This window comes from Ipomoea nil, unplaced genomic scaffold (assembly GCF_001879475.1).
Source record: "Ipomoea nil cultivar Tokyo-kokei standard unplaced genomic scaffold, Asagao_1.1 scaffold1576, whole genome shotgun sequence".
In the NCBI taxonomy this organism is placed as follows: domain Eukaryota; kingdom Viridiplantae; phylum Streptophyta; class Magnoliopsida; order Solanales; family Convolvulaceae; genus Ipomoea; species Ipomoea nil.
In genome coordinates, this window is record NW_017618004.1 from 3928337 (window position 1) to 3990000 (window position 61664).

Here is a 61664-nt window from a genome sequence, read left to right on the forward strand (position 1 = left end):
CGACCCCGACCTCAATGAGGAGCACCCGCCGCCGACCTCCACCTCATCGACGACAGAAGGGAGGACGCCATGGTTCGCGCGGAAAATTACCAGCGCCAGACGAAGGCATACCATGACAACAGGGTTCGACCTCGCTACTTTCAAGTCGGCGATTACGTCCTCCGGAGGAGGGAAGCAAGCCAACCCCAGGACGGAGGCAAGTTTGCCAAGAAATGGGAAGGACCATATGTGGTCGAAACCATAGTACGCCCGGGCACCTACAAGTTGAGGACTCCATCGGGCAAGACGGTGGACTGGGTGTGGAACTCGGAACACTTGCTGAAATTTAACCAGAAGAAGCACATTTGTACGGCCTACCCCCTCTCCAATAACAAGCCGACTCCCCACAATAATGTTTTGTTTTCGTTCGTAATGGAATAATGAATTTCGTTGAGCAATTATCCTACCCCGAATGGTGGAAGAGCACAGGCACATGCGAGATCAGGAACTCGGGCACCGCGAGGCCGACCTCCCAGGGTCGGCCAACGCGAGGTCGGTCGGCGCGGGGTCGGCTGACGCGAGGTCGGCCGACATGAGGTACGTCGACCTGAGGACGGACGTGGCGGCTGCGTACGCGGGGACCGCAACGGCCAACTTAGACGGAGCACATGCCCTAGGGGCGGTACGAGGTCCGACCTCGCCTATCGCCGAACGGAAGGGTTCGGGGCGCGAGTCAAAGGACTCCACCCCAGAACCGCTAACACGTCCTAGGGGCGTTACGAGGTCCGGCCTCGCCTACCGCCGAACGGGCGTAACGCAATCTTAACACCCTAAGGGCGGTACGAGGTCCGACCTCGCCTATCGCCGAACGGAAGGGTTCGGGGCGCGAGTCAAAGGACTCCAACCCCAGAATCGCTAAAACTTCCTAGGGGCGGTACGAGGTCCGGCCTCGCCCATCGCCGAACGGCGTAACGCAATCTTAACACCCTAGGGGCAGTACGAGGTCCGGCCTCGCCTATCGCCGAACGGAAGGGTTCGGGGCGCGAGTAAAATGACTCTAACCCCAGAATCGCTAACACGTCCTAGGGGCGGTACGAGGTCCGGCCTCGCCTACCGCTGAACGGGCGTAACACAATCTAAATACCCTAGGGGTGGTACGAGGTCCGGCCTCGCCTATCGCCGAACGGAAGGATTCGGGATGCGAGTCAAAAGGCTCCAACCCAAGAATCGCTAAGACATTCTAGGGGCGGTACGAGGTCCGACCTCGCCTATCGCCGAACGGGCGTAACGCAATCTGGATACCTAGCGACGGTACGAGGTCAGACCTCACGGAAGAGCTTAATGGCCCAAGTATGGTGGCTTGGGGTCGAAGGGCTACCCTAAGGGGAACCCGAAGTCCGACCTCATTCGCCACTCGGTAGGGTCTCGGCTGACTTCCCAAGGAGGTCTTGGCGGACTTTTTCCATGAGGTTTCGGTCGACCTCTCAAGGAGGTCTCCACCGACCTCTCGGGGAAGTTCCCGGCGAAATTTTGGGGAAGTCTCCGCTGACCTCTCGAGGAAGTCTTCGCCAACCTCTCGAGGAGGTCCCCACCGACCTCTCGACGAGATCTCGGCGACCTCTCGGGGAGGTCCTGGCCGACCTCTCGAGGAGGTCTCCGCCGACCTCTCGAGGAGGTCTCCGCCGACCTCTGGGAGGTCCCAGCCGACCTCTCGGGGAGGTCTCCGCCGACCTCTCAGGGAGGTCTCCGCCGACCTTTTGGGGAGGTCTACGTCGACCTCTCGTGGAGGTCCTCGCCGACCTCTCGACGAGGTCTCGACCGACCTCTCGGGGAGGTCCCGGTCGACCTCTCGGGGTGGTCTCCACCGACCTCTCGAGGAGGTCTCCGCCGACCTCTCGAGGAGGTCCCCGCCAACCTCCCGACGAGGTCTCGACCGACCTCTTGGGGAGGTCTCCGCCGACCTCTCGAGGAAGTCCGCACCGACCTCTCGAAGAGGTCTCCGCCGACCTCTCGACGAGGTCTCGGTCGACCTTTTGAAGAGTTCTTGGCCGGCCTCGCGGTGCACACTAGGGGCGGTCAGATGAACATCTCCATTGGCCACCTCCATCGGGTCGGCTGGTGACTCCAGGTTCCCGAGGTTAGCCGGGAGACCCCACACCACGGGGTCGAGGGTCTCGTCTCTCTTGCAAAGGTCGAACTAAACCCTACGCTGCATCACATACTCTCTCACATTGTACATCTGCAACCCCTGCACAGCCACGAGCCCTTTCCCAATGGGGTCGCGTAGAAGGTCCCCAAAGGGCTCCACCGCATGCTCGGCGAGGTGGGCCTTCACATCTTTGATGAACACCTCGGAGTCCTTGTAGCTTGACAGGGCTGCCTTCAAGGCCCACATCGGAGTCCTTGTAGCTTGACAGGGGTGCCTTCAAAGCCCACCTCGGAGTCCTTGTAGTTTGACAGGGCTGCCTTCAAAGCCCATCTCGGAGTCCCTATAGCTCGACACAGCTGCCTTCAAAGCCTCCTTATGCGCCCGGCGCTTTCGCACATGGTTGGCAATCAACTTGGCATACTTTCCCTCCAACACCGCAGGTTTGCTCCCCATGGCTTTGTGCGCCGCCTCCAACTCTTTGCGACCCCTCATCTCGGCCCCCAGATGCGCCCGAAGGGTCCCCAACACGCTCTCCATGGACGCCGCTCGAGCGACAGCTTGCACAACAGCAAGCATAGACGAAGGATAGAGCGTTAAAACACGAGGGGGGCTCGTAATTATCAAGCGGCTTTGGTACTCTCTTGGGCTGACGACTTCTCGCAACCCCGAGAGTGGGGGACTGATGATGGAATAATTACGGAGCGGACCTGGAGCGAATAACTATGGAGTGGATCACACAGGGCACCGAGCGGACTACGCACGCGGCCGGACAGACCATGGAGGGGTCTACCACCCCGGGGTCCTCGACTACTACCACGGGGTCCTTGGCTACTACCTCCCCGGGGTCCTCGGTTACTATCACGGGGTCCCCGGCTACTATGCACACGGAGTGACGAACCACCCCGGGGTCGGCTAACCACCCGGGGGTCGGCCAACATGGGCTCGGCACCCCGGGTTTGGCCTACGTAGGTCGGCCACCACGGGGTCGGCCGACGCGCCCGGGGTCGGCCAGAACACCCAGGGTCGGCCAGCACACCCAGGGTCGGCCTACGCGGGGTCGGCCTGGCGTGAGGTCGGCTCGCCGTCGAGCCGACCTCCACGGGCTCGGCCGAGCCCATGGCCGGCACCTTGGCCGAGCTCCGTGCTCGGCCAAGGACCGGGTCCTCGCGTGGAGCGAGTCCCGCGGCGTGGGCCGCGGCTCCTCCCGCGTGACCCGGGCCCGGTCCGGCCGGGGGTATAAAAACACCCCTCGGTGTCCTATTCAAGCATCTTCTACCTTTCATACAATACTTGTAACGTTATTACACGTCCCGAACCTCTGTAATAGCATTATACGCTCAATTAATACAATATTTATCGTTTATTATTTATTTATTATATTCAAACTTATATTCGGGTTGTATAATCCGGACCCCCGGGTTCATATAATCCATCACTTGCGATCACTATCGGAGTGGATGCACGGGTTAAGTGTCACTGCACACAGATAGCTCAATTAGTTCTTTAGTAGCAGATTATGGTCTAGACAAGAACGGTGTAGAGTTACACCCAATGTGATGTGCTTTGTATGGACACCAGTCCTCCAACCTAATGGACCACTGAGTCTACATGGTTTAATTACCACCTTCACAATTTCCTTTGGGTCATAGATTTTGCCTTGTAGGCAAAAATGCCAATATGTCACTCTAATTAGGAGTTATAGGTGCTGTTTGGTAAAATAGTTAGTTTATCAGTCAATTTTGACTTATTTGACTACTATTAATTGTTTAACTTGGTTAAACAATCAATATATGTGTTTGATTAATTAGCTTTTTGTAACGATTTACTACTCTAAAATGATAAAATTAAAAAAAATTGCTCAAAATAGTTTTTCCGATAAACTTTTTGATTAAGTCATTTTGTATGTAATCAACTAACAACTAATTTATCAAACAATTTTCTACAATCAGCTAATGCTATCGACTATCCCAATCAACAAACAGTCATTTACCAAACAACCCCATAATCTTGTTATTACCAAATATAAACAGCTAAACCAACTTCGTTGGTTGTACTAAATCTTTTTAAATTCTAACTATTGTCATGTTTGTAGGTACAAGGACGATGTGTTTGACCGCATGTGGGTGCCGTTTAACATCGATACTGCTACACCAGTAAACACTACATCAACCGTGAACGTCACAGACAAAAACTTGTTCAAGGTGCCGCCGGGGGTGATGAACACCGCACTTGTGCCGTCGGATCCAACGAAGCCGTTGACGTTCTGGTGGCCTACAAACAGTTCCTCGGATAAGCTCTACATCTACATGTCCTTTGCCGAAATCCAAGAACGTAAACCCAACCAAACCCGAGAATTCAACATCTACCTTAACGGCGACTTATACTTTGGTCCCATTGCGCCGCCGTATATGAGGTCTATAACGTTGTACGGGAAAACCCCAGACAGCAATCGTACTGAGTACAATTTCTCCCTCAATAAGACCCAAAACTCCACCCTCCCTCCCATCATCAACGCTCTTGAGGTTTATTACTTGAAAGAATTCAATGTACCACAGACCGACGACGACGACGGTATATATGAACTGTGATTTATTTAATTTTACTCTAAACCGGTAAAGTTTTAATTTGTTTTATGTTTTTACATAATAATTTCATCAGCTGCGGCCATGATTAACATCAAGTCAGTTTATGGAGTGGGCAAGAATTGGCAAGGCGACCCTTGTTCTCCGGCGTCTTATGCGTGGATTGGTCTCAAATGTAACTATCCTGGCTTCAGTTCCCCCAGAATCACATCCATGTATGTATACAAATTTTCCCCCCCTTATTATTATTTATATTATTTATTAGAGAAAATTACATTTTTTATTCTCCATTTATACCTGTGTTACAGATTTAGCTCTCTATTAGTTATACACGTGACAATCTTTAACTCTTAAATTATGCACAAAGTGACGATTTTAGTTCGTGAAGGGCTAAATCAACCATTTTTTTAAGTAACATATTGATTGTAGAAATAATCTTCGAGAGACTAAAATTGTCATTTCGTGCATAACTTATGGCGTAATTATTATTATTATTATTATTATTATTATTATTATTATTATTATTATTATTATTTTGAGTTTCATATTCAAAAACTGAGCTGTATAATTTGAATTTAGGAATTTGTCCTCGACTGGGTTGACTGGGTCAATATCTCCTTACATATCAAACCTTAAAATGATACAAGTCCTGTAAGTACGGTATATTATGCATGTGCAATAATTATATCCCTTCATTTTTTACTGATTGATTGAGGAACAAGCAAGCCGAGATTAATTATATGTAATTTAATTTATATTTTCAGAGATCTATCCAACAATAATTTGACTGGACCTATACCTGATTTTCTATCTCAATTGCCTTCGCTCAGTGTTCTGTAAGTAAATTATAAATTATTATTATTGTTGTTGTTGATATCCAATGAGAAAATTAAGATCGAAATAGTGATGAAATTTTGAATTATTTTGTGGAATTAAATTGCAGAAATTTAAGTGGAAACAACTTCTCAGGCCCTGTCCCGGCAAAACTGCTTCAGAAATCGAAACAAGGAAACTTAACATTGAGGTTTAATTCATTTGCTTTATATTTGTTAGGAATAAGGTTCAAATTGGCCACTGAACGTAACCTGAAAATGTAATTAGGTCACTGAACGAAAAAATAGTGCAATTAGGTCCCTGAACACTCTAAAAACATGCAATTAGGTCATTGAACACTTCAAATATATGCAATTCCACCGGATAACAGGTTACCATCAATTTTAGCAGGTTACCTGCTTAGCGACTGAGTTGACATTTTAAATAAATTTTAATAATAAAATTTTATAAAATTGAAAAAAATTAAAAAATAATAAAATAAAAAGCCGGCCCGTCGTTTTTTTAATATTTTGTTAAAAAATTTATTAAAAATTATTGAAAAGTTATTAAAAATGCCAACTCAGTTGCCACGTAAGCAGATAACCTGTTAAAATTGATGGTAACCTATTATCCGGTGAAATTGCATATATTTAGAGTGTTCAATGACCTAATTGCATGTTTTTAGAGTGTTCAAGGACCTAATTGCACTATTTTTTCGTTCAGTGACCTAATTACATTTGCAGATTGCGTTCAGTGACCAATTTGAACCTTATTCCTATTTTTTAATTAGCGTTAAGGTAATATATACAACAGGAGTAACACCTACATGCATTCTTTTGTTTATCTGTCAGCATTGATAGTGTGGGCTCCAGCACGAATAGCTGCCAGAATGGTTCCTGCGACGACAAGAAGAAGAAAAACGTCGTCGTTCCGGTTGTAGCATCGGTGGCCGCTGTACTGCTACTAGTGTTGGCAATAGTTGGCATCCTTTTGCTCATTAAATGGAGAAAACAAAGAGGTATATTCATATTATTACTAACAAATTTCCATATGTAATTTTTTACTTCAAAGTTATATATATATATATATATATATATATATATATATATATATATATATATATATATATATATATATATATATATTTCTAACAAATTAAAGTTATACTGAAATGGCATATATATATATCATGATCAGAAGCAAAAGTTGATGGTTTACACACCAAGAATCGACGATATAGTTTCGTAGAAATCAGAGAGATTACAAACAATTTTGAGAAAGTACTTGGTAAAGGTGGGTTTGGAACGGTTTACTATGGGAATATAGATGGCACCCAAGTTGCAGTCAAGATGCTGTCATCAACCTCAGCTCAAGGCTTCAAGGAGTTTCAAGCTGAAGTATATATATATTGATGAACATATATGATTTTATTTAATATGGTACATACCATATATCCTAACTAAATTAAATTGAGAGATTTGGTTTTAATTTACAGGCCAACGTTCTAATGAATGTTCATCATAAAAACTTAACGTCGCTTGTTGGGTACTGCATTGAGGGCACAAACATTGGGATCATCTATGAGTTCATGGCCAATGGAAATTTACACCAGCATCTCTCAGGTATCAATATGATGATCATCATCATCATCATCTTTTTCAAATGGAAACATTAGACCTTAATTAATTTAACGTTATTAGTCTAAGAATCTAAGTTGATCATTTTTCCTGGTCACAGCTGGAAACCATAATGTTCTAAGCTTCCGGGACAGGCTCCAAATTGCTGTAGATTCTGCTCAAGGTTAGTATTATGGTTCGAGTTCAAAAACATAGACATCTATATCACGTGATTTTAATTTTGAGTTTTGACTATTATAGTTTGTCATGATTGATTAATTACATCTCTGACCTAAACTTAAATCACGTGACAGGTTTGGAGTATCTTCACCATGGTTGCAAGCCGCCCATAGTGCACAGAGATGTCAAGTGTACGAATATCCTGCTCAATGAAAAGTTCCAAGCAAAAATAGCAGATTTTGGGCTATCGCGAGCTTTTCCAACTGAAAATGGCACTCACATCTCAACGGCTATCGCAGGCACTCTAGGATACCTGGACCCTGATTATAACATAACTGAAAAGAGCGATGTGTTCAGTTTCGGTGTTGTTATTTTGGAAATAATTACAAGTCTACCTGCAATAATAGGGAAAGCTCCTGACCAAGAACATATTACTCATTGGGTCACAACCACGCTGGAGAATGGGGACATCAAGGACGTAGTTGATCCGAGGTTAGTGGGCGAGTTTGACGTTAATTCGGCTTGGAAAGCTGTGGAGTTGGCAATGGTTTGTGTGTCTCAAGATGCCGACCAAAGACCCACCATGAATGTGGTTGTGAATGAGTTGAAGGAATGTTTGGCAACAGAGATGGCTAGACAGGGCACAACTTTGACCAATAATTCGTCTGTAGCCACTTTTGACTTAGAATCTGGACCCGTGGCAAGGTAGTGGCTCATCGTCTCATCATCATATTCAACTCCGAATTTCATACTTCATCAATTCATTTTTTTTTTACTTGAATTAATACCCTTTTAATTAGTGTGTGTTATATTTAATTTCAAGTTTTTCACAATAAGCTGGAGTTTGTGAAATGCAGAGTTTCTTGTTTTGAGTTTTGAAATCGGAATTGATGGTTGTGTTGAATATATGTACATGCCTTTGATGAATATAAAATGTAATAATTGCTTGTAAAAATGTCATCAAAGAACTTGTTTTTGTCCTGTTATCGGTGGTATGTTGTATTATACCTAGAAATGTTTACAACATTAGTTTTCTCTTAAGTTGTATTAAGTTTGAATGCTCTTTAATTTTTATTTTTCCTCAAGTGAAAATCTAATAAAAGATTTGGTTAATAAAAGCTAACTAACTGTGTTAAATGATTAAGTTGATATATGTTTGACAATTAAGGATTAGCGGTAGTGACTAAAAGCTAGCTAACTGCTAATTGTGTTAAATGATTTGAGAAGACAAATTATATTTGGACTAGGGTTCATTTTGTATTGTGAATCCTTGTCCAAAACGATATCGTTTTGTTTTAAATTGTTTTTTTTTTTTGTCCTGTTTGGTCAACACCTACTCAACTTTGTAGTTGGTACATAAATAATTCGTTAACTGCAAGTACATAATTCGTTAACTATAGGTGCATAATCGGTTAACTACAAATGTATCATGTCAAGTAATTTTAACGGTGTTTTAAGTACGGTAAATAAATAAATTTAAAACTAAATGTTTATAAATTGAGTGTTTGACATGTAATTATGAATATAATATATTTTTAAGATATACTTGATTCAAAATTAACAAGTTTTTATTTTAGACTTCAAGTCTTGATTTGATAAATATATAGTTAAAACATTATGTACCTGCACGGCTGCACTCATAAGATTATGTACATGTCGTATAAATGTTGTTTTTGATTGCACAATTCAAAAAAATGGTGTTAAAAAAAACACCGTTTATGTAAGTAATTATAACATTGTAGGTAAATGAACTTAAAGGTAAAGATTCATAAATTGAGAATTCGACATGTAATCATGATTATGGATTTATGATATAGTCTTAAATGGATTTAAGGTATTGATTTTATAAACTTATACTAAACAGATTGTATATTTATATACCTATAGTATCAATGTCGTTTTTGATTGCGTGAAAAAAAAATTGGGGTTCTGTTTATGTAGGTTATGAAATGATGTCATTTAATACTAGTATCTATCTTGCAAGGTGGAGCAAATTACATTGTGGACCATGGTCTAAATGCAATACGAAATGTGAATAAATATTTATTTTTAATATACTGAATGCACATTATTTGTGTACTGATTACCAAATAATCATCTTTTTGTACACAAATAATGTACTTTCATAAAATGAACATTCAATGTATTAAAATGTACCATTTGTGTTTTCATAAAAAAAAAAAAAAAAATGTACCATTTGTCAATGATACACCTTACAAGTTTTTTTTTTTTTGTTTTTTTTTTTTGTTTTTTTGTTTTTGTGAGAAAGAGGGACCTAGAAGCATTAGTGAATACGTCTTGTAGAGGGGGGGGGGGGGGGGGGGGGGGAGAGGGAGGATTGTAGTCACCCAATCACCAAGCTGTCCCAGGTTTGCCAGGAAGTCCGCGCAGCGGTTCCCTTCTCGAAGAGTGTGTTTGAGTTCACAGCTTTGGAATTGGTTCATAATGGTACTACAGTCTGAGATGAGGGTGAGCGAAAAAAATACCTTAAATAACTGACTAGGAAAGAGGGAAGAAAATGAAGAGAGAAAAAATTTCGATCAAGTTTTAATTACCCATTATTCCTTCTTCTCTTTTTTTTTCTTATCTCTTTCCTATTTGGCACCTCAAAAATCATTAAAAAAAACTATTGTGAATGCTCTAATAGTCGAGGGACCGAATCGTGTATTAACACTTTAATAAGGTATTAACTCTTTAATATGGAGTATTCAATAAATCAAGATTTATTATATGTATGCATAAAATACATTATTCTATGAATGTGTTTTCATGCATGATTCACATTGCGCTGTATAAATCATGGTCATAGTAAAATTTGTTGGATTTGAGGGTCTGAATTTGTTAATTATTTCATTAAAATTTGAGTAAAAACTGTTTTTTTTTTTTTTTTTTTTTCCTTGTATTATTATGAAGAAACCGTCAAAGGTGAGCTTACTTTGATTTATATTTTAAAGAAAAAACACGTAAGAGATTCTGTCTGTCTGAGTGTGGCTGGCATTTGGCTATCAAAAAAAAAAAAAAAAGACTCAGCTCAACTTGTTCTTTCTATGAATATGTATTAAATTCTCTGTTTCATACCTGCTCTGATCTCCGTCTTTCTCTCTCTCTTTATCTTCAATAATAATAATATATACACATTATATATTGGGGTTATATATTGGTTATTTTTAAAATATAAATATCAAATTTATAAAAATACTTATTTCAAAAATATTAGATTATTATTATTTACAATAATTTAAATATCTAAAATCTAAATAAATTTAAAATTTTAATATTAGATACCTGTTTTTTACACATCGCGCATAACAAAACTATTAATTAATTTAAATAAGACCTCACCAAGTCAACGATTCAACGATCAAGAGGTGATGAGTTTAGTTATCACCTACAAAAAGAACATGTGGATTGAATTTGACTTATTATGTATATAATTATATATTAATTTATTTCATCCTAATTATTTGTGATTTAATGATATGATATGAATTGCGGATTATTTGGTTGCGCTATGGGTGACACTTGTGTGAAACATTTTCACGAATTCTTAGTCATATAATGAGTCGGGTTAATATTAAAATGAAATACTTTTATTGAAAAACGTAATACGTATTAATTAGGAAGAAAGAGTTTGTTACTTATAAGTTAAGAGAAAATGTAATACTTTTGGTAAAAAATATAATACTTTTACATTTTGATGTAAAAGTATTACATTTGTAATCAAAAGTAGTACATTTTCCCTTATAAGTAATAAACATTTTATTTCTTATTAGTATTATATTTTCAATTAAAAATATTACATTTGATATTTACTCGCCCCGTCTCACGAAAATTGTTGCCTTTGGCTATTTGTTAGTATCATATAACTAAATATGTTTTTTTTTTTTTTTACAGGTATTTAATATGTTTATTACTTTGGCGACGACTTAGAGATTCTAGTTCAGCATTCTACAATCGAAACATGGTGCTGACGGCTACGCAAGTATATATAACGAAATAAATTTGTGCATTTGCTACTAATTATAATTTGAGCAAATTACACTTTTGGTCCTATAACTATAGGGGACATGTTAATTTTGGTACGTGACTTTTAAAACTAACAATTTAGTCCTTTAACTATGCTTTTTTTAGCAGATTTAGTCCTCCCGGCCAAATCACCGGTGAAAATTGGCCGGAAATACATTTTCCAATTTAAATTATTTAATAATGGGGACAAATTGGTCATTTTAAGTTCCTTTCTTCTCTTCCTTCACCTGCTGCCCGGAGTTTTTTTTTGGGGGTTATGCTGGCTGGAATTTGTCTCAGCGGCATCACCAAACTGTTGAAGGCATCGAAATCCCAAATGCTCAGCAAAAAACCTCTCCATATCTCCATTCCCTCTTTCCTTGCACACTTGGCTCTCGATTGTCTTGAGAACATCATCCCAGTCCCTCAAAATTAAGCCTTAAAATCAGGCATGTATAAAATAAATCTGAACCAAAAGTGAAAAGCACACAATTCCAATGGTTCATAGTAAATATTAAAATCAATCAGCAAGAAATGATCTCACAGAAACGTCAACAAGGAAAATCGATAGATCATCGGCGGCGGCTTAAGTCACAGTGACCTTCGGCTTCTTTTGCTTCTCCTTCTTCTTCTCATCTGCAGCTCCATTCTGCATGGCTCCACCACCATCACCGCCTTAGCTTCCAAATCGCTATCATCGTCATTGGAACGATTCCTCACGGCTGATCTCACAGGAGCATCGTCGTTAGCATTCATCGCGGCATACTAAGCTTCAATTTTCCGGCGGCGATCCTCGGCATGCTTCTCCAACGACTTGAACACATTGTCGGTATTGGATGCGCCATATCCATTGGTGGCCGTGATCCTCGAGGAATTTAAGCAATTTTCAGCTTATTTTTAACACTCAAAATGACCAATTTACCCCCCTAATATTTAATTGAAAATGACAAAACGTATTTCCGGCCAATTTCCACAGGTGATTTGGCTGGAAGGACCAAATCTGTTAAAAAAAATATAGTTAAAGGACTAAATTGTTAGTTTTAAAAGTCACGGACTAAAATTAACACGCTCCCTATAATCATAGGACCAAAAGTGTAATTTGCTCTTATAATTTTTAATATAGTGGTAAGCCCTTGTAAGAGCTGATGATTGTTGGGTTGTGGCTTGAAGAGCCAAGTTGAGCTGTGTCCAGTATTTTGCCATCGAAACATTACTCTTATTGAGTCCAACTATCCTGTTATTGAAACGTGACGCACTGCTTTCAAATATAAGCTAAGCTAGGAAGATAAAGTTTCGCTTTCGCTCCTAAATATAACTTTTGACGTAGTAATAAATGTTTGATCTTGATACATCCTATATTCCTAAAATATTTAAAAATTTATAAAAATAATTATTTCTAAAATATTGGATAATTATTATTTACAATAATTTAAATATCTAAAATCTAAATAAATTTAAAATTTTAATATAAAATTTTAATATTAGACACCTATTTTTTTACACAGCGCGCATAAAAAATACTAGTTAATTTAAATAAGACCTCACCAAGTCAACGATTCCATGATCAAGAGGTGATGAGTTTAGTTATCACCTACAAAAAGAACATATTGATTGAATTTGACTTATTATGTATCAAGAACATATGGAGTGAAACTCATTTTTAAAAAAGAGAGAGTATTGATGATTTGATGGATACGCAGCATAGTCAAATGTATATATTTAAATAAAAAATTAATACCTTTTTTTTATGCTTCTGGCTCTATTACAATGTAGTATCTGTTCATATACTTTCTCAATCTTCCAAATAGAAGTCCAATCGGGTATCATTAGACCACATAGTCTTGATTTTAATACCTATTATAAATCATTATAATTGATTGTACTATCAATAAGACCTCACCAAGTCAACGATTCCATGATCAAGAGGTAATGAGGGTTTTTTTTTTTTTTTTTTTGAAAGGAAGAGGTAATGAGTACTAAAAGAACAAGTGGATTGAATAATTTGACTCTATTATGTACTCCGTATATATTAATTTATTTCGTCCCAATTATTTGTGATTTAATGAGATGATATGAATTGCCGATTATATTGTTATGGGCTACACTTGTCTGAGACCGTCTCACAGATCTTTATCTGTAGGACGTGTCAAGTAATATGAAAATGTAATACTTATACTGAAAAGTGTAATACTAATTAGGAATAACGAGTTTATTAGTTATAAAATAAAATGTAATACTTTTGAGGATAAATGTAATAATTTTATATTTTGAGGTAAAAGTATTAATTTTTTAATAAAAATTATTACATTTTCACTTATAAGTAATTTTGACAAATGTTTGTTACTTATATGTTGGAGTTTTAAGCATAAAATGACATTCAAGTGGCTATTTTGTAGTACAAAAATATGTGAGGTCTACTTCTGATTTGGGTTGGTCAAAGTAGATTCGGATTCTTCACAGCGAAATGGAGAGATTGATATCAATTTCTCGAATTCCAAAATGATTTTCATGCAAGAGGGGGTTCAAACTCCTGCAGACATCTTTTAAAGAATAAGAGTGCACAATCATTCACGCCAACAAAATTGGTTATTGTTAATGTCATTATTAAATGTTGTTAATGCCATTGTTAAATGTTATTTGTTCCATGTTTACCTACAAATAGCCTTGTGTCAGTATATATAATATATACGTTTTTAAAAAACTATTTAATACCTATTATTTTAAAGCATCATAGTTGATTGTACTATCAATAAGACCTAACCAAGTCAACGATTCCATGATCTAGAGGTGATGAGTTAGTTCTCACCTTCCAAGAGAACAAGTGGCCACACTTGTGTGTATAATTTAACTTTATTATGTATATATTAATTTGGCTTTATTATGTACGGAGTACATATTAATTTATTTCATCCCAATTATTTGTCGTTTAATGCTATGATATGAATTACAGATTATTTGGCTTTGGGTCACACTTGTGTGAGACGTCACACAGATCTTTATTCGTGAGACGGGTCGGGGTCAATATGAAAATGTAATACTTATATTAGAAAATGTAATGCTAATTAGGAATAAAGAGTTTGTTATAACATTTTGATGTAAAGTATATTATATTTTTATTCAAAAGTATTATACTTTCCCATATAATTAGTAATAAACATTTTATTTTTTATTAGTATTATATTTTCCATTATAAGTATTACATTTGATATTCACCCGACCCGTCTCAAGAACAAAAATCCGTGAGACGGTCTCACACAAATTTTTGCCTTTGACTATTTGTTATTACCATACAATGAAATATGTTTATTTTTTTTTAGAGGTATTTAAAATGTTTATTACTTAATGTGGGCGGCGGCTTAGAGAGTCTAGTCCAGCATTCTGGAATCGAAACGTGGTGCTAATTGCTACACAAATATATATAATGGGTTAAATTTATGCATTCGCTACTAATTATAACTTTTGGTGTAGTGGTCAGCTCTTGTCAAGAGGGAGATTACTGGGATGTGGCTCGGAGAGCCGATCGAGCCGAATTGTGTCCAGCATTCTGCCATCGAAAACATTACTCTTATTGAGTCTAACATCCTGTCATTGAAACGTAATCCATTGATACGCAAATATAAGGAAAATAAAGTTGTGCTTTCGCTACTAATAACTTTTGACGTAGTAATAACTATTAAGTATTTGATCCTGATACTTCCTAATTCCTAAAATATTTTTTAAAAAGCAAAATATTAATTTTAAGTAAATAAATATTTTTGTAATTAAATAATAATTTATTTTTAATTTTCATAAATAATATTAACAGTAAAATATTTAAATAATAAAAATAAATAAATAATGCCCCACCTTCAAATAACTTTTGGTAAGGTGAAGCTGAATGCTTGAAAGCTAGTTTGCAAATAGTTTTTAAATGTTTGAAATTTAAGTGGCATTAAAAAAAAAAAAAAAAAAAAAAAAAAAAAGAAGAAGAAGAAGAAGAAGATTGCCATTTGTGTTTTATCAATTTGTTCTCATTTTAATTAAAAGGCCCACTATCATTTAATTAGTTGATGACATCTGGTCAACATTTCAAATATATTAGTCCTAGTTTCACATGTTGGTGAGTATTTCAAAAAATAATAATAATAATAAAAGTAAAAATAAAAAATTAAAAGGCCAACTCTTTGTGAAAAGGGCAAATTATATCATGCACCGTGGTGCATAATCGATTATGCACCGATATCAAAACGATGTCATTTTGTTTAATGAAAAGAAACGGTATCCGTCTCCTGCCGTTTCGCATCCTTCCACAAAAAGTAACTTTATTATTTAGTTTCATTTTGTATACACTGCAGTTTCAATTCAACACAACTACAGTTTCATTTTGATATAACTACAGTTTCATTTGATATTTATAGACTCAAATATATGAAAATGTTATTTAATTTTATTTTATATACACTATAGTTTTATTAAAACACAACTACACATGATCATTTTGATATAATTACAGCTTCATTTTACATATACACTCAAATATGTGAAATGTTATTCAGTTTCATTTTATATACACTACAGTTTCATTTCACAACAACTATAGTATCATTTTGATATAACTGCAATTTCATTTGATAATATAAAAATAATATGTGAGACAATATTGGTTTAGATATATTGTAGTGTCACTTTAGATATATTGCAGTATCAGTTGGTAATTAACATACAAAAAAATACGCGCTCAATTAACAGTAACGGCGTGCCATTTCTTTATTTAAAGAAACGGTGATGCACCACGGTCCACGATATAATTAACGTTGTGGAAAGTCTTGCATGTTGTATTATATATAGGGAGGAGCAGTTTCTTGATTTCCATTACCTTCAGCGCAGCCATCTCAAAGCCGATAATATTAACAGTCAAATATTTAAATAATATTAACAGTAAAATATTTAAATAATAAAAATAAATAAAACATGCCCCGCCTTCCCAACTTTTGGTAAGGTGGGGCTAAATGCTTGAAAACTTGCAAATAGTTTTTAAATGTTAGAAATTTAAGTGGCATTAAAAAAACAAACAAGATTGCAAGTTGTGTTTTAATTTATCAATTTGTTGTCATTTCAATTAAAAGACCAACTACCAATTAAATTAAATGTGTGTGAGTATTTCAAAAAAACAAAAAACATTAAAAGTACAAGTTAATACGGGGTCTTTGTCGGAAGTATTGCATGCATGTTGTATTATATATAGAGAGGAGCAGTTTCTTGATTTCCATTACCTTGAACGTAACGCAGCCATCTCAAAGCCGATCGATAATGGAAGTGATGAGGAGCTTACTCATTGCATTATTTCTTCTTTCCTTCACTTCATCCAACGTTGTACTTCAAGTTCTTTCCCAAGATCCTCAAGCAGGTATATATATAATCCATACAAATGTATATATGCATCGATAGATTTTGAATTCATATATCTAAATTAAGTTTGCGACGCCGGCCGGCCTCTCGATCAGGTTTTATAACTTTGAATTGCGGAGGCGAAAACTTTACGGACGAGACGACAGACTTACGTTATACATCAGATTGGAGCTTCATCGGCGACAACAACAACGCCGTACGCAACACTGTGTCGTCTCAATATTTCAAGGATCGTGGTGTGGAATCTGTGGATACACAATGGACAAGTGTCACAAGTTTTCCTAAAGGGATTAGGAATTGTTACACCCTGCGGCCTGCTCAAGGGAAGCTGAATAAGTACCTGATAAGGGCTAGATTCGTGTATGGAAACTACGATGGCAATGCGGACAAACAACTCCCACAATTCGACCTCCACCTTGGGGTCCAGTCCTGGGACACCGTCGTATTCGATCCCAAAGACGATCCTAGTATTGTGGACAAGGAGATCATACATACTCCTTCCTCGGACCTCATACATGTGTGCCTTGTCAACACCGGCCTCGGTACGCCCTTCATCTCCGTCCTCGAGCTACGCCCTCTCAAAATTTCTATGTATCCTGATGTCTCCGCTGGATGGTCCATGATGATGAAAAAACAGCGCTTTGATATCGGCTCCACCTCCCCACTTCTCAGGTAGGTAGCTAATTAACTAGGTAGCCTGGATGCATATATAAGTTTGAACCTCATTTAAGTCCTCCGAATATACTGGTTTTGCCACTTTTAGTTAAACTATCAAATTGATCTGTCCATCACTAATGATCCTTCAACTTTCAAAATTTAACCAATCATGGTCCTTTCAACAGGACACTAAGTGGTTAAATTTTGAAAGTTGAAGTAACATGAATGGTTAACTTGAACCAAGAATGGTTAAATTTGAAAGTCGAAAAAATAAGCAGGATGAATTTGAAAGTTTAGGATTAAACGTGGCAAAATCAGTATACTCGGAGGGTCCAGGTGAGATTAACTCTTATTATATTGATGAACCTAAACTAGCTACGTACGTTGTATGACATTGCGCGCATATTTGTTTTTAGGTACAAGGACGATGTTTTTGACCGCATCTGGTATCCACTTACCGTGGATAATCGAAGTACACTCATAAACACTCCATCAACCGACAACTTAGACACAAACGACGGCTTCTTCAACGTGCCGCCGGGGGTGATGAGAACTGCCATCGTGCCGTCAGATCCAACCCAGCCGTGGTCGCTCAGTTGGTCTACGGACAATTCCTCGGATATGTTCTACATGTGCATGACCTTTGCTGAAATCCAACAACTTAAACCCAACCAAACCCGAGAGTTCAATGTCTACCTTAATGGCGACTTATTCCTTAGCACTCCTATTGTCCCACATTATATGTCCACTATTACGTTGTACACAAAGGTCTCACTAACCAATAGGACTGACTACATTTTTTCCCTCAACAAGACCAAAAAGTCAACGCTTCCTCCCATCATCAACGCCCTTGAGATTTATCATTTAAAACAATTCAATGAACCACAAACCGACGACAATGACGGTACGTACGTAGTACTCCATAATATTTTTTTTATATGTATTTAATTTTATGTAATATGATCTGATCTGGTGTGATTTATTGCGCGCTTTTAATTTGGTCACGTACATTTTAATTTGTGTTTTTGCATAATTAACTTCTTCTTCAATGTGATCATATCAGTTGCGGCAATGTTTGACATCAAGTCAGACTATGGCGTGACCAATAAGAATTGGCAAGGAGACCCTTGCTCACCTGTGTCTGATTCATGGAATGGTCTCAAATGTCACTACACACCCTCCAATCCCCCCAGAATCATATCCATGTATGTATTCTAAGTTTAATTTTAAACGTGCAACATTATTATTATTATTATTATTATTATTATTATTATTATTATTATTATTATTATTATTATTATTATTATTATTATTATTATTATTATAATTATTATTATTATTATTTTGAGTTTTCATTTCCAAAAAAGTGTTATATTTAATCTGTATTTAGGAATTTGTCATCGAGTGGGTTGACCGGGCCAATATCTTCTTACATATTCAACCTTACAATGATACAAGTCCTGTAAGTACTGTACATGCATGTGCAATAATTACTTAAGTTTTTAGTGATTGATTGAAGGAGAAGCATGAAATTAATTATACTCAATTTTATAATATTTTCAGAGATCTATCCAATAACAATTTGAGTGGACCGATACCCGATTTTCTATCTCAACTGCCTTCACTAAGTATTCTGTAAGTACATTATATTACAAACCTTTAAAATTATTATTATTGTTATTATCTTGTTGATATAATATACATACGCTAACAGCATATATGCAAATTGAGGAATACTGGTGGAATTTTGAGTTGTTATTTTCTGGAACTAAATTGCAGAAAATTAAGTGGAAACAACTTCTCAGGGCCTGTGCCGGAAAAACTGCTTGAGAAATCGAAAGAAGGAAACTTAGCATTGAGGTTTAATTAATTTGCTTTAACTTATATACTCCGTATAATTTTGAGGTCAGAGTTAAGTTTGACAAGAGCAGTGATCTAATATATATGACAAAAAGTTGTGTGTGTCTGTCTCACGATGGATCTTATTCCGTTATGTTTTAGACAAATTGAGTCAAGCTAAGATGAAAATACAATACTAATAAAAAAAAATATTAGTAATAAAGTGTTTATTATTTTAAAGAAAAATGTAATACTTTTACATACCTCTTGATTTAAAAGTATTACTTTTTTAAAAAAAAAATATTACACATACATTTCCCCTGACTTTATGAATAACAAATACTTTATTCTTAATTATTATAAGGATTACATTTTCATCTTAATTAACACAACTCGTCTCTTGGATCCTCATAGGAGAGTCATTCAATATATGTATGCATTTAGCATATATCCGAAGTAATATATTATATTATTCTTGTCTGTCAGCATTGAGGGTGTGAATAGCTGCCAGAATAATGGTTCCTGCGACCACAATAAGAAGAAGAAAAACATTGTTGTTTCAGCTTTAGCATCTGTGGCATCTGTACTCCTACTAGGGCTGGCAATAGTCGGCATCCTATTGGTGGTTAAAAGGAGAAAACAAAGAGGTATATATATATATATATATATATATATATATATATATATAATCTTTTACGTAGTTTATATATGTTTCAAAGTTGGTTTACCATAGAATGATAGAATAGAATTTTAATTAATTATTATTTCTATTTAACAAAGTTGGTGCATATATATGGTATGTATCAGAACCAAGATTGGGTGTGGCATCGGAAGCAAGAGTAGTTGATGTTGAATCAAAGATAAATGATGGTTTACAGAGCAAGAATCGGCGATATAATTTCGCAGAAATCATAGAGATTACAAAAAACTTTAAAAGAGTACTTGGTAAAGGAGGGTTTGGAACGGTTTATCATGGCAGGATAGATGGCACCCAAGTTGCAGTTAAGATGCTGTCATCAACCTCAGGCCAAGGTTTCAAGGAGTTTCAATCTGAAGTACGTATATAATATATATTCTGAATTGAAATTAAATATTTATTCATGATTTTATTTATTGAATTTTAAGATTTTGTTTTATATATAAACTTTATTTTACAGGCTAACGTTCTGATGAATGTTCATCATAAAAACTTGACGTCGCTTGTGGGGTACTGTATTGACGGAACAAACATTGGGATCATCTACGAATTCATGGCTAATGGAAACTTACACCAACATCTCTCAGGTTCATCTCATCTCTTAGTTTTTAAATGGAGGTCCGTAATTAAGGGAGACCCCACTTTAACTTGCCAAACTATGAACTTCTAAAGAATTGCACTCCAATTACTACATGATTTCACACTAATATTCTTCAAATAAAAACATTATATTTGGACTTTAAATTAACGTTATTAATTAGTGTATTAAGACTCTAAGTTGATCAATTTTAATTCCTGGTCGCAGCAGGAAACCATAATGTTCTAAGCTTCAGGGATAGGCTCCAAATTGCTGCAGATTCTGCCCAAGGTTAGTATACACTATTACAATCAATTAAACTTCTCTGGCCGGACTTATTCTAATTTGGGTTGTGGGCTTGTTGAAATATATATTGTATAGGATTAGAGTATCTTCACCATGGTTGCAAGCCGCCCGTAGTTCACAGAGATGTCAAATGTACGAATATTCTGCTCAATGAAAAGTTCCAAGCCAAAATAGCTGATTTTGGATTATCGCGAGCTTATCCTGATGAAAATCAGACGCATATCTCAACAGTTATAGCAGGCACTTGGGGATACGTGGATCCTGAGTATTACACATTAAATAAGTTGACCGAGAAGAGCGATGTGTATAGTTTTGGCGTTGTTATTTTGGAAATAATGACAGGGCAACCTGCAATAATAGGGAAAGCCCCTGACCAAGCTCACATTAGTCGTTGGGTGACCTCCATGCTGAAGAATGGGAACATTAAGGACGCAGTTGATCCGAGGTTAATGGGCGAGTTTGACGCTAATTCAGCTTGGAAAACTGTGGAACTGGCACTGGCTTGTGTGTCTCAAGATTCCGACAAAAGACCCACTATGAATGAGGTTGTGAGTGAGTTGAAGGATTGCTTGGCAACGGAGATGGCTAGACATGGCGGCACAACTTCACAGAGGTCCATCGATAATTTGCCCGCTGCAACTATTGACTCAGAATTTGGACCCATGGCAAGGTAGTTGTAGCTCTTCGTCTCATCGTACGTGACTTCCCCCTTCAAACATTGCATTCAAATTATATGTTTCAAATTATTGTAAAATGTCATTAATGAGCTTTTCTTGTCTTGCCCGTGTTTAAAAGATATTTTTTTTTTTTTAAAGTCTGCAAAGTTTGAACAATCTTTAATTTCATGAAAGTTCATATTTAATACATTAAATGTTTATTTTTTGAAGATTTATTTTTTGTGTATACCAAATAATGAATCTTTAGTACATACATATTGCAATATGAATCATACTGCATAGATAATTTGCCATTTATCAATTATCACCTTCCCTCTAAGTTTGACCTCCTTTTGATGGGCTTGACCACCAAGATTAGGTCTAACATTTATTCACTTGCTCAAGGAATTTTTAATCCACAAGGGGCTATATAAAGAAAGAAAAAGTAAAGCTACAACCGAGAATCACCTCGACTAAAGGACGTGAGTCAGTAAAGAAAGAACCAAGAGTCCAAGCTCTTAGAAGTTTACTAGAAAAAGAAAAAAGAAAAAGAATCACAGCCAGGAGTCGCCTCGACTAAGGGACTCGGCCAGAGAAATATAAAAGAAACAGGGCCCGGGACCCTTAGACGTTTCTTAGAAAAAGCCTACAGGGGTCGCCTCGACTGAGGGACTCAGCAAGAAGAGAAGGAAACAAGGGCCCAGACCCTTAGACGTTTCTTAGAAAAAGCCTACAGGGGTCACCTCGACTGAGGGACTCGGCAAGAAAAGAGAGAAACGACGGGGCACTGACCCTAAATAGTTTTTGAGATAGAAAAAGCCTAAAGGGTCGCCTCGACTGAGGGACTCGGCAAGAAGAAAAGGAAACAAGGGCCCAGACCCTTAGACGTTTCCGAGAAAAAACCTACAGGAGTCGCCTCGACTGAGGGACTCGGCAAGAAAAGAGAGAGAAACTAGGGTTCTGACCCCAAGACGTTTCTGAGATAGAAAAAGCCTAAAGGGTCGCCTCGACTGAGGGACTCAGCAAGAAGAGAAGGAAACAAGGGCCCAGACCCTTAGACGTTTCCGAGAAAAGGCCTACAGGAGTCGCCTCGACTGAGGGACTCGGCAAGAAAAGAGAGAGAAACTAGGGTTCCGGCCCCAAGACGTTTCTGAGATAGAAAAAACCTAAAGGGTCGCCTCGACTGAGGGACTCGGCAAGAAGAAAATGAAACAAGGGCCCAAACCCTTAGACGTTTCCGAGAAAAAGCCTACAAGAGTCGCCTCGACTGAGGGACTCGGCAAGAAAAGAGAGAGAAACTAGGGTTCCGACCCCAAGACGTTTCTGAGATAGAAAAAGCCTAAAGGGTCGCCTCGACTGAGGGACTCGGCAAGAAGAGAAGGAAACAAGGGCCCAGACCCTTAGACGTTTTCGAGAAAAAGCCTACAGGAGTCGCCTCGATTGAGGGACTCGGCGAGAAAAGAGGAAAGAAACAAGTGCCAGAACCCTTAGACGTTTCTTAAAGAGAAAAAGCCAAAAGAGTCACCTCGAGCAGGGACTCGGCAAGGGAAATGAAAAAGGAAACAAGGGCATCGACCCTTAGACGTTTCTTAGAAAGAAGAAGCTACCACCGGGAGTCGCCTCGACTGAGGAACTCGGCGAATCAAGGGTCCAAACCCTTAGAAGTTTATTAAGGAAAGAAAAGTTACAGCCGAGATTCACTTCGACGGCTAAAGAAAAAAGGGGCTCGAAGCCCGAGGGTCACATCCACTAAAGCAGTTGGTCATATGGCAAACGAAGAGAAGTCATGAGGATGGAGTCGTTTGGAATCTTGAATAAAGAGTCGGCAAAAATCGAGGCGGCTAATAAAGGGAATTTTGAGGCGAGACAATATACTTTCTCATGCCCTGCTGAGTGCGAGGCATAGAAAAGTGAGGGACTAGTTGATGGTAGGGCTGAGCATCGATCAGATTCGGACGGATTGGATGTCCAATCCGTCCATCCGATCGGATTTCGGATTTCTTTTGTATCCCCCTACCCGTTTATTTTTTTTGGACAGATCCTATCGGATTGCATAGGTTCGGATTTCGGATTGAAATCGGATATAATAAATTAAAATAAAACAAATTCTAAATTCTAAAAATTCTAAAATAGATAAAAGTAATACTGAGTTTCATTACCATAGCGTAGCAACTAGCAAAACATACTACTATACAACTATAACAGTTTCAAACTAAGTTAATAATTACATATTTTCGAATTTCAATGATTATACAAAAAATCATAGACTTGAGCTGTCAGCACCGGTACTCTTCAGTTCTTCTTTCAACAATTCAGCAAAATCAACACTAATCTAGTCATCTAGATAATCTACTCTTCTTCCTGCTAGTATTCAAACTTAAAATGATATTAGTGTTTAGATTTTAGAAAACAGACAATCAGACATTTAGAGTAACAATACTAAGCAATTATTCACTACGCTAAGTGGCTCAGAGTGCATTTTTCCATATCAAGTAAGAATGTGGGCAAATTGCTCTGAATGTGTTATATTAACACATTGGCAACATACCAACTCCATTCCATTTATTCAGACAATAGTGGAAGCTTCATCATAGCCACCAAATAAAACAAATACATTCAAACTGAAAACAAAGCAAGGAAGAGTTATACCATAATTCCAGAGTGCAGAGAAATGGGCAAAATTGGGCTCAACTCATCTAATGTCAGCAACAAATCAATAACAGAAAGTTGCCAAGCCACTTAGAGGCTAAACACCACTTGCAACAACATGAGTACATAACATAATATCAAACTCAGTAAAGAAATAAACACATTGTAAACTGATATTAAAAACATTACAGTGATTGTAGGCAACATTGATGGTATAGTAGATGAAGCTCCAGTGGGCAATTCTGTAAAAGTGAAAAACATAATAAGTAAGAAAGAAAGTGAAAAGGAAATAAACTTAGTAGAATAAAAAAAAAAAAAAAAAAGTAACTAAGAAAGTGATAAGTGTTACCTTTCTCTAATCTTTCAACCTCCTCCAGGTTCTCCTCAACTTGAATTGGCTGATTAGGTGCCCTCAACCAATCTTGAGTACATATTAGTGCTTCCACTATTTTAGGAGTCAATGAACTCCTAAATGGATCAAGTACCCTTCCAGATGTACTAAAACAACTCTCAGAAGCAACTGTGGAGATAGGAACTGCAAGGACATCTCTAGCCATTTTGGAGAGAATAGGAAATCTCTCACTATGGCTCTTCCACCACTTTAACACATCAAATGGGACAGATTCATCATCCTCCACAAGACTTTCACTTAAGTATACTTGCAGCTCAGTTTGCTTACTGCTTCCACTACTTTCTAATCTCTTTTTTTTAAGTTGGCTCTTCAAAGATGACTGAGGCCTACCAACTGTACAAGTAGTAGCCTGGTTAGCCTCAGACTGGACTGCTTGAGTAGAGGATGCTGTCTGGGTAGAACTGAGAGAGTATGTAGCTGCATAGTCATCATATAAAGCAGCCATTGCAGATTGGACCTTGGTAAAACAAGCTTTGTCTTTCTCTTCTCCATACAACTGGACAAATTGATGAGGCATGTACTCCAACTTATCTCTGGGATCCAGAATATTGGCAAAAAAAATGATAGAGTACATTTTTTCTGGATCCCCCAAATATTTGTCAAACTTGTTCCTCATTTGTGTCCCCATTGCCTAAAACAGAAAAAAAAACAATTTATTAGTTAACAGAATTACAGGAAATACAAAAAACAATAAGCAAACAAATTGAAAGATAAATGAGATTACCTTTTCAGTCCCCTGCTCAGAGTTCACCATAGCTTCAAGCATGCAACTAAGATCATAGATCTCAGAGAAGAATGTGTTAGATGTGACATAAAGTGAACCAGAGATCCTCACTGTCATATCATAAAATGCTTTCAATAGCTTCACTAAGCTTTCCACAGAACACCAATCCAAGAAGGTAGGAGCACTCCCCAAGTCAGCAGAATAAGAGGGGTCATTTCTCTCATATGCATCAAACACTACTTGATATTGAATTGCAGTGTTGAGCATAATGTAGGTGCTGTTCCACCTTGTAGGGACATCAAGATGCAAAGCTGATTTAGCTTCCACACCAAACTCTCTGAACTTTGTCAGCCTAGCTGGTGAGTTCCTAACCCATCTCACTGCATCCCTCACCCTCTTAACTGACTCATCTGCAAACTTCAACCCATCTTGGACCACTAAATTGAGGATATGGGCTATGCACCTCATGTGCATGTACTGAACCTTAACAGAAGAAGAACCCCAAGATAACAGTTTACTCTTAAAAAACCCCATAGCTGTGTCATTAGAGGAGGCATTATCCACTGTTACAGTAAACACATTCTTAATTCCTCACTCTAATAAACAACTCTCTAGGGCTTTTGCAATGTACTCCCCCTTATGAGAAGAAACTGGGACAAAGGATATAATTTTTTTTTGAAGCTTCCACTGGTCATCTAAAAAATGTGCAGTAATGCACATATAGTTGATTCTCTGGACAGAAGTCCATGTATCTGTTGTTAGACTAACCCTTTGAGTTCCCACTCTAAAAAACTTCTTAAGGTTTAGCCTCTCATCAAGAAATATTTGGTAGATGTCCCTAGAAATGGTCCACCTAGAAGGGATAAGAAACCTAGGACAAGCAACCAGAATAAACCTCTTGAACCCCTGACCCTCTACAAACCTAAAAGGGAGCTCATCTATGATTATCATCTCACAAAGGGCCCTCCTAATTGCATCTTGATTAAATACCCATGTCCCCAAAACACCCACAGGAGCCTCTGTTCCACCCTCAAAAGTGGACAGAGTGTTGAATGTGAGTAGAGACTACCTTATATCCTTTGAATGGGGATTTTTAAGACAATTGCCCATATGATTTCTTAATGATGATGTGCCATGTTTTTTAGTTTCACAAAAATACTCTTTTGCACAGTAAAGGCATTTGCCTTTAAGCACTTTATGAGTTTCAGGATCTTTGATCTGTTCAAAGTGCTCCCACACTATGGATCTAGACTCTATTTCCTTCCTCTTCTTAACAGCGGAACTTTAGGAGTGGCCATAGGCTGTTGAGCACTTGTCTCAATGCCTAGGGTTTATACTCCTTGTTCATCCACTGTTGAAGATGGAAGAGGTCCAGTTCCACTTCCACTTATATTTTGATTACTCTCCATCTATAAAGATTTATGGATGAGCAAATAGGATTCAAATTTCACACAAGCACACATAAGGCCATACACTGTCACAGTGATATGTATTCCATAATCAGGATTCATGATTCGTGATTCATGAACTCCTCATTTTATGGAGTCCTGATTTTAGGACTTAATTACATATAAGTATATAACACATTAACAAATTCATTCCATAATCAGGAGTCATGATTCATGAATCATGAACTCATCATTTTATGGAAATGGCCACAAATTAGGGCTTAACACTTCCACAGTCAACCATCAACCCATCAACAATTCAAGTATTCAACAACATTCAACAGTATTACAATTTACAAATTCAGTATGCTTCCAACATGGACATCATAAATTCATAAGCACAAATTCATAATATCAATTACAAATTCAGTAGGCTTCCATAGTTCCACACTTCCACCACCACCATACATTTTGAAATAACAAATTTAAGGGTCCTTTAACCATAAACTTACAAACACATATCATAATAAGCACAAATTCATTACATATCAGAATAAGCACAAATTCATCACGTATGTGGAAACCCCTTAAAATTAGGGTTCAATTACAAATTAGGGTGCATGCAACATCATAGAACTAGAACAGAACAGACAAACTCACAAACATACAACAGGAAAATAAGAAAAAAATGACAGAGTTACATTTTACATGTTTTCTCAGAGGTTCCCTCTGAGATCTAGGGCTTCAAGGCGTCAAACTTCCACTTCAACTGCCGTCCGGCTTCTTCCTTCTTGCCGTTTTTCCAGTTTGCACAGAGCCACAGACACTTCCACAAGATTCCCGTCGAACTGTCGAAGACTCGAAGCCTCGAAGGAGTCGAAGGGGAGTTCAGAACCACAGATACTCTCAGACTCTCAGTTGAGACTCAGAGTTCAGACTTCAGAGAATCAGAGATTCACCGGAGAAGGAGATTAAGGAAGAATATTAGATGAGAAGGACTGAAGATCGGATGGGGATGGCTAGAGGAGAGTAGGAGACTAAGGAGATTTCGAGAAGAAGCTCTGGGGAGTGGCCGAGTGGAGAATGAGAGAATGGCAAACCCTAGGTCTACGCAACGTTTTATACTTAGGCCATATTTCGGATCTCGGACGGGTTCGGATGGGATATTTCCTAACCCTACCCGTCCGTCTTTAATTGCCACGTTGCTTGGGGTCGGTTCGGATATGACCCGAACCCGTCGGATTGCATCTCCATTCGGTACGAGTTGGTTCGGGTCGGGCGGGTTCTTCGGGTATTGCACAGCCCTAGTTGATGGGGTGTGAACCCCGTGGGCTCGGGTCTCAAGAAGAAAAGAGATCAAGCCCAGAAGAAAAAGAGAAGCCCAAGAAGAAAATGGAGCAAGCCCAAGAATAGATATGGGCCAAACCGAGGGGTCGGCTCGACCCGGAGGTCGACACAAGTAAGAAGTCGGCTTAAAGTAGCCGTTGGCATTTTAAGAGACCTATTAAATTACCCATTACCAACCAATTATTACCCTACTTACCCACATAGCCAACTAGCCGTTAGCCTCTTTATCAACTAACTTAATACCCATAACCCCCTAATTATCACCCATCAATACCCTACTAAATTTTCCTACGGACACTATTTGGTTGGCTAGCTATAAGAAGGAGAAGAAGAGCACAAGGAAGGGGATCCATTCATTCATCCACACGGGGGAGGACTCTCCCAAGTACTGTCCTAATTATCACCCATCAATACCCTACTAAATTTCCCAACGGACACTATTTGGTTGGCTAGCTATAAGAAGGAGAAGAAGAGCACAAGGAAGGGGATCCATTCATTCATCCACACGGGGGAGGACTCTCCCAAGTACTGTCCTACCACTTACTATTCTTTCATCCCCAAGAAGACTCCATCACTCTCCCAATGAGAATGCACTCTTCCACAACCACTCTCCACTCATCTAAGCGAGAAGACTCTACCACTCTCCCAACAAGAAGATTAAGAGGAAGACTCCCTCTCTATATACAAAGTATAGCTCTTTCCCTACACAATATTTCCAATACTACATGTACAAAATAGCTCTACAATATGTACAAAGGCACCTACAAAATACATAGTGAATTTAGGCTTGACACCGCCCAAAAAGGCCCGTGGTTTTCACCTTCCGGTTTCCACGTACAAAAGCATTGAGTTATATTTGTTCTACTTATTTTTCTATAAGCCGCATGTGAACGGTGAACCCACCAACCACGGTTGTGTTGGACCTCCGAGGGCCCAAAAACCCTAAAACCAACAATTATTATTATTATTATTATTATTATTATTATTATTATTATTATTATTATTATTATTATTATTATTATTATTATATAGCATTCGGTTCGCGCGGTTCAGTTTTTGTCAAATCGTTCAGTTTCGGTTCGGTTCGGTACTAAACTGTTCGGGTTACAAAATTCCGAACCGTTCGGTTTTCTGTTACTAGTTCGGTTCGATTCGATTTGGTTCGAATAAACCGAACCGAAATGTCCACCCCTAAGATTAATCTTCTGGTTAGAGGGATACCTTTGGGCAACAAAAAATAATGAAAATAGTATAATTTGTCACTTTTGTTATGCTTGAAAGCTTGCAAAATACTTTTCAAATGTTTGAAATTTACGTGGAATTAGAAAACAAGATTGGGCAATTTTTGTTGGAATTCACAAACTCAAATTTCATACGGCCCGTGCCCCTTACAATACGCATCCCTTCAAAGGGGGCAGATAATGTTCCACCTTCCAAACTTGTGGTAAATCATTACACCATGAACCATTGTCTATCTTACAAAATGGATCATTGACATAATATTTATTATTAATAGAGTTTTACTGTATGTATTTCAAAATTTTACTCCTTAAAATTTTTTTGATGTGATAGATATCGATAATCTATTTTTTTTATGTGGGTCCTGTAAATGTGTCTACATCAAAATTTTAAGTGTGAGAGCAAAACTTTGAATAGAGAATGAGGGTACTATACATATAGTATTTTCCTTATTAATATATTAAAAGTTTATTTAACTTTTAGTACATTAAATGTTATTTTTTGTGTATCGAAGATTCCTTTTCAGATATATTATTACCAAAAAATAAATTTGTAGTACATCTCTTTCAAAAAAAAATAAAATAAATTTGCAGTACATTAAAAAAAAAAAGAATATTTACCCACGATCCATATTACAATGTGAATTATGATGCATACTTGCATAGTATAACTTATTTGTCACTTTTGGTAAGGTGGGGCTGAATGCTTGAAAGCTTGCAAAATAGTTTTAAATGTTTGAAATTTAAGTGGAATTAAAGACGCGTATAGTAGTATTGACTTGGTCTTGTAATTTCTGAACCCTAACCCCACAAAGAATTTGGAAGGATGTAAATCATGGTAACTCAACTGAATATGAACCACAGAGGCTAGATCTTTGCTCACTCTGTACAAGGAAGCCCCCTTCACTTTGAGAGGTTGTGGACATTCTTTCAAACTTTCACCTCTATAACCAGTTGAGCTGCCCATGCGGGTTTTTGATCAAATTCATAAATACAACTAACCGTGTAATTATGGCATGTATTTTGTACTCAAATTTGAATTACACTTCCTTCTTTCCAAAGATCGAATCTCCAATTCCAAGGACCCCACACTCCGACTTGACAGAGCATCTTGGAGAGTGAGGAGCACTTAATTTATTGATATTTAAGTTGTGCAGTTTCCATTACTTTCAGCCATCTCAAACTGAAAGCCGATAATGGGTCTGTTGAGGAGGAGGAGCTTCCTCATTGCTGCATTATTTCTTCTTTGCTTCACTTCATCCAACGTTGTTCTTTCCCAAGATCCTCATCAAGCAGGTATATATATACTCTCACTCTCTCAGGCAAGATCAGAGCTGAGAACAAACATTAGTACACACAATTTATTTATTTATAAAATCCATACAAATGTATGTAGTATATGCTGCATCCATCTTCATATCAAAATTAAGTTTGTGAGCAGCAAGTATATATTGCGAGCGAGCTGAGGTTTTTTGTATTTTTAATCAATCTGTTTCCGGCCCGGCGGCCTCGCTCTCAGGTTTTATAACATTGAATTGTGGAGGCGAAAACTTTACGGACGACACTACAGGCTTACGTTATACATCGGATGCGAGCTTCATCGGCGACAACAACAACGCCGTACGCAACACTGTGTCGTCTCAATATTTCAAGGACCGTGGTGTGGAATCTGTGCATACACAATGGAAAAGTCTCACAAGTTTTCCTAAAGGGATTAGGAACTGTTACACCCTGCGGCCTACTCAAGGGAAGCTGAATAAGTACCTGATAAGGGCTAGATTCGTGTATGGAAACTACGATGGCAATGCGGACAAACAACTCCCACAATTCGACCTCCACCTTGGGGTCCAGTCCTGGGACACCGTCGTATTCGATCCCAAAGACGATCCTAGTATTGTGGACAAGGAGATCATACATACTCCTTCCTCGGACCTCATACATGTGTGCCTTGTCAACACCGGCCTCGGTACGCCCTTCATCTCCGTCCTCGAGCTACGCCCTCTCAAAATTTCTATGTATCCTGATGTCTCCGCTGGATGGTCCATGATGATGAAAAAACAGCGCTTTGATATCGGCTCCACCTCCCCACTTCTCAGGTAGGATTCCTCACATTTCAAGTCATCAGAATTATTGATGATCCTAACTTACATTGTATGACATTGCCAGCATATATTTAATTTGTTTTTAGGTACAAGGACGATGTTTTTGACCGCATCTGGTATCCAAATTCACTTATCATGGATACTATTCCTACTACACTAGTAAACACTTCATCAACCGACAACTTAGAAACAAACGATGGCTTCTTCAACGTGCCGCCGGTGGTGATAAGCACTGCCGTCGTGCCGTCAGATCCAACCCAGCCGTTGACGATCAGTTGGTCTACAGACAATCCCTCGGATAAGTTCTACGTGTGCATGTCCTTTGCTGAAATCCAACAACTTAAGCCCAACCAAACCCGAGAATTCAGTGTCTACCTTAATGGCGACTTATTCATTAGTAGCCCTGTTGTCCCACCTTATATGTCCATTATTACGTTGTACACAAATGCCTCACTAACCAATAGTACTCACTACAATTTTTCCCTCAAGAAGACCAAAAACTCAACGCTTCCTCCCATCATCAACGCCCTTGAGATTTATTATTTGAAACAATTCAATGAACCACAAACCGACGACAATGACGGTACGTATAGTAGTACTCCATTTTTTTTATGTATTTAATTTTACGTGTTATGATCTGATCTGATCTTATCTAATTTAATGCGCGCTTTTAATTTGGTCACGTACATTTTAATTTGTGTTTTTGCATAATTAACTTCTTCGATATGATCATATCAGTTGCGGCAATGTTTGGCATCAAGTCAGATTATGGCGTGACCAATAAGAATTGGCAAGGAGATCCTTGTTCACCTGTGTCTTATTCATGGGATGGTCTCAAATGTAACCACACAGCCTCAAATCCCCCCAGAATTACATCCATGTATGTATATACTGTTTTTTTTACCCTTAATTACTTTGATAATTCATTCTACCCAATACAAGTTTAATCAAGTAATTATGCCCAGTGCAACTAAATAACTTTAAATTAAAGTTAATTGGCTAACTTATTATAATAAACTCATAGCTTGCTTGATGAGCTTAGCGCGCTCCACACAAGTTTTGGGTTATTTGAGTTTTCCATGACACACAGTCACAAATACAAGGATTGTTTTGTAAACATATAATATAATAAACAAAACTCAATTAGATTACGATATAATAATAATAATAATAATTATTATTATTATTATTATTATTATTAAAATTGTGTTCTTTAATTTGTGTTTAGGAATTTGTCCGCAAGTGGATTAACAGGGTCAATATCTCCTCACATATCCAACCTTACAATGATACAACTACTGTAAGTACTGTACATATATGCATGCGCAATAATTGCTTCAGTTTTTAATTAATTGAAGAACATGCATCCTGAAATTAATTATACTTTATTTTATATTTTTATTTCAGAGATCTATCCAGCAATAAGTTGACTGGACTTATACCTGATTTTCTAGGCTAACTGCCTTCACTCAGTGTTCTGTGAGTAAATTAGAAACCTTTAACAATGTATTATTTTTATTGTGAACAAAGAAAATGTCCTCTAATAATCTGCTTGAACACTCCACTGAAAGACCTTGGAACTCGAGTCGCTAACAGCATGCAAATTGACAAATAGTGATGATATTTTGAGTTATTTTCTGGAATTAAATTGCAGAAATTTAAGTGGAAACAACTTCTCAGGGCCTGTCCCGGAAAATCTGCTTCAGAAATCAAAAGAAGGAAACTTAGCATTGAGGTTAAATCTGTTTTTTTTTTTTTTAAATAATTTTTAGACGAGCAGCCATCTAATACATTCTTGTCTGTTCTGTCAGCATTGAGAATGTGGGCTCCAACACGAATATCTGTCAGAATGGTTCCTGCGACAACAACAAGAAGAAGAAAAACATTGTTGTTCCAGTGTTAGTGTCTGTGGCTTCTGCACTACTACTAGTGCTAGCAATATTCGTAATCCTATCGGTGATTAAAAAGAGAAAACAAAGAGGTATAGTACTCACATATTTAATGTATATATAATCTTTTACGTACTTTATCTTTCAAAGTTTAATATAGATAATAGAATTTTCTAACAAAGTTTGGTGCATATTTATGTGGTATCAGAACCAAAACTGGGTAGTGTTGAGTCAAAGAAAAATGATGATTTACAAACCAAGAATCACCGATATAGCTCCGCAGAGATCATAGATATTACAAACAATTTTGCTAAAGAACTTGGTAGAGGCGGGTTTGGAACGGTTTATCATGGCAGTATAGATGGCACCCAAGTTGCAGTCAAAATGCTGTCATCAACATCAGGCCAAGGCTTCAAGGAGTTTCAATCTGAAGTTCGTATTATGAATAAAAATTAAACATGAATTTATAAACATGAATTTATTATTTAATGTAGTACATATGTATCATTGTCATTTTGTAATTTATTTTACAGGCTAACGTTCTAATGAATGTTCATCATAAAAACTTGACCTCGCTTGTCGGGTACTGCATTGAGGGAACAAACATTGGGATCATCTATGAATTCATGGCCAATGGAAACTTACACCAGAATCTCTCAGTCTCAGGTATCATCATTTAGTAGTTAATTAGTAGCGAAGTTATGACTTTATTTTTTTATATCGTTACATTTTCAAGAGGCAAGTTTTGGGAAATGAATAATGGAATTAAGAAGGTTAATGATGAAGATAAACTGACTGCATTATTTGGGAAATGAAAGGGTGCTAGATTTAGCTCCGACCCCAAGCACCTGCTAGTCTTAGATGCATGGTTTCGGAAACTATAGCTAGCAAGGAAATCATAACTTTATTTTCTTCTATCACCCCGTTTTCGAAAGGTAGACCGGGTGCTAAACTTGATCCTTCAAGCTTCTGCTCAATAATCCTCTAACCAACTGGTGTTTGGACTTGACCCTTCACGGGTCTCCGCCCAACAATTGCTTTATTAGTGTAAGATTCTAAGTTGATCATTTTTCATGGTCGCAGCCGGAAACCATAACGTCTTAAGCTTCCGGGACAGGCTCCAAATTGCTGTAGATTCTGCCCAAGGTTAGTATATACTCCCTCCGTATTACATTCAATTGAAGTTCTTGGACTAGTGGACTTACTCTAATTTGGGGTATGGTTGAAATGCATAGGGTTAGAGTATCTTCACCATGGCTGCAAGCCTCCAATAATTCATAGAGACATCAAGCCTACAAATATTTTGCTTAATGAAAAGTTCCAAGGAAAACTAGCTGATTTTGGATTATCGCGAGTTTTTCCAAATGAAAATGGCACCCATATCTCAACAATTATTGCTGGCACTATGGGATACATAGATCCCGAATATTACATATCAAGTAGGTTGACTGAAAAGAGCGATGTGTTTAGTTTTGGAGTGGTTATTTTGGAAGTAATCACAGGCCAGCCTGCAATAATTGGGAAACCCCCTAACCATGCTCACATTAGTCGTTGGGTCACCTCCACGCTCAAGAATGGAGACATCAGGGACGTTGTTGATCCCAGGTTAATTGGCGAGTTTGACGTTAATTCAGCTTGGAAAGTTGTGGAGCTAGCAATGGCTTGTGTGTCTCAGGATTCCGACAAAAGACCCACCATGAACGAGGTTGTGAGTGAGTTGAAGGATTGCTTGTCAACGGAGATGGCTAGACATGGCGGCACAACTTCACGAAGGTCCATCAATACTTTGCCTGCTGCAACTATTGACTTAGAATTTGGGCCCATGGCAAGGTAGTGCAATCGTTATGCGTTGGACCCGTGTCCAGCATGCTTGCTGGACACGGGTAACAGTGCCGTTAGGCACTGTTATCTCCTTTTTTTTTTTTTTTTTTTTTTTTTTAATTTCAGACCGCTTCATTGTAATAGTATATGTTCATAATTTTATTACTATATGTTAATAACTATACATTCATAACTCTATAACTGTACGTTCATAACTCTATAACTGTACATTCATAACTCCATAACTGTACATTCATAACTCCATAACTGTATATTCATAACTCCATAATTGTACATTCATAATTTTCGAAGCTCTATGTTCACAATTTTAGAGCTCTATGTTCATAATTTTATCACTATATGTTCATAATTGTAAGTTCATAATGTTAGAGCTCTTTGTTCATAATTCGATCAATAACTGTACATTCATAATTCCATACTGTAGATTCATATTCTCATAACTGTAGATTCATAACTCCATAACTGTAGATTCATAACTCTATAACTGTACATTCATAACTCCATAACTGTACATTCATAATCTTCGAAGCTCTATATTCACAATTTTAAAGCTCCATGGTCATAATTTTATCACTATATATGTTCATAATTGTAAGTTCATAATGTTAGAGCTCTGTGTTCATAATTTCATAATTGTATAACTGTATATTCATAACGGCATAACTGTACATTCATAACGGCATAACTGTACATTCATAATCAAAAAAAAAAAAAAATAACGCCATTAACGGCAAAACGCGCGCGAATTTTTTTTTTTAACTAAATGACGCGTTTTTTTTAAAAAACGACGTCGTTTTGGGCCCGTGTCCACAATTCAATGTGGACACGGGTCCAGGGCATAATTTGCGGCTCTTTGTCTCATTGTAACATTATTGAACTTCAAATTTTACATTTAAGTCAATAACTTTTATTTCTAGGCATCATATTTATTTTCCTGTTTCTCACAATAAGCTGGTGTACGTACGTTCATCTTGGATGTAAAACATAGTGCATCAAGTTTGAGAAATGCAGATAATTTATGGATGTTTTTAATATTTGTGCATGTTTTCAAATATAAAACGTAATAATTGTTTGTAAAATGCCATTAATGAGCTTGTTTTGTATTGTACGTGTACATATGATGTCTACAACATTTTTTAAAAGTTATACGGAGTATTACGTTTGAACAATCTTTAATTTTTATTCTTCCTGCAAGCTAGCCTTAAACATTCAACTATTATATGAGTTGATTACTTAATTCATTTTCAATTACATAAATATATAAACATTGGTTGATAGGTTTGTTATATTATAACCGGCGGGGTCACACTTCTGTGGGACTGTCTAACGGATCATTATTCATGAGTTGGGTCAATATGTAAATATAATACTTACACTGAAAATTTTAATATTATCCAGGAATAAAGTGTTTGTTACCTATAAGTTATAAGGGAAAGTGTAGGGATTGTTTACCAAAGTGGAGAATTGATTGGGGGATTTTCTAAAAAAAAAAAAAAAAAAAAAAAAAAAAAAAAACAGGAAATTGGAGGAGTGAAAAAATGAAAAATAAAAAACTTGTTTACTAAAATCTATTCTCCAACTTCAATTCAGATCTTCTCTCCATTCTTCACTTTATGTATGTTTTTGGATAATCTAATTTCAAACTTCTTCACATTACAACAAACTCAACATTCACTTGAAATCATAAATGCATCACTACGTATTCAGAAATGCTCCCGGGTGAAATGCACAAATGCACCACACCTTGGTGCATTTCTAGATACGTGATCGTGCATTCTTACATACCTCGTGGTACATTACCACACGTCCACATGGGAACCAGACCCTATGTGTTTATATATATATATATATATACACACACACACATATACATACATATATACACACACTTCATCGTTATTTAATGAATCATATTGCAAATTAGATTATGGAAAATTTTAACTACGTACATAGATTTAATTTCATTGATAAACAATGTGTAATAGTGCGAGAGACAAATTTTATATATTTATAAGAGCCTTTTATCTTGACTCCAAAAAAGATAAATACGTAATTGAGTAAATTTGATAGATTCCCAGCTACCCAGGAAAAACGGCGCTATTTTGGACCCGGGTCCACAACATAATTTTCCATGAACTATGGTGCACGTTTTAACGGCCAATTATGCTGTGGAAACGTGTTCACCATGCGCATGGTGAACACAGGGGTAGATCCATAATTTCTATACTGTAGATTCATAATATTTTTATTTTTTTTTGAAAACGTATATTTCATAATTTTGTTTTTCATTTGTTGTTACATATATTATGAATCTACAGTACAAAATTATGAATCTACAGTATAGAAATTATGAATCTACAGAATAGAAATTATGAATCTATAGTACAGAAATTATGAATCTACAGTATAGAAATTATGAATCTACATTATAGATGTTATGAATCTACAGTATAGAAATTATGAATTTACAGCTTAGAAATTATGGATCTATCTCGTTAACAACAAATGAAAAACAAAATTATGAATCTACGTTTTCAAAAAAATAAAATAAAATTATGAATGTACAGTATAGAAATTATGGATCTACCCCTGTATTCACTATGCGCATGGTGAATACGTTTCCATAGCATAACTATTGCGTTTTAACGATTACTTCAAACACAGCTGACCAGTGGTTATATCATAGACCGCGATGCATGTGCACCGCGGTAAAAAACGGCGCCGTTTCTTTAAGTAAAGAAACGGCCCGCCGTTATAATTAACGGAGTTCGCTTGTTTGGTGTATTAAACACCAACTGACACTACAGTATATCTAAACCGACACTGCAGTTATATCAAAATGATACTGTAGTTATAGTGAAATGAAACTGAAGTGTATATAAAATGAAACTGAATAACATTTCACATATTTGAGTGTATATTGTACAATGAAGTTGTAATTATATCAAAATGATCATGTAGTTATGTTTTAATGAAACTATAGTGTATATAAAATAAAATTAAATAACATTTTCACATATTTGAGTCTATAAATATCGAATGAAACTATAGTTATATCGAAATGAAACTGTAGTTGTGTCGAACTGAAACTGCAACCTATACAAAATGACACTAAATAACAGGGTTACTTTTTGCGAAAGGGTGTGAAACGGCGGAAAACAAACACCATTTCTTTTTATTTAACAAAAGGACGCGCGGTGCATGATTGATCATGCACCGTGGTGCATGATATAATTTGCCACAGCTGACAGGTTGGGCCATAATACTGGGCCAATAGGCCCATTTACGCACAAATATTTCATACAAGGCCCAAACCAAATGAAGAAGTCAAATTGTTCTTTGGACTCGGGTCCACCTTGCAAGGTGAATCTGGATCTAAATATACACAGTTTATATACAAAATGTTCACAATTTGTATAATGAGTGTTCACAATTTGAATTGTGAACATTCAGTATGTAAATTGTGAGATTTTTGACCCGAATCCAAGGTATAATTGTTGAATGAAGAAGCAATTTATATCATAAAATCAGGGCCCACATAACATTATGGATTATGAATTGAAACACAGAATTTCATAACACAAAACACAAAAAATCATAACACAATACATGCATTACATACACATGTTATATATTTACTTATTTTTCAAATATGATTTAGGTACATAATTTGTGTTCCTAGGCACAAAATTTCACAACACGACGCAGAAATTCATAACATAAGATACAATTACTAATTTGCTTCATATACATAATTTATAACTAAAAGGTACAAAATTTCATAACACAATATATAAAAATTACACAAAATACAAATATATGAACCAGGATCTATAGTATCATGTGGATCATGATCCATGCTATAACGATTGAAATGAAGAGTGAAGACCCAATCGTTATATTGTGCACCATTGTGCGTTCTGACCAAAACGATGTCGTTTTTATTATTTAGATTTTATGTGTATTATGTTATGAGTTTATGTATATTTTATTATGAGTTTATGTGTATTATGTATTATATTAGATTATATGTATTATGTTATAAGTTTATGTGTAATATGTTATGAGTTTCTGTGTATTATGTATTATGTATTATGTTAAATTATGTGTATTATGTTATGAATTATGTGTATTATGTCTTATGTTAGATTATGTGCATTATTTATTATGTTAGATTATGTGTATTCTGTTATGAGTTTCATTTGAAACAGAGATTTTTTTTTTTTTTTTTTAATTTAATGATAGAAACGGGAAACATAATTTCTATATTAAAAAAAAAAACAAAAAATAATCAAAACGACGTCGTTTTAGTCATGGCGCACAATGCATTGTGCATCCTGCTGCACGATATAATTTGCCGACTCCACTTACACCAAATCCAATCATTATGACATTATTATACCGCCAAATCAATGTTCTTATATTCCTCGTATCCGTCCAAGTCAAATGATCAGGGCCAATCGTCGGCATCAAACTCCCGCTTCATTTTACACTTCTTGTTTTTCTTCTCTTTCATAGTTTCTAGCGAAGAACAGATTAATGCAAATTCCATTAGCTCAAATTATATAACATCTAACATAAAGTAATAGAGTTATTCCATTTTTTTCTAAATTTATAAGTGACAGTTAATTTTTAGTCATTTTTATTAGAATATTTTTATTTGTTCATAGTATTATTGTGACATGACCGTTGTAATCCCAATCAACAAAATTATTAAAATGTCATTAAATACAAAGACATTTTAATCTTTTTTTTTTTTAAATACAAAGTAGGTTGAACCGTTATATTTTTTATATTTATTTTTAAAAAAAATAATTCACAATTGAAGACCGAAATACCTTTATATTTAAATTGTTTTGTTGATAAAGAACGACAAATGGTTACGCTGCAATAGTATTATGACCAAAAGTTGATACATGTTTTTATAATTAAAAAAAAAAAAAGACTGAAAGTATATTATAAATCTAGAATAAAAAATGGAATTAACTCTAAAGTAATTTTTTTTTTTTAAGTTTAAAAGATGTCCAGCTAGGGGAATGAATTGAAAAATACACTATGGCCCACGAAAAATGCACTGCGACTAAAGAAAGATACACTGAGGTCATGGAGTTGCAACTATATCATGACGAAAGTATTTCCACAATGAATTATTTCATGTATTTTTATTTATTTATATTTTTCATATTTTTATTTATGTATTCAATTTTTTGAATTTAATGTGATTTTATTTGTTTTAATTTAATAATTGAAACTTTATTTTTATGTATGTATTTATTTTAAATGTATTTAGATTTAAAATTGAAAACTTAAATTATAATTATAGGAAAGTGAGTAAGATTTTTTTTTTTTTGGTGGGACCAAAACTTATGTGGAAGAACGGGAGCAAATGAGAGAGAAAATGGAGTTAGTCCAGTTTTTTGTGGGGTCTATGAAAACAAACAAAAAAAAAAAATCAAATATTTTACCAACAGAATTGTTTTCTTTTCTCATGTTTCTATCCCATACTCTCTTCCAGGCTTCTAGTTGGCCAGAGAAAAATTAAGAAAAAATTTATCTATTGAACTTACTATAAAGTAATAGATGATGTGGATGAGTGCAGGGCCTATAAAATGATAAGAAAAAAAATAAAATAAAAATAAATTTATATGATAATGTGGAAGAGTTAAACTCACAAAATGAAAGATAAAATGAGATAAGGGTTGAGATACCCTAAGACAAAAATTCGAATACCATACCAATTCTTTCATATTCGATTTCATGTTAAGTAAAAGATGGTAAGTTCTACATTTTCATTACTTATGACTAATTCCCTCGCAAATTTAATTTGATAACTCAATAATCAATAAGGTCGAGGACTTGAGAAATGTTATTAGATTGAAAGTTATATTTATGTATGTATATTTTAGACTAATTTTTTTTTTTTTATACATGATGTTTATTATTTGTAGAACATAATTTGATTTATTGAGCACACCGCACTCCCTTTACATAGAAATTTAATATTGAGTTGCCCGCACAAGCTTAGCTCACAGCTGGTTCAGTAGATAGTATTTGGGAGAAGAATAAATTTAATATGAATTAATTTTACTTTTGGTCCCACAACTTTTGAGATCTTATCACTTTTAGTGCACAATTTTTTTTTTTCAATTGGTGCCTAACTTTGTTATATTTATTAGTTTTGGTCCTTTAATTTCGACAAAATTGGCCGTGAAATATTGCCGGATTTGATATTTTAGGAGAAAAATCGTCCTCATAAAGAAAGATATTCAATATCTAAACAAAAGAAAAATCATATTAAGAGAAAAAGATGAGTTTGTCAACCGTCGATGCTATAAATCTCATAGATTGTGTCAAGTTTCTGTCCGTCTTCCTCATTATTCTCATCGATCAAACACCCATAGATATGATTTTTACAATGATTTTATTTAGATATTGATGATCTTTCCTTGAAATGACTTTTTACCCTTAAAAATATAAAATTCGATAATATTTAGCCGTCAATTTGGACGGAATGATCAAAATTCATAAAAATAACATAGTTAGGCACTAAAATAGAAAAATTTTAAAGTGGTGCATCAAAAGTGATAGAACCTCAAAAGTCATAGGACCAAAAGTGAAATTAATTCATTTAATATTGAGTTAATACCAGATTTGGTCCTTCGACTATTATGATCGGATTTCACCATTTTGGTCATCGACTTTCAAACATTCTCAATTTCGTTCCCAACTATGGAATTGTTAACCAAAATGGTCCTAATCAAGATTATTTTGGCTTTAACAAAAGACTATTTTAGGTAAAAATTACATAATTGAGGATGAAATTGAACAAGTTCGGAAGTCGATAATCAAAATGGTGAAATCTTAATAATCAAGGAAACAAATCGAGTTTTAACTCTTTAATATTCAATAAATCAATGTTCATTATTTGTATGCATAAAATACTATACATTATTTTGCGAATGTGATTTAATTCATAATTCACACATCGCTGTATAAATCATGGTACATACTATAATTTGTTGGATTTGAGGGTCTGAATTTGTTAATCATTTAATTAAAATTGAGCAAAAACTGTATTTTTTTTTTTTTTTTTTTCGTTCTATTATTATGAAGAAACCGCCAATAGAGAGCTTACTTTGATTTATATTTTAAAGAAAAAACACGTAAGAAATTTCTGTCTGTCCGAGTGTGGCTGGCATTTGGTAGCATTGCCACATGATTTCACTGCAAGCACCAATACCAGACTCAGCTCAACTTGTTCTTTCTATATACATATTGGATATAATTGCAGTGTAGTATATATCAACTAGTCAATAATTTTTTTCTATTAGAATTTTAGAATGCAATATCTGATGAGTCAATAGATTGCAGTATGTCTCCACTAAGGTTAAAACTCACAACCTCTCATGTGAGAGTTCAACTTGGTACCATTGGACCACAAGGTCCTTGATACCTAGTGAATGATTTTATTTGTTTTATATTATTATTATTGTTGTTGTAGTAGTAGTTGGTGTTACAATATAAATTGCAAAAAAAAAAAAAGGGAGAAGAAGAAAAATAAATAAATAAATTGTACTACCGATATATGTTCATTTTTAGTATATATATATATTGTACAATATTGTAAAAATCGCACCTAGATGAAAGCGGGTGGACCAGAAATTCATCGGAATCTATCGGTGATTTAGGCGGCCGGGCCGTGTTATGTATTTTTTTTTTAAGGGTTTATCAAGTATAATGCATACGTTTTCTAAAAAAGAATATTTAATACCTATTATTTTAAAGCATCATAATTGATTGTACTATCAATAAGACCTCACCAAGTCAACGATTCCATGATCATGAGGTGATGAGTTTAGTTCTCAACTATCAAAGAACAAGTGGATTGAATAAGTTGACTTTATTATGTATATATTAATTTATTTCATCCCAATTATTTTTTGTAATTTAGCTATATGATATGTATTACGGATTATTTGGCTATGCTTCAGACAGTCTCACGAATTTTTATCTGTAGAACGGATCGGATCAATATGAAAATGTAATAGAAAAAATGTAATACTAATCAGGAATAAATAGTTTGTTATTTATAAGAGAAAATGTAATACTTTTGGGGACAAATGTAATACTTTTACATCTGTATTACATTTTATCTCTTAAGTAATGTTGACAAATGTTTGTTACTTATAAGGAAAATTGTAATACTTTTGAAGAAAAATTAATACTTTTAAATCAAAATATAAAAGTATTACGTTTTTATTCAAAAGTATTATACCTTTACATATGAGTAATAAACATTTTATTTCTTATTATTATTATATTTTTCATTATAAGTATTACATTTGATATGCACCCGTCTCACGGATCCTACATAAGTTTTTGCCTTTGGCTATTTGTTAGTATCATACAATTAAATTAAATATTTTATTTTTTAACAGATATTTAATATCTTTATTACTTAATGTTAGGCGGCGGCGATTTAGTCCAACATTCTGAAATCGAAACATGGCGCTAGCTGACTGCTACACAAGTATATATATAATGAAATAAATTTACGCATTCGCTACTAATTATAACTTTTGGTGTAGTAGTAAGCTCTTGCCAAGAGGGGAATTGTTGGGTTGTGGCTCGGAGAGCCGATAGAGCGGAGTTGTGTCTAGCATTTTGCCATCGAAACATTACTCTGGTTGAGTCCAACATCCTGTCATCGTAACGTGATACACTGCTACGTATGCAAATATAAGGGAAATAAAGTTGCGATTTCGCTACTAAATATAACTTTTGACGTAGTAATAAGTGTTTGATTTTGATATTTCCTATATTCCTTAAATATTTTTAAAATGCAAAATATAAATTTTAAGTTTTTTTTTTGAATGTTACTGGTCCTGAAGCTCGAATTCGTAACCTTCCAAATGAAAGTCCAACTCGAATACCATTAAACCAGATAGTCTTGGTATAAATTTTAAGTAAATAAATGTTTTTGTAATTAAATAATAATTTAGTTTTAATTTACATAAATAATATCAACAGTAAAATATCTAAATGATAAAAATACATAAATTATGCCCCATCTTCCCAACTTTTGGTAAGGTGGGGCTGAATGCTTGAAAGCTTGCAAATAGTTTTTAAATGCTAAGAAATTTAAGTGGAATTAAAAAGAAAAGAAAAAAAATTGCAATTTGTGTTTTATCAATTTGTTCTCATTTCAATTAATAAAAGACGAACTAACCTTTAGTGTGATGGCATCCGATCAATATTTCAAATGGATGGTAAGAGGTTCAAATTTGGGTAAATATTTCAAAAAGACATTAAAAGACCAAGTCTATACAGGGTTTTTGTGGGAAGCACAATATTGCATGTTCTATTATATATATAGAGAGAAGCACTTTCTTGCTTGAAGTTAATTATGCAGTTTCCATTACCTTCAACGCAGCCATCTCAAAACCGATAATGGAAGTGTTGAGGAGGAGCTTACTCATTGCATTATTTCTTCTTTTCTTCACTTCATCCAACGTTGTACTTCAAGTTCTTTCCCAAGATCCTCAAGCAGGTATATAATATATAGTATATATGCATCGATAGATTTTGAATTCATATATCTAAATTAAGTTTGCGCTCTCGATCAGGTTTTATAACTTTGAATTGCGGAGGCGAAAACTTCACGGACGACAGGACAGGCTTACGTTATACATCGGATGCGACCTTCGTCGGCGACAACGTGAACGCCGTAAGCAACAGTCTGACCCCACAGTATAAGAACGTTGTCCTCGACACAGAATGGAGAACGGTCACAAGTTTTCCAAAAGGGATTAGGAACTGTTACACCCTGCGGCCTACTCAAGGGAAGCTGAATAAGTACCTGATACGTGCTAGATTCTTCTATGGAAACTACGATGCCAATCCCGACAAACAGCTCCCACAATTCGACCTCCACCTTGGAGTCGAGTACTGGGACACCGTCCAATTCATATCCGAATTCGATACTGAGGTTGTCGACAAGGAGATCATACATATTCCTTCCTCGGACCTCGTACATGTGTGCCTATTCAACATCGGCCTCGGCACCCCATTCATCTCCATCCTCGAGCTCCGGCCATTGACCAATTCTATGTATCCTTCTGTTTCCGGCGGATCCTTGATGAACTACATACGGTCTGATATAGGCTCCACCTCGTTCTCTGCATCTACACATGGTCTCAGGTGGGATGGGCTACTTAATATAATTATACTCCGTACTATATATAAAAATAAAACCTAGTCCAAAATGATATATATCTGTTCGTTCTGCAATTAACATATTATATATTACCTCGTACATGTTCTATTATATATAATATGTTGTGTTAATTACAAATACACATATTTTGGATCAGAGTTTACAATGCAAAATGAACTCTAGTTGATGGTATAACAGTACAATTATTGCTGCATTTACGTATATCTCAATTATATTTAATTTCCAATTACGATGTATTGACATGTTACGTTTGTAATTAGGTACAAAGATGATGTATTTGACCGCATCTGGGTTCCATGGACACTGGATGGTGCTAAACCAGTCAACGCTACATCGACGACCGAGAACTTCGCAAATGAAGAAAACTTATTCAGAATGCCACCTGCGGTGATGAACTCTGGTGTTGTGCCGTCTGATCCAACCCAGCCGTTGACGTTCAGTTGGTCTACCAAAAAATCCACGGATAAGTTCTACATCTACTTGTCCTTTGCTGAAATCCAAAATCTTAAATCCAACCAAACCCGAGAACTCAATATCTACCTTAATGGCAACTTTTACTATGGTCCGGTTGTCCCGCCTAATAAGGGCTATATTACAGTGTACCCCAAAATCCCGTACACCAATGCTACCAAGTACAATTTATCGCTCAGTAAGACCCAAAACTCCACGCTTCCTCCCATCATCAACGCCCTTGAGGTTTATTATTTGAAACAATTTAATGAACCACAAACCAACGACAATGACGGTACAGACTCCATATTTTTTTTATATGTATTTAATTTTACCTACTCTGATCTGATCTAATCTAAAGCGCATTCTTAATTTGGTCACGTACGTTTTAATTTGTGTTTTTGCATAATAAACTTCTTCGATATGATCATATCAGTTGCGGCAATGTTTGGCATCAAATCAGATTATGGCGTGACCAATAAGAATTGGCAAGGAGACCCTTGCTCACCTCTCTCTTATTCATGGAATGGTCTCAAATGTCACCACACAGCCTCAAATCCCCCCAGAATCACATCCATGTATGTATTCACCCCCCCCCCCCTACTTTGAAATTTCATTCACAAGCCAATTCAAGCTAAGTTTAGTTTTAAACATGCAACTTTATTATTATTATTATTATTTTGAGTGTCATATTCATAAAAACTGTTATGTTTAATCTAAATTTAGGAATTTGTCATCGAGTGGGTTGACCGGGCCAATATCTTCTTACATATCCAACCTTACAATGATACAAGTCATGTAAGTAATATACATGCATCATGCATGCATGTGCAATAATTACTTCAGCTTTTACTGATTGATTGAAGGAGATGTTAAGCAGGAGAAACATGATATTAATTATACTCAATTTTATATTTTCAGAGATCTATCCAACAACAAGTTGACTGGACCTATACCTGATTTTCTATCTCAACTGCCTTCACTAAGTATTCTGTAAGTACATTAGAACCTTTAAAAATTATTATTATTATTATTATTATTATTATTATTATTATTATTATTATTATTATTATTATTATTATTATCTTGTTGATATAATATACATACGCTAACAGCATGCAAAGTGAGAAATAGTGATGAAATTTTTTGAGTTGTTATTTTCTGGAACTAAATTGCAGAAATTTAAGTGGAAACAACTTCTCAGGGCCTGTCCCGGAAAAACTGCTTCAGAAATCGAAAGAAGGAAACTTAACATTGAGGTTTAATTCATTTGCTTTGACTTATATAGTCCATATAATTTTGAGATCAGACTTAAGTTTGACAGGGCAGTGATCTAATATATATGAAAAGAAGTTGTGTGAAACCATCTCACAGATCCTTATTTGTGAGATAGCTAGATCGAGTCGAGATGAAAATACAATACTAATAAGGAATATTAGTAATAAAGTGTTTATTATTTTGATGAAAAATGTAATACTCCGTACTTTTTATGTTTTGATTTAAAAGTATTACGTTTTCTTCTTAAAAATATTTCATATTTGCCATTAAGAATAACAAATATTTTATTGATGATTATTTTTCAGTATAAGTATTATATTTCCATCTTAATTAATTTCACCCTCAAAAACCTTATGATCCGGCATAACTGTCGCTCTCGCAAATGAGATCTCACAAATTTGGACCCTAGTGAGGGCATCATAAGACTTTATATTATATTATTCTTGTCTGTCAGCATTGAGAGTGTGGACCCCAACACGAATAGCTGCCAGAATAATAGTTCCTGCGACCACAACAACAAGAAGAAAAACATTGTTGTTCCAGCTTTGGCATCTGTACTCCTACTAGTGCTGGCAATAGTCGGCATCCTATTGGTGGTTAAAAGGAAAAAAACATAGAGGTATATATATGGTACTCACAATTGAAGCATGTGCTCTATCTCAACTAAGCTTAAACTAATAGTTGGTTGAACCATGACCTTTGGTCTCGCTCTAATACCAAATTGAAGCATGTGGTCAATCTCAACTAAAAGCCTAAGCTAATAGTTGGATTGCACATTAATGGCTATATACTCAACACTCACATATATTATTATTATTATTATTATTATTATTATTATTATTATTATTTTGAAAACCAATACAATCAGAGGGGAGCAAAACCACACTCCTAAGACAGACGAGGAACCAGCCACTCGTGCTAGTGTGTGAGCAACCTGGTTTGCTGACCTTTTGACATGACGAACCATAACGTTCCCAATGTCACTTGCAGTCATACGACATTGCTAAACAATCGAACCAACATAAGAAAAGTCCTCTGAGAATAATCTTTTACTATACGCACTTTATGTTTTAAAGTTGGTTTAACATAGAATAGAATTTTAATTATTATTATTTCTAACAAAGTTGGTGCATATATGTGGTATCAGAAACAAATTTGTGTGTGGCATCGGCAGCAAAAGTAGTTGATGTTGAATCAAAGATAAATGATGGTTTGCAGACTAAGAATCGGCGATATAGTTTCGTAGAAGTCAAAGTGATTACAAACAACTTTGAAAGAGTACTTGGTAAAGGTGGGTTTGGAACGGTTTATCATGGCAGTATAAATGGCACCCAAGTTGCAGTTAAGATGCTGTCATCAACATCAGGCCAGGGCTTTAAGGAGTTCCAATCTGAAGTACGTATAGTATTCGATCTGAATTAAAATTAAATATGCATGACTTTATTTATTGAATTATGAGATTTTGTTTTACAAACTTTATTTTACAGGCTAACGTTCTGATGAATGTTCATCATAAAAACTTGACGTCGCTTGTGGGGTACTGCATTGAGGGAACAAACATTGGGATCATCTATGAATTCATGGCCAATGGAAACTTACACCAGAATCTCTCAGGTACATATACCAGTATATATATGTATGATCATTTCAAATGGAAACAGTATATTTGGACTTTAAAATAACGTTATTAGTGTCGTAAGACTCTAATTTGATCATTTTTAATTCCTGGTCGCAGCCGGAAACCATAATGTTCTAAGCTTTTGGGATAGGCTCCGAATTGCTGCAGATTCTGCCCAAGGTTAGTATACACGTACTATTACATTCTATTAAACTTCTCTGGACGGACAAGTGGACTTATTCTAATTATATATTGCAAAGGATTGGAGTATCTTCACCATGGTTGCAAGCCGCCCATAGTTCACAGAGATGTCAAATGTACGAATATCCTGCTCAATGAAAAGTTCCAAGCCAAAATAGCTGATTTTGGATTATCGCGAGCTTATCCTGATGAAAATCAGACGCATATCTCAACAGTTATCGCAGGCACTTGGGGATACGTGGATCCTGAGTATTACACATTAGCTAAGTTGACTGAGAAGAGCGATGTGTATAGTTTTGGCGTTGTTATTTTGGAAATAATGACAGGGCAACCTGCAATAATAGGGAAAGCCCCTGACCAAGCTCACATTAGTCGTTGGGTGACCTCCATGCTGAAGAATGGGAACATTAAGGACGTAGTTGATCCCAGGTTAATGGGCGAGTTTGACGCTAATTCAGCTTGGAAAACTGTGGAACTGGCACTGGCTTGTGTGTCTCAAGATTCCAACAAAAGACCCACTATGAATGAGGTTGTGAGTGAGTTGAAGGATTGCTTGGCAACGGAGATGGCTAGACATGGCGGCACAACTTCACAGAGGTCCATCGATAATTTGCCCGCTGCAACTATTGACTCAGAATTTGGGCCCATGGCAAGGTAGTAGTGGCTCTTCGTCATGCACTTATGGGGTGACGTAGAGATTCAAACTCGTGACCTTTGGTCTTGCTTTGATACCAAATGAAGCATGTGATATATCTCAACTAAAAGCCTAAGCTGATAATTGGATTGATTATATGCTCAACAATGAAGTATCATTTTAATTAAATTTTAGTTTTATTTGATAATATTATATTGTTATGTTTTTCAATTAATATTGTTATGTTTTTCAATTTCTTACCCTCAAGTAATAACCTATGTAGCCTACCCTTTCTTCCTCACTACTTCACCTTCAATTCTTCATAACTGTTAACTATTTATTATTTAGTTTTACAGACTTAATTACTTTGCTCAATAATTCACCTGGCCTCTAATTTAATGTTGTGCACAATGCATTATTACTGGCTGGCAAATGGCAATGTACATATATTAAACACTTTTTGGTCAATTATTTGAATTTATATGCAAGTTGTTAGGCAGAAGATGAATATTAGGCTGTCATAAAATGAATAAAACAAGAATCGAGGCACAGTATTCTCTCTATGCTTTTGAGTTTTGACTTTTGAATATGGAAAATGATACGTGTTAAGTTGCTGCGCATTGGAGTAAGACTAAAGAGACTACATCCAAAGTCAGCAATATAAATTAGGAGTAAGACTTTAGGTTATAAATCTAATTTTTCGCATTTTTACGGAAGATTTTTTTTTTTTTTTTTTTTTTTCAATTTAGGCACTGTTTCTAGTTGTTTGGTTTATTATACAGTAGTAATTTGTGAAAACTTTTTGTTTCATTGAAACCCTGTGTCACGTCACCCTTTAGATTCGTTGCTAGCCACTGGTCCCAAGGCAGAGTATTCAGAAGAGCATTCCTTCGCCTGGGAAGAGCTGCTTCCCAAATCCCTTTTGCCGCCGGGCACGTTCTAAATAGGTGAGGTAGATCAATTGCTGCTTTTTTTTTTTTTTTTTTTTAAATAGATATAAAGTAGTAATCACTAATCAATAGACGTTCTCTAATAGTTATTGTACGTTAAGTCTTCTGCGAGTTTAAAAATATTCGGATGTTCTACTGAGATTTAACTATGATCTATTGGTCTTGACTTAGGTATATCTCTATTGAATACCATTCTTCATTTGCTACATATACATGCCTCTATTGATAGACTCCACTTATAATCTAGAAGCATGTCGGTTACTCTTATCTATTTAGAAATTCGCAGATCTATCAAAGCAGCTTTTAACAAAAACAAAAAAAAAAAAAACTTCAGAGAAATGTAGCAGAGTTTATGGTTTCCAAGAACAACCAGCATAACCTTTGGTTTTATGATATGCTTTTTTCGAGAACAGGTTTCATGATATGCTTGACTGCCCAATTCATGGCATCTCGGCTCCACTTGTTTCGCCTTGCATCCACGATTGTAATTATACTTTTTGTCTTTGCTATTTTAAATTGACTTGTTATTAACTATTTTATTTTTTTCTTTGATTTGATGATAATATCCATAAATTTAACACTCACTTAACAGAAAGATTAACAGAAGACTATTTGTGGTCAAAAATGAAAATCACGGTATATGTTTTGGTCGAATTAAAAGTTGAGAACTAAAAGAAATATTACCATAATAGTTAGAGGATCATTTGTGGTAGTTGTAGACTTCAGATTCAGCTGTGACAATATATTGGGCCAATAGGCCCATTTACGCCAAACTCTTGCAATTTGTCTTAGCGCCCAGACCAAATGAATCCCACTTGTACCAAATCAATAATGTTCCTCATATCCGTCCAAGTCATATGATCGGGCCCAATCGTTGCCATAAAACTCGTTAGATAGAGTGCAGGAAGTTTGTTTTTTATAATTCAAATTTCTGGATTTCGCCAAACGTGCCCAGCGTGCATCATGAGCACGGTAATGCGAGTCGTTATGCTGTGGACTCGTGCCTAGCGTGCATCATGGGCATGGTAACGGTGCCGTCAGGCACCGTTATCTTCCTTTTTTCTTTTTTTTTTTTAATTTAATTTCAGACCGCTTCGTTATAGGAGCATATATTCACAGCTTTGTGTTCATAATTTCGTAACTGTACATTCATAATTCCGTAACTGTACATTCATAATTCAATAACTGTAAATTCATAATTTTCGAAGCTCTATATTCATAATTGTAAGTTCATAATGTCAGAGTTCTATGTTCATAATTTCATAACTGTACATTCATACTTCCATAACTGTACATTCATAATTCCATAACTGTATATTCATAATTCCATACCGAACATTCATAATTTTCGAAGCTCTATGTTCATAATTGTAAGTTCATAATTCCATAACTGTACATTCATAATTCTATAACTGTACATTCATAATGTCATAACTGTATATTCATAATTTCATAACGAATATGCCGTTAACGCTGTTAATGGTCTTTCGAACAAATTTTTTTTTTTTTTTTAGTTAAAACAGCGTCGTTTTCACTGAAAACGATGCCGTTTTCACTGAAAACGATGCCGTTTTAGCGACGTGCGCACGTGCGCATAGCATAATTTGCCGCTTAATGCATTATATCATAAATGAGAATGTTGACAAGAAACTGGGGAGGAGAGGGATGCCACTCCCACCCAACCTGTCAAAGAAAAGTCTTCCCTAGCAAGAGTATGAGCAGCACCGTTCGCAGATCGCCTAGGAAAATAAAAGATTACATCATGTATCTAAGATGCAATCTCTTTTACATCATCAATTATTAAACCAAAAGCTGAGTTGTAAGGATTAGAAGATAAAGCATGATAAACAATGTGTGAGTCTATTTCAACATCAATGTGATGATAGCCCAGGTCCTTCACCCAACTGAGTGCTTCGCGTATGCTTACTGCCTCTGCTTCTTTCATGTCATAATACCCAGCGTGCATGGAACAATATTCATAAGGCACATAAAAGAGGTAAATTCCAAATTACTTAAGTGATTCTAGGTTCCGCGCCACCTGTACATTTCTAGCAAGAAGAAGTCTTAACAATATTGGTCAAAGTCCCTTAATGACTACTCAAATTTCCAATAGAATTCGAACATCTACCATACCGCATGAAGTAAGACTAGTGCAAAGATGTTAATTGTAAATGGACGACTCGTTAAAGTTTCATATGCACTTCTAGAGAGTCTAAACGGCCTTTTTAATTCATTGTTTTGGATGCTTTCAAGTTGGAGATTTAGAGAGCAAAACTCTAGTTTAATACTCATTGATGGATACCCAACATTGGTACCTAGTCGATACCACCTAACAAGCAGTCAAGCATGGCACTCAAACTCAACAGTCAGCACTCGGAACATGACCGATCAGTCTTGACAGTTGACAGTGGAAGAATGAATTAGAATGCAAGCCCTTGGGGTTGGGGATAATCCCATTAATAATAGCCTTCAATCGCATTAATTTCCCATAAATATCAAATTACCATTACCTCATACTACTCTACATATTTTTCATTCTACTGTAAAAGTCGAAGCCAGGAACAAAGAGAGGGAGACAATGATACATATACAGATTACCTACAAATTTTAAAAAATAGTGAATTTTGGATTATCGGAACTGCCTAAAAATTCGTGGTTTTCATCTTTCTGTTTTCACGCTAAAACTCTTGTCTCTCTACTTATTTTTTACATTTTATTTCTCATCCGATCAGTTATATTGGCAGGGGCGGAGCCAGAAATTTTTTTCAGTAAAAGCGAAACATTAAAACAAAAGAGATAATTTAAAATAAATAAATTACCTAAAAATATAGTTGTAAATATTGTTGGATAGGGACGAAAAATAAAACACATTGAAACTTTATAAAAAAACTTCATAACAAAATATAAAATACTAGAACTATGTTGATGCCAAGGATTTGAACCCTTAACCTTTACTATTGCCAAACAATATTTACAACTATATTTTTAGGTAATATATATATATATATATATATATATATATATATATATATATATATATATATATATATATATATATTCTACCAACTAAACTAACTCGTTTTTTGTTGATATTTAATAATTTTTTTTATACTAATACTAAAACATGTACTATATATACATATATACATACAAAGATTTTATATGGGATGGGGGTGGGGTGAGGGGGGCAGCTGCCTCCCTTGCCCCCCTTTGGCTCCGTCCTCATATGTTGGCCAACCGAATGACTACCCTAGGTCACAAAACCAACAGTACTCATTGTTCAATTTTTTTTCAAACTTCCAAAAATATCAAAATTCAAATACATAAATTTTATCAAATAAATGTATTTAAAGAAAGCAAACAAAAACAGAATTTAAAACACACACACAGACATCTCATAGAAACAAACTAGAGTAGTAAAATGATATATCATTTTCTTGTACAAGAAGCGACGGTGACTTAAAGAGAATGAAGTATATTTGCACTTGTCAATAGTTGCCATGGATCCGTTAGCAGTTGCAATGGCACTACATACTTTATATGTTAAGTATAACAACAATTACAAAATTAATGACAACTTTATAAGTCGGCTACGCAATAACATCACCCTATCGTAACCATATACTAACCAAAGTCAATAAAATGTTACTCCGTGTTGGAGCCTACCAAAATTTTGCATTTAAATCACATTCAAACTTATTCAATCACAACTTTAATTCATTATTTGAATTAAATTTATAATATTTTATCTTATTAAATAGACCATTTTGTCCATTTTGTCAATTCGAAAGAATAACTCAACTTGTTCAGTTCAACTGAATATTTCCTAAATTAGCAAAATCAAAATGCATTCATGAATCTCTCGCACTGGCCCGCCGGACCCACCGCAACTTGCCGTGGACCACCTATGTACATCACAGCCTATGTTTATACACACTATTTTGTAACCGTGTAACTATAATTAGATAAATTTTATATAAGAATCATTTTGTTTATATCATATATATATATATATATATATATATATATATATATATATATATATATATATATATATATATATATATATGTGTGTGTGTGTGTGTGTGTGTGTGTGTGTGTGTGTGTGTGTGTGTGTGTGTGTGTGGAATTAGGTTGAAATGCGGGTGGTGCGCCCAGGTACGGTTGTGCGGTGAGAGGAGAGTCATTGATCTTGTCAAAATCAACGTCCAAGATTAACCCAAAAAAAAAACGCGGTGGTAATTTTGTAATTTTTGCATCTAGGTCAAATTTAAGGTGCGTGATTTTTGTGCTTAATGTGCGTGGTTTTTGTACTTAAGGTGCGTGGTTTGTGTGTTTAATGTGAGTAATTGTTGAAACTTAAGGTGCGTGATTTTTGTGCTTAAGGTGTGTGGTTTGTGTGCTTAATGTGAGTAGTTGTTGAAAATTAAGGTGCGTGGTTTTTGTGCCTAAGGTGCATGGTTTTTGTGTTTAATGTGTGTAGTTTGTGTGTTTAATGTGAGTAGTTGTTGAAACTTAAGGTGCGTCAACCTGAAGTTTAAGGTACGTGGTTTTCCTTCTTAAGGTGCGTGAATTGTTTAAACTTAAGGTGCGCCATTTTAAAAGTTTAGGTGTGTGGTTTGTGTACTTAAGGTGCACCATTTTCATACATAATGTTAAGTTGCTTGGTTACTAAAATTTATATAAATTTGATAATAATAATAAAAAATTGAAAGTTTTGAATCAAAATGGTGAAATTATTATACCGAGAGGTAAAAAAAATTTGTTAGACCACGAAGTGTCATGAGTAGATCTTAACTGTATGAAACATCTTTAAGCTCGTATCATATTCAGACTAAAGTGTGTGAGATAAGTTAATCTCAATAGTTTACTGTTGTAATGCGGCTAGTGAATTTAATAATGACAGCAAGATAAGAGCCAAAAAGGAAGAATAAACGTGCTTAGCAATAAGGAGTTGGGGGTGAAGTCCAAGAGGCACGCTTTGGATTGAATCAAGGAGACAGGACCACTGACTAGGATTCACTAACAATTAAGCGAATGTCTCTCGTATCGGTTCCCTAAACTAATGCTAATTAATTCATATCCGTACGCTAATCTTTCTTTCTTAAAAATAAATGTCATAAACATTCCCCAGAAACGTATAATATAATGTCGTATAAAATAAATTCAAATCTGCAACCACTTTCTAGCCCGCTATCTTAATTAATCAATCATAGCTCGTATTATTACCCTCCAATGGCTTTAATTTCCCCATTGAAATCTTCACCGAAAAGAAAATTAAACCAGAACTGTAATTAAGCAGTGGTTGTCGTAATGATGACACCCATCATTAAGGGTGCTGTTACAATGAGTAATTAAAGTTTCATCAATATTATGATGCAATCATGATGATATGATGTAGTGAATAATTAATAATGATTTCCCAGGATTAAATCATGATGATCTAATGATGAACAACACATGAATCTTATTTTTCGTACAAATATATATAACAATTAAGTAGATTATAGAATTATAGATGTATCATCATGAGTAGATCTTCGTAAAGATTGATGCATGCATGGAAATGTTTATACATTTTACACTTCTCTCTTTTCTCTAATTTGATATGATGGATCGAGGTTAAAACTCGGTTGGGTTGAATTTCATAATTTGATCTGATGGATCGAGGTTAAAATTTGGTTGGGTTGAGTTTCATAATTTGATCTGATAGGTCGAGATTAAAACTCAGTTGGGTTGATCGAGTTCGGGGGGAAATGGAGGAATATAATGTCAACTTCTGGGGCGGTGAATTGGATTAGGGTTAAAGAGGGGGAGATTGGGTTGCATGGGGATAGAGTAGTTATTGAAGGGTAAAGATGGAGGGATAAAATGGTTAAAATTGAGTGATGAAGAAGAAGAGTCAATCTTTTGGCCGAATGCTTCCAAGGCTTTGACTTGAGACCTGAGAAATTTGAGATAGTTCGCGGCTTCGTCCAGCATTGATGCAGTGTCCATTTTACTCCCTCCCGGAACCAGTCGTTGCAAAACCCTAATCCGTTCGCTAATCCTCTCCCGTCGCTGCCGCGCCGCCACCGTTTGCGGATCCGTCGATATCCTCACGTTCTTCCTCTTCGGCTTCTCCATCGCCTCCGCGCCGAAGTTCACCGGACGGAACGCCGCCGCACGGTAAATCATCTCCTTCATCTGCGCTATCGCCTCCGAGTCCGGCTCCTCCACCGAGGACGCCGACGAGCTTGGCTGCTGGAAATTGATGTTGGATGAACTAGGGCGGGGGTTCTCCTGCCTGGATTTCTTCGATTTCGGTTGAATATTTTCTGGAATGAGATTGAAATTGGAGGGATCGGGGTTTCTTCTCTTGCCTAGGAGATTAGAACAGTTGATAGTGTCCGAAATTGTGGCGGTTTTGGCGACGGTCTCCTCAAGGCAGGCGGATTCGCCGGAAGAAACCGCATTGCCGCCGGTATTGAAGTTCCATAAACTCTTGCAGTCCGCCGAGAAAATCATGGAAATCTCGTCGTCCTCCGCCGACGCGTCGGTGTTGCTATTCGTCGCAGACAGCAAGCAATCAAACGAAGCCATAGATCCAGCCGCCGGCGCCTTAGCTTGGAAATTACAAAAATCTCCCATTAAACCGCCATTCAAAACATAACCGGCCCGGTTCAGTACATCTCGACCGGAACCACACATTCCAGAACCATCGTCTAAGGCGGCGTCGCTCCATCCCTGACCACCGACTTCCCCAGCCCGTGCAGCCATAGAATCCGCCGCCAATCTCGCCGCGGCCTCTTGCCGCTCCGGCAAGTTCCAGTTCGACACCATATTTATCGGATCAAACGGAGCCGATGCCTCCACCTGCGGCGGCGCCTGACCAACCATTCCGGTAGTCGTGGAACTCGAGCCGCCGACATGAAACGGCTCATCATCCCAGTCGAAAATATCCATACCGAACAGATCGAGAAGATAGCTAGCTTCAAAGCAAAGCCTGTGAGGAATAAGGTCGAACAGAAGCCGAGCGATATATATGATGGAATTATTGCAGCAGACTTCCTATAAAAAGCGTACAATCTCTAACCACCCTCTGATTCATATAATCTGCGATAATATACAAAAATAGCAACTCGTGACGTTAGTTCTCGCCAACAAGATTTTGTCCACTTGCACTATAATTGAGATATACAGAAACTCCAAATTTTTAAAAAATTGTTGGCAAATATATATATATGTAGCAAGTAGAACATATATTTATATATATATACCATGCATATACACTGTATATAGATGGACTACTGTTCTGGAACTTTGAGGAAGAGTCTATTGTAAATGAAGGTAGTTGATGATGATGATGATGCTAAGGAGAACAACCAAAACAAATGTTGTATTAGCTACAAGCAATGGAGTACATGTTTGTTGGAATGCAGGTTATATAGAAAGAATAGGAACGGATGTATTTAGATTTTGGATTTAAATTAAAATATGATAACGTGGGGCATATATATATGTATAAATATATATATATTTAGAGAGAGAGAGAGTTGAAAGAGTTGACAGGAGGTGTAGTGTTTTTAAGAAAAAGATAAGGCTTTTTGGTCAGCTTGGTGGGGCTGTAAGAGTGTATTTTTGCAGATGGGGAGCATGAGATTTCAGAGATGGTGTGGCATTATATTCTGATAAACTTAATAATGGGATTATATTAATTTATTTTTTATTATTTATGCAAGGAAAATGCAATAGTCAAATACAATATTCTTATATATATGTATCGCAGGTGAAGCATACATACACAATATCAATTCAAGTAAAATTGGACATATCTGGATATTCATAACTAAAATAATATGCATATTCTTACCCTCCATTCTCATTGTTAGCTGGATATATCTGGTTTTTCAAATTATTAGTACAATTATTCTTATCATGTTTATAACTCATCAGTAATATATGAGTGTCCATGTAAAGCTGTAAAAAAACATATAGTATATTATAGAGAAATTATTTGTGGTTGAATGATATATATTTTTCAACATTTCCCATAGAGGCAGAATGACTCTATTGGTGTGGCTTAGCTTGGTCTAGATTTGTTTAACGTATTTTATTTTATTCCACAATACGTAAAAAATTTTGATTTTAATTATCTTGTACTATATTAATTAGTTGTAAGAAAATATTATATTGTATAGAAGTTAGAACAGGGCGGAAATGATAAAAATATGAGATGGAGTTGTAGGGTTTATTAATTAATTAATATTAAATGATAAATTGAAAGGTTTAATGAATTGAAGTGGGGAAAAGGTCTGACCTCCTTTTGGGTGGTGTTGCTCATGCTAAGACCATGCGCGCTGTAAAGTTACAGCAAAGTGCAGTCATTTTTAAGCACTTCCACTAATCATAGCTTTAATCATAACATTTTTACGTTATCATTACTTTTTAATTATTCCCTCCTACTTTCCACCACTCTATTTTTTCAAGGTAAAACTTTTTTTAATCATAACCCAATAAATTTATCATCAACTCTTTCCTCCCTTCACATATATTCTTACAAATTACCCTCCTGTCCCATTTTATGTGTCTGATTCGATTAACGAAATTTGACTGAATTTATTTAATCAAAATTTTCATAATATTAAGTTTAATATTAGTATACAAATTTTATAGATTTAAAAACTACACTAAAAGTACTATTGAACACAAAAAAAAAAAATTAATTAATTAATTTAAAAATAAGTAAAGATATTAAATAAAATAAACAAAGAAGCAACAGTTTGTTTGACCAATGAATAGTAAGTATGACAGATAAAATGGGACAGAGAGAGTATTCAAATTTGCAATGAGTGCAAGAGGCCGCTATGCAATGCTTCAATTTATATTTGCCATGAAATCTTTTCGCGAGTCTCTCAAATACATGGGTGAATATATATATATATAGAGGGAAGGGATCAGGTGCGGGTTGTGCTTTTCGTGCGGTTGTGCGGGTGGACGCACATTGAATATTACACTGGTGCACTTTAAGTACACAACACACGCACATTAAACACACAAACAAAATACATTCAGAACACAAACTCACACACCTTAAGCACAAAAGTCACGCATCTTAAGCACAACATTCACGCACCTTAAGCACAAAAACACCCACACCTTAAGTTTTAACAACAACTCGCATTAAGTACACACTCACGCATATTAAGTACAAAACTCACGCACTTTAAGCACAAGACTCACGCACATTAAGCACAAAACTCATGCACTTTAAAGTTTCAACAACTCACATTAAGTACATACTGACGCACATTAAGCACAAAACTCACGCACATTAGGCACAAGACTCACGCACTTTAAGTACAAAACTCACGCACATTAAGTATTACACACTCACGCACATTAAGTATTACACACTCATGCACATTAAGCATGCACAAATCTCACGCACCTTAAGCACAATACTCACGCACATTAAGTACAAAACTCGCGCACAACCGCACGGAAAACCTTCACCCGCACTGGAACTTAAACAGACACACACACACACACACACACACACACACACACACACACACACACACACATATATATATATATATATATATATATATATATATATATATATATATATATATATATATATATATACATGTTGGGGAAAATTCGGATAGAATATGTCGTAGACCTGGGGCTACTGTTTTTTATAGGCTGAGAATGGATGAATCCTGAAGGGATCGGTGACGTGTGCAAGACACTACCTTAAAAGCAAAAATTTCCCGGAGACGGTTGTAGTCTTACCGGTTGCTTTCGACCAGTTAACACCGAAGCTCAGGATTGCAGAAGAGAAGAAGAGAAATTGATGAGTGAATAGAACTGAGGAGAAGCAGGGTATTTATAGTATTGGAAATACCCGCCCCTCCCCTCTCAGCCATTCATGCTCCACGATTTTAGGAAGAGTTGTGGTGAAAATGCCCACAAGAATAGGAAGACTTGTTCCACCACAACTTAATGTGTGGATGGTAGATTTCTACATGAAATCTACCTCTAAAAAGGAAAAAACTTGGAATTAAAATAAAGTCCGAGTAAAACGCTGACCACACCACACCACACCGCGACGCGCGTGCGAACCGAACCGGGCCAGGCCGGGCAGGCGGCGGCGGCACGCATGTGGGGTTCCCTTTCCTTCTCTCTCTACAATAGTTTAAGCCTTCCAAATGGGTTGGTATTAAAAAGGTGGGAATTAGTCCCTTATCCTTCCAATGTGGGACAAGAGTGTCTTCCTTCTACACACTTTAAACCACCATCTTGAATGTAATCTCCAACAATACACACACACATGCAAATTAACATGAAATTAAATGTGCGATACTTTCTTTTATTTACATCGCCATTAAGACATACAAGAGATTAATAAGATTCAAATTCAAGACAAAAGATTAGTTGACATGATTCTAGATTGTTCACATGATTCTAGATTGTTCAATTTGACACTAGACTAAATCACAAATCTAATTACAAAGTCTATATTTGTGTACAAAATATTATTGATATCAAAATTCATATTTCATCTCTACATTAATTGATTTAGGAATAAGGTTCAAATTGGCCACTGAACGTAACCTGAAAGTGCAATTAGGCCACTGAATGAAAAAAAAAAAGTGCAATTAGGCCACTGAACACTCAAAAAATGTGCAATTTCACCTGATAGCAGGTTACCCTCAATTTTAGCAGGTTATCTGCTTACGTGGCAGCTGAATTGACATTTTTAATAAATTTTAATTAATTTTTAATAAATTTTAATAATAACTTTTTATTAAAAAAAATTTAAAAAATAAAAACGACTTTATTTTATTTTTTATTTAATTTTTTCCAATTTTTTTTATAAAATTTATTATTAAAATTAATTATTAAAATTATTAAAAATATCAACTAAGCTGTCACGGAGCAGGTAACCTGCTAAAATTGATGGTAATCTGCTATCCGGTAAAATTGCATACGTTTGGAGAGTTCAGTGGCCTAATTGCACATTTTTTGAGTGTTCAATTGCCTAATTGCACTTTTTTTTTCGTTCAGTGGCCTAATTACATTTTCAGGTTACGTTCAGTGGCCAATTTTTTTTTCCTTCAGTGGCCTGATTTATAATTCAGCCAATAAAAATATTACTAATAGCAATGATAAGTACTAAGATGATATTTTTCTGAGGTTGGAAAGTGAGTCAATGTCATTAGATATTGAATTGGAGCTAGAGAAAAAATAAATTAATTATTTGAAATGATAAT

At 36.0% G+C, this 61664-nt stretch overlaps 5 protein-coding genes across 7 annotated transcripts in view; 3 read left to right on the top strand and 2 right to left on the bottom strand.

Moving 5' to 3' along the window:
* The window catches only part of LOC109190678 (putative leucine-rich repeat receptor-like protein kinase At2g19210), a 26547-nt gene extending 5009 nt beyond the window's left edge, over positions 1-21538 (top strand). Inside the window, exons 1-12 of one of the 2 annotated variants that reach the window (XM_019341233.1) lie at positions 16592-16710; positions 16808-17384; positions 17786-18273; positions 18433-18574; positions 18760-18831; positions 18933-19004; positions 19149-19229; positions 19695-19855; positions 20016-20263; positions 20366-20492; positions 20711-20773; positions 20864-21538. In XM_019341233.1, coding sequence (XP_019196778.1) covers positions 16614-16710; positions 16808-17384; positions 17786-18273; positions 18433-18574; positions 18760-18831; positions 18933-19004; positions 19149-19229; positions 19695-19855; positions 20016-20263; positions 20366-20492; positions 20711-20773; positions 20864-21462 — 2727 coding nt within the window. In that variant the 5' untranslated portion in view covers positions 16592-16613 and the 3' untranslated portion in view covers positions 21463-21538. Of the gene's footprint in view, positions 1-16591; positions 16711-16807; positions 17385-17785; positions 18274-18432; positions 18575-18759; positions 18832-18932; positions 19005-19148; positions 19230-19694; positions 19856-20015; positions 20264-20365; positions 20493-20710; positions 20774-20863 lie in introns of those variants that run through there. The other variant, XM_019341234.1, reaches the window with a different exon arrangement.
* A 3012-nt stretch (positions 21539-24550) lies between these two features.
* LOC109190343 (zinc finger BED domain-containing protein RICESLEEPER 2-like) lies at positions 24551-25763 on the bottom strand. Its single transcript, XM_019340808.1, has 3 exons — positions 25230-25763; positions 24753-25136; positions 24551-24628 (listed from the first exon to the last, which is right to left on the bottom strand). Exons 1-3 carry the CDS (start codon positions 25761-25763, stop codon positions 24551-24553), a joined length of 996 nt encoding a protein of 331 aa, XP_019196353.1.
* Positions 25764-30333: 4570 nt separating this feature from the next.
* Positions 30334-47617, top strand: LOC109190344 (putative leucine-rich repeat receptor-like protein kinase At2g19210). The gene is made up of 8 exons (XM_019340809.1): positions 30334-30498; positions 44662-45235; positions 45533-46017; positions 46159-46300; positions 46449-46520; positions 46644-46715; positions 46901-46981; positions 47455-47617. Exons 1-8 carry the CDS (start codon positions 30399-30401, stop codon positions 47615-47617), a joined length of 1689 nt encoding a protein of 562 aa, XP_019196354.1. The 5' UTR covers positions 30334-30398.
* Positions 47618-48347: 730 nt separating this feature from the next.
* LOC109190345 (probable LRR receptor-like serine/threonine-protein kinase At1g51880) lies at positions 48348-49477 on the top strand. Its single transcript, XM_019340810.1, has 4 exons — positions 48348-48395; positions 48488-48614; positions 48736-48798; positions 48879-49477. The coding sequence occupies exons 1-4, from the start codon at positions 48348-48350 to the stop codon at positions 49475-49477; spliced, it is 837 nt and encodes a 278-aa protein (XP_019196355.1).
* Positions 49478-55796: 6319 nt separating this feature from the next.
* On the bottom strand, positions 55797-57851 carry LOC109190241 (transcription factor bHLH87). Of its 2 annotated transcripts, XM_019340704.1 has the most exons (3): positions 57663-57851; positions 56157-57498; positions 55797-56041 (listed from the first exon to the last, which is right to left on the bottom strand). In XM_019340704.1, exon 2 carries the CDS (start codon positions 57346-57348, stop codon positions 56176-56178), a length of 1173 nt encoding a protein of 390 aa, XP_019196249.1. In that variant the 5' UTR covers positions 57349-57498; positions 57663-57851; the 3' UTR covers positions 55797-56041; positions 56157-56175. The 2 variants fall into 2 exon arrangements, with proteins under 2 accessions (XP_019196249.1, XP_019196248.1); XM_019340703.1 differs by having other exon boundaries at positions 55925-57498; positions 57663-57781.
* Positions 57852-61664: the final 3813 nt, after the last annotated feature.

Bases quoted from the DNA above. Each gene is read 5' to 3' on its own strand.
- LOC109190343 (XM_019340808.1), bottom strand. From the start codon at position 25,763: ATGGGGTTTTTTAAGAGTAAACTGTTATCTTGGGGTTCTTCTTCTGTT. The intron at 25,137-25,229 runs GTAATCTCATTT...TTTCTGTTTTAG, and splicing joins CTGAGCAGGGGACTGAAAAG to GCAATGGGGACACAAATGAG. The intron at 24,629-24,752 runs GTATACTTAAGT...ATGTCCTTGCAG, and splicing joins GTAAGCAAACTGAGCTGCAA to TTCCTATCTCCACAGTTGCT.
- LOC109190344 (XM_019340809.1), top strand. From the start codon at position 30,399: ATGGGTCTGTTGAGGAGGAGGAGCTTCCTCATTGCTGCATTATTTCTT. The intron at 30,499-44,661 runs GTATATATATAC...GCTCTCGATCAG, and splicing joins CCAAGATCCTCATCAAGCAG to GTTTTATAACTTTGAATTGC. The intron at 46,301-46,448 runs GTATGTATTCAC...ATCTAAATTTAG, and splicing joins CCCCCCAGAATCACATCCAT to GAATTTGTCATCGAGTGGGT.
- LOC109190345 (XM_019340810.1), top strand. From the start codon at position 48,348: ATGCTGTCATCAACATCAGGCCAGGGCTTTAAGGAGTTCCAATCTGAA. The intron at 48,396-48,487 runs GTACGTATAGTA...TTTATTTTACAG, and splicing joins TTAAGGAGTTCCAATCTGAA to GCTAACGTTCTGATGAATGT. The intron at 48,615-48,735 runs GTACATATACCA...TCCTGGTCGCAG, and splicing joins CTTACACCAGAATCTCTCAG to CCGGAAACCATAATGTTCTA.
- LOC109190241 (XM_019340704.1), bottom strand. From the start codon at position 57,348: ATGGATATTTTCGACTGGGATGATGAGCCGTTTCATGTCGGCGGCTCG.